Source organism: Idiotropiscis lumnitzeri, unplaced genomic scaffold (genome assembly GCF_059441095.1).
Source record: "Idiotropiscis lumnitzeri isolate Australia: NSW breed Sydney's pygmy pipehorse unplaced genomic scaffold, RoL_Ilum_1.0 HiC_scaffold_97, whole genome shotgun sequence".
Classification (NCBI taxonomy): Eukaryota; Metazoa; Chordata; class Actinopteri; order Syngnathiformes; family Syngnathidae; genus Idiotropiscis; species Idiotropiscis lumnitzeri.
In genome coordinates, this window is record NW_028283635.1 from 363029 (window position 1) to 435117 (window position 72089).

Below are 72089 nucleotides of genomic sequence, written 5' to 3' on the forward strand. Positions count from 1 at the left end.
GCTGTTAATGAAGTTTCGATTTTTTAGTGCTGAAAATTCATTGTCTGCTGGCGCTGTACACCTTTTCTAAGTGTTGCAATATCTCATGAAGGAAATACTGGACAATCAAATTAATGACTTTCCAGGCATCAGGATGCCTTTCTACACTATATAAAGGTGGAAATTTACATTGGAAACGTTTGGTTTAGCTGTTATAAAAGTTTGGGTTTTTAGTGCTGTAAATGCATTTTCAGCTCGCGCTGTACACATTTGCTATGAGAGGCATTATCTCATAAGGGAAATATTGGACAATCAAATTAATGACTGCCCAGGCTTCAGGATGTCTTTTTACACTATATAAAGGTGGAAATTTACATTGGAAACGTTTAGTTTAGCTGTTATAAAAGTTTGTTTTTTTAGTGCTGTAAATGCATTTTCAGCTCGCGCTGTACACATTTGCTATGTGAGGCATTATCTCATAAGGGAAATACTGGACAATCAAATTAATGACTGCCCAGGCTTCAGGATGTCTTTTTACACTATATAAATGTGGAAATTTACATTGGAAACGTTTGGTTTAGCTGTTAATGAAGTTTCGTTTTTTTAGTGCTGAAAATTCATTGTCTGCTGGCGCTGTACACCTTTTCTAAGTGTTGCAATATCTCATGAAGGAAATACTGGACAATCAAATTAATGACTTTCCAGGCTTCAGGATGCCTTTCTACACTATATAAAGGTGGAAATTTACATTGGAAACGTTTGGTTTAGCTGTTATAAAAGTTTGGTTTTTTAGTGCTGAAAATGCATTTTCAGCTCGCACTGTACACATTTGCTATGTGAGGCATTATCTCATAAGGGAAATACTGGACAATCAAATTAATGACTTCCCAGGCTTCAGGATGCCTTTTTACACTCTATAAATGTGGAAATTTACATTGGAAACGTTTGGTTTAGCTGTTAATGAAGTTTCGTTTTTTTAGTGCTGAAAATTCATTGTCTGCTGGCGCTGTACACTTTTTCTAAGTGTTGCAATATCTCATGAAGGAAATACTGGACAATCAAATTAATGACTTTCCAGGCTTCAGGATGCCTTTCTACACTATATAAAGGTGGAAATTTACATTGGAAACGTTTGGTTTAGCTGTTATAAAAGTTTGGTTTTTTAGTGCTGTAAATGCATTTTCAGCTCGCGCTGTACACATTTGCTATGAAAGGCATTATCTCATAAGGGAAATATTGGACAATCAAATTAATGACTGCCCAGGCTTCAGGATGTCTTTTTACACTATATAAAGGTGGAAATTTACATTGGAAACGTTTAGTTTAGCTGTTATAAAAGTTTGTTTTTTTAGTGCTGTAAATGCATTTTCAGCTCGCGCTGTATACATTTGCTATGAGAGGCATTATCTCATAAGGGAAATATTGGACAATCAAATTAATGACTGCCCAGGCTTCAGGATGTCTTTTTACACTATATAAAGGTGGAAATTTACATTGGAAACGTTTAGTTTAGCTGTTATAAAAGTTTGTTTTTTTAGTGCTGAAAATGCATTTTCAGCTCGCACTGTACACATTTGCTATGTGAGGCATTATCTCAGAAGGGAAATACTGGACAATCAAATTAATGACTTCCCAGGCTTCAGGATGCCTTTTTACACTCTATAAATGTGGAAATTTACATTGGAAACGTTTGGTTTAGCTGTTAATGAAGTTTCGTTTTTTTAGTGCTGAAAATTCATTGTCTGCTGGCGCTGTACACTTTTTCTAAGTGTTGCAATATCTCATGAAGGAAATACTGGACAATCAAATTAATGACTTTCCAGGCTTCAGGATGCCTTTCTACACTATATAAAGGTGGAAATTTACATTGGAAACGTTTGGTTTAGCTGTTATAAAAGTTTGGTTTTTTAGTGCTGTAAATGCATTTTCAGCTCGCGCTGTACACATTTGCTATGAGAGGCATTATCTCATAAGGGAAATATTGGACAATCAAATTAATGACTGCCCAGGCTTCAGAATGTCTTTTTACACTATATAAAGGTGGAAATTTACATTGGAAACGTTTAGTTTAGCTGTTAATGAAGTTTCGTTTTTTTAGTGCTGAAAATTCATTGTCTGCTGGCGCTGTACACTTTTTCTAAGTGTTGCAATATCTCATGAAGGAAATACTGGACAATCAAATTAATGACTTTCCAGGCTTCAGGATGCCTTTCTACACTATATAAAGGTGGAAATTTACATTGGAAACGTTTGGTTTAGCTGTTATAAAAGTTTGGTTTTTTAGTGCTGTAAATGCATTTTCAGCTCGCGCTGTACACATTTGCTATGAGAGGCATTATCTCATAAGGGAAATATTGGACAATCAAATTAATGACTGCGCAGGCTTCAGGATGTCTTTTTACACTATATAAAGGTGGAAATTTACATTGGAAACGTTTGGTTTAGCTGTTATAAAAGTTTGTTTTTTTAGTGCTGTAAATGCATTTTCAGCTCGCGCTGTACACATTTGCTATGAGAGGCATTATCTCATAAGGGAAATATTGGACAATCAAATTAATGGCTGCCCGGGCTTCAGGATGTCTTTTTACACTATATAAAGGTGGAAATTTACATTGGAAACGTTTAGTTTAGCTGTTAATGAAGTTTCGTTTTTTTAGTGCTGAAAATTCATTGTCTGCTGGCGCTGTACACTTTTTCTAAATGTTGCAATATCTCATGAAGGAAATACTGGACAATCAAATTAATGACTTTCCAGGCTTCAGGATGCCTTTCTACACTATATAAAGGTGGAAATTTACATTGGAAACGTTTGGTTTAGCTGTTATAAAAGTTTGGTTTTTTTAGTGCTGTAAATGCATTTTCAGCTCGCGCTGTACACATTTGCTATGAGAGGCATTATCTCATAAGGGAAATATTGGACAATCAAATTAATGACTGCCCAGGCTTCAGGATGTCTTTTTACACTATATAAAGGTGGAAATTTACATTGGAAACGTTTGGTTTAGGTGTTATATAAGTTTGGTTTTTTAGTGCTGAAAATGCATTTTCAGCTCGCACTGTACACATTTGCTATGTGAGGCATTATCTCATAAGGGAAATACTGGACAATCAAATTAATGACTTCCCAGGCTTCAGGATGCCTTTTTACACTCTATAAATGTGGAAATTTACATTGGAAACGTTTGGTTTAGCTGTTAATGAAGTTTCGTTTTTTTAGTGCTGAAAATTCATTGTCTGCTGGCGCTGTACACTTTTTCTAAGTGTTGCAATATCTCATGAAGGAAATACTGGACAATCAAATTAATGACTTTCCAGGCTTCAGGATGCCTTTCTACACTATATAAAGGTGGAAATTTACATTGGAAACGTTTGGTTTAGCTGTTATAAAAGTTTGGTTTTTTAGTGCTGTAAATGCATTTTCAGCTCGCGCTGTACACATTTGCTATGAGAGGCATTATCTCATAAGGGAAATATTGGACAATCAAATTAATGACTGCCCAGGCTTCAGGATGTCTTTTTACACTATATAAAGGTGGAAATTTACATTGGAAACGTTTGGTTTAGCTGTTATAAAAGTTTGTTTTTTTAGTGCTTGTAAATGCATTTTCAGCTCGCACTGTACACATTTGCTATGAGAGGCATTATCTCATAAGGGAAATATTGGACAATCAAATTAATGACTGCCCAGGCTTCAGGATGTCTTTTTACACTATATAAAGGTGGAAATTTACATTGGAAACGTTTACTTTAGCTGTTAATGAAGTTTCGTTTATTTAGTGCTGAAAATTCATTGTCTGCTGGCGCTGTACACTTTTTCTAAGTGTTGCAATATCTCATGAAGGAAATACTGGACAATCAAATTAATGACTTTCCAGGCTTCAGGATGCCTTTCTACACTATATAAAGGTGGAAATTTACATTGGAAACGTTTGGTTTAGCTGTTATAAAAGTTTGTTTTTTTAGTGCTGTAAATGCATTTTCAGCTCGCACTGTACACATTTGCTGTGAGGCATTATCTCATAAGGGAAATACTGGACAATCAAATTAATGACTTCCCAGGCTTCAGGATGCCTTTTTACACTCTATAAATGTGGAAATTTACATTGGAAACGTTTGGTTTAGCTGTTAATGAAGTTTCGTTTTTTTAGTGCTGAAAATTCATTGTCTGCTGGCGCTGTACACTTTTTCTAAGTGTTGCAATATCTCATGAAGGAAATACTGGACAATCAAATTAATGACTTTCCAGGCTTCAGGATGCCTTTCTACACTATATAAAGGTGGAAATTTACATTGGAAACGTTTGGTTTAGCTGTTATAAAAGTTTGGTTTTTTAGTGCTGTAAATGCATTTTCAGCTCGCGCTGTACACATTTGCTATGAGAGGCATTATCTCATAAGGGAAATATTGGACAATCAAATTAATGACTGCCCAGGCTTCAGGATGTCTTTTTACACTATATAAAGGTGGAAATTTACATTGGAAACGTTTGGTTTAGCTGTTATAAAAGTTTGTTTTTTTAGTGCTGTAAATGCATTTTCAGCTCGCACTGTACACATTTGCTATGAGAGGCATTATCTCATAAGGGAAATATTGGACAATCAAATTAATGACTGCCCAGGCTTCAGGATGTCTTTTTACACTATATAAAGGTGGAAATTTACATTGGAAACGTTTGGTTTAGCTGTTATAAAAGTTTGTTTTTTTAGTGCTGTAAATGCATTTTCAGCTCGCACTGTACACATTTGCTATGAGAGGCATTATCTCATAAGGGAAATATTGGACAATCAAATTAATGACTGCCCAGGCTTCAGGATGTCTTTTTACACTATATAAAGGTGGAAATTTACATTTGAAACGTTTGGTTTAGCTGTTATAAAAGTTTGGTTTTTTAGTGCTGAAAATGCATTTTCAGCTCGCGCTGTACACATTTGCTATGAGAGGCATTATCTCATAAGGGAAATATTGGACAATCAAATTAATGACTGCCCAGGCTTCAGGATGTCTTTTTACACTATATAAAGGTGGAAATTTACATTGGAAACGTTTGGTTTAGCTGTTATAAAAGTTTGGTTTTTTAGTGCTGTAAATGCATTTTCAGCTCGCGCTGTACACATTTGCTATGAGAGGCATTATCTCATAAGGGAAATATTGGACAATCAAATTAATGACTGCCCAGGTTTCAGGATGTCTTTTTACACTATATAAAGGTGGAAATTTACATTGGAAACGTTTGGTTTAGGTGTTATATAAGTTTGGTTTTTTAGTGCTGAAAATGCATTTTCAGCTCGCACTGTGCACATTTGCTATGTGAGGCATTATCTCATAAGGGAAATACTGGACAATCAAATTAATGACTTCCCAGGCTTCAGGATGCCTTTTTACACTCTATAAATGTGGAAATTTACATTGGAAACGTTTGGTTTAGCTGTTAATGAAGTTTCGTTTTTTTAGTGCTGAAAATTCATTGTCTGCTGGCGCTGTACACTTTTTCTAAGTTTTGCAATATCTCATGTAGGAAATACTGGACAATCAAATTAATGACTTTCCAGGCTTCAGGATGCCTTTCTACACTATATAAAGGTGGAAATTTACATTGGAAACGTTTGGTTTAGCTGTTATAAAAGTTTGTTTTTTTAGTGCTGTAAATGCATTTTCAGCTCGCGCTGTACACATTTGCTATGTGAGGCATTATCTCATAAGGGAAATACTGGACAATCAAATTAATGACTGCCCAGGCTTCAGGATGTCTTTTTACACTATATAAAGGTGGAAATTTACATTGGAAACGTTTGGTTTAGCTGTTATAAAAGTTTGGTTTTTTAGTGCTGAAAATGCATTTTCAGCTCGCACTGTACACATTTGCTATGTGAGGCATTATCTCATAAGGGAAATACTGGACAATCAAATTAATGACTTCCCAGGCTTCAGGATGCCTTTTTACACTCTATAAATGTGGAAATTTACATTGGAAACGTTTGGTTTAGCTGTTAATGAAGTTTCGTTTTTTTAGTGCTGAAAATTCATTGTCTGCTGGCGCTGTACACTTTTTCTAAGTGTTGCAATATCTCATGAAGGAAATACTGGACAATCAAATTAATGACTTTCCAGGCTTCAGGATGCCTTTCTACACTATATAAAGGTGGAAATTTACATTGGAAACGTTTGGTTTAGCTGTTATAAAAGTTTGTTTTTTTAGTGCTGTAAATGCATTTTCAGCTCGCGCTGTACACATTTGCTATGAGAGGCATTATCTCATAAGGGAAATATTGGACAATCAAATTAATGACTGCCCAGGCTTCAGGATGTCTTTTTACACTATATAAAGGTGGAAATTTACATTGGAAACGTTTAGTTTAGCTGTTAATGAAGTTTCGTTTTTTTAGTGCTGGAAATTCATTGTCTGCTGGCGCTGTACACTTTTTCTAAGTGTTGCAATATCTCATGAAGGAAATACTGGACAATCAAATTAAAGACTTTCCAGGCTTCAGGATGCCTTTTTACACTATATAAAGGAGGAAATTTACATTGGAAACGTTTGGTTTAGCTGTTATAAAAGTTTGGTTTTTTTAGTGCTGTAAATGCATTTTCAGCTCGCGCTGTACACATTTGCTATGAGAGGCATTATCTCATAAGGGAAATATTGGACAATCAAATTAATGACTGCCCAGGCTTCAGGATGTCTTTTTACACTATATAAAGGTGGAAATTTACATTGGAAACATTTAGTTTAGCTGTTAATGAAGTTTCGTTTTTTTAGTGCTGAAAATTCATTGTCTGCTGGCGCTGTACACTTTTTCTAAGTGTTGCAATATCTCATGAAGGAAATACTGGACAATCAAATTAATGACTTTCCAGGCTTCAGGATGCCTTTCTACACTATATAAAGGTGGAAATTTACATTGGAAACGTTTGGTTTAGCTGTTATAAAAGTTTGTTTTTTTAGTGCTGTAAATGCATTTTCAGCTCGCGCTGTACACATTTGCTATGAGAGGCATTATCTCATAAGGGAAATATTGGACAATCAAATTAATGACTGCCCAGGCTTCAGGATGTCTTTTTACACTATATAAAGGTGGAAATTTACATTGGAAACGTTTGGTTTAGCTGTTATAAAAGTTTGGTTTTTTAGTGCTGAAAATGCATTTTCAGCTCGCACTGTACACATTTGCTATGTGAGGCATTATCTCATAAGGGAAATACTGGACAATCAAATTAATGACTTCCCAGGCTTCAGGATGCCTTTTTACACTATATAAAGGTGGAAATTTACATTGGAAAGTTTGGTTTAGCTGTTATAAAAGTTTGGTTTTTTAGTGCTGTAAATGCATTTTCAGCTCGCGCTGTATACATTTGCCTATGAGAGGCATTATCTCATAAAGGAAATATTGGACAATCGAATTAATGACTGCCCAGGCTTCAGGATGTCTTTTTACACTATATAAAGGTGGAAATTTACATTGGAAACGTTTGGTTTAGCTGTTATAAAAGTTTGGTTTTTTAGTGCTGAAAATGCATTTTCAGCTCGCACTGTACACATTTGCTATGTGAGGCATTATCTCATAAGGGAAATACTGGACAATCAAATTAATGACTTCCCAGGCTTCAGGATGCCTTTTTACACTCTATAAATGTGGAAATTTACATTGGAAACGTTTGGTTTAGCTGTTAATGAAGTTTCGTTTTTTTAGTGCTGAAAATTCATTGTCTGCTGGCGCTGTACACTTTTTCTAAGTGTTGCAATATCTCATGAAGGAAATACTGGACAATCAAATTAATGACTTTCCAGGCTTCAGGGTGCCTTTCTACACTATATAAAGGTGGAAATTTACATTGGAAACGTTTGGTTTAGCTGTTATAAAAGTTTGGTTTTTTTAGTGCTGTAAATGCATTTTCAGCTCGCGCTGTACACATTTGCTATGAGAGGCATTATCTCATAAGGGAAATATTGGACAATCAAATTAATGACTGCCCAGGCTTCAGGATGTCTTTTTACACTATATAAAGGTGGAAATTTACATTGGAAACGTTTAGTTTAGCTGTTAATGAAGTTTCGTTTTTTTAGTGCTGAAAATTCATTGTCTACTGGCGCTGTACACTTTTTCTAAGTGTTGCAACATCTCATGAAGGAAATACTGGACAATCAAATTAATGACTTTCCAGGCTTCAGGATGCCTTTCTACACTATATAAAGGTGGAAATTTACATTGGAAACGTTTGGTTTAGCTGTTATAAAAGTTTGGTTTTTTAGTGCTGTAAATGCATTTTCAGCTCGCGCTGTACACATTTGCTATGAGAGGCATTATCTCATAAGGGAAATATTGGACAATCAAATTAATGACTGCCCAGGCTTCAGGATGTCTTTTTACACTATATAAAGGTGGAAATTTACATTGGAAACGTTTGGTTTAGCTGTTATAAAAGTTTGGTTTTTTAGTGCTGAAAATGCATTTTCAGCTCGCACTGTACACATTTGCTATGTGAGGCATTATCTCATAAGGGAAATACTGGACAATCAAATTAATGACTTCCCAGGCTTCAGGATGCATTTTTACACTCTATAAATGTGGAAATTTACATTGGAAACGTTTGGTTTAGCTGTTATAAAAGTTTGTTTTTTTAGTGCTGTAAATGCATTTTCAGCTCGCGCTGTACACATTTGCTATGTGAGGCATTATCTCATAAGGGAAATACTGGACAATCAAATTAATGACTGCCCAGGCTTCAGGATGTCTTTTTACACTATATAAAGGTGGAAATTTACATTGGAAACGTTTGGTTTAGCTGTTATAAAAGTTTGGTTTTTTAGTGCTGAAAATGCATTTTCAGCTCGCACTGTACACATTTGCTATGTGAGGCATTATCTCATAAGGGAAATACTGGACAATCAAATTAATGACTTCCCAGGCTTCAGGATGCCTTTTTACACTCTATAAATGTGGAAATTTACATTGGAAACGTTTGGTTTAGCTGTTAATGAAGTTTCGTTTTTTTAGTGCTGAAAATTCATTGTCTGCTGGCGCTGTACACTTTTTCTAAGTGTTGCAATATCTCATGAAGGAAATACTGGACAATCAAATTAATGACTTTCCAGGCTTCAGGATGCCTTTCTACACTATATAAAGGTGGAAATTTACATTGGAAACGTTTGGTTTAGCTGTTATAAAAGTTTGGTTTTTTAGTGCTGTAAATGCATTTTCAGCTCGCGCTGTACACATTTGCTATGAGAGGCATTATCTCATAAGGGAAATATTGGACAATCAAATTAATGACTGCCCAGGCTTCAGGATGTCTTTTTACACTATATAAAGGTGGAAATTTACATTGGAAACGTTTAGTTTAGCTGTTAATGAAGTTTCGTTTTTTTAGTGCTGGAAATTCATTGTCTGCTGGCGCTGTACACTTTTTCTAAGTGTTGCAATATCTCATGAAGGAAATACTGGACAATCAAATTAATGACTTTCCAGGCTTCAGGATGCCTTTCTACACTATATAAAGGTGGAAATTTACATTGGAAACGTTTGGTTTAGCTGTTATAAAAGTTTGGTTTTTTAGTGCTGTAAATGCATTTTCAGCTCGCGCTGTACACATTTGCTATGAGAGGCATTATCTCATAAGGGAAATATTGGACAATCAAATTAATGACTGCCCAGGCTTCAGAATGTCTTTTTACACTATATAAAGGTGGAAATTTACATTGGAAACGTTTAGTTTAGCTGTTAATGAAGTTTCGTTTTTTTAGTGCTGAAAATTCATTGTCTGCTGGCGCTGTACACTTTTTCTAAGTGTTGCAATATCTCATGAAGGAAATACTGGACAATCAAATTAATGACTTTCCAGGCTTCAGGATGCCTTTCTACACTATATAAAGGTGGAAATTTACATTGGAAACGTTTGGTTTAGCTGTTATAAAAGTTTGGTTTTTTAGTGCTGTAAATGCATTTTCAGCTCGCGCTGTACACATTTGCTATGAGAGGCATTATCTCATAAGGGAAATATTGGACAATCAAATTAATGACTGCGCAGGCTTCAGGATGTCTTTTTACACTATATAAAGGTGGAAATTTACATTGGAAACGTTTGGTTTAGCTGTTATAAAAGTTTGTTTTTTTAGTGCTGTAAATGCATTTTCAGCTCGCGCTGTACACATTTGCTATGAGAGGCATTATCTCATAAGGGAAATATTGGACAATCAAATTAATGGCTGCCCGGGCTTCAGGATGTCTTTTTACACTATATAAAGGTGGAAATTTACATTGGAAACGTTTAGTTTAGCTGTTAATGAAGTTTCGTTTTTTTAGTGCTGAAAATTCATTGTCTGCTGGCGCTGTACACTTTTTCTAAATGTTGCAATATCTCATGAAGGAAATACTGGACAATCAAATTAATGACTTTCCAGGCTTCAGGATGCCTTTCTACACTATATAAAGGTGGAAATTTACATTGGAAACGTTTGGTTTAGCTGTTATAAAAGTTTGGTTTTTTTAGTGCTGTAAATGCATTTTCAGCTCGCGCTGTACACATTTGCTATGAGAGGCATTATCTCATAAGGGAAATATTGGACAATCAAATTAATGACTGCCCAGGCTTCAGGATGTCTTTTTACACTATATAAAGGTGGAAATTTACATTGGAAACGTTTGGTTTAGGTGTTATATAAGTTTGGTTTTTTAGTGCTGAAAATGCATTTTCAGCTCGCACTGTACACATTTGCTATGTGAGGCATTATCTCATAAGGGAAATACTGGACAATCAAATTAATGACTTCCCAGGCTTCAGGATGCCTTTTTACACTCTATAAATGTGGAAATTTACATTGGAAACGTTTGGTTTAGCTGTTAATGAAGTTTCGTTTTTTTAGTGCTGAAAATTCATTGTCTGCTGGCGCTGTACACTTTTTCTAAGTGTTGCAATATCTCATGAAGGAAATACTGGACAATCAAATTAATGACTTTCCAGGCTTCAGGATGCCTTTCTACACTATATAAAGGTGGAAATTTACATTGGAAACGTTTGGTTTAGCTGTTATAAAAGTTTGGTTTTTTAGTGCTGTAAATGCATTTTCAGCTCGCGCTGTACACATTTGCTATGAGAGGCATTATCTCATAAGGGAAATATTGGACAATCAAATTAATGACTGCCCAGGCTTCAGGATGTCTTTTTACACTATATAAAGGTGGAAATTTACATTGGAAACGTTTGGTTTAGCTGTTATAAAAGTTTGTTTTTTTAGTGCTTGTAAATGCATTTTCAGCTCGCACTGTACACATTTGCTATGAGAGGCATTATCTCATAAGGGAAATATTGGACAATCAAATTAATGACTGCCCAGGCTTCAGGATGTCTTTTTACACTATATAAAGGTGGAAATTTACATTGGAAACGTTTACTTTAGCTGTTAATGAAGTTTCGTTTATTTAGTGCTGAAAATTCATTGTCTGCTGGCGCTGTACACTTTTTCTAAGTGTTGCAATATCTCATGAAGGAAATACTGGACAATCAAATTAATGACTTTCCAGGCTTCAGGATGCCTTTCTACACTATATAAAGGTGGAAATTTACATTGGAAACGTTTGGTTTAGCTGTTAATGAAGTTTCGTTTTTTTAGTGCTGAAAATTCATTGTCTGCTGGCGCTGTACACTTTTTCTAAGTGTTGCAATATCTCATGAAGGAAATACTGGACAATCAAATTAATGACTTTCCAGGCTTCAGGATGCCTTTCTACACTATATAAAGGTGGAAATTTACATTGGAAACGTTTGGTTTAGCTGTTATAAAAGTTTGGTTTTTTAGTGCTGTAAATGCATTTTCAGCTCGCGCTGTACACATTTGCTATGAGAGGCATTATCTCATAAGGGAAATATTGGACAATCAAATTAATGACTGCCCAGGCTTCAGGATGTCTTTTTACACTATATAAAGGTGGAAATTTACATTGGAAACGTTTGGTTTAGCTGTTATAAAAGTTTGTTTTTTTAGTGCTGTAAATGCATTTTCAGCTCGCACTGTACACATTTGCTATGAGAGGCATTATCTCATAAGGGAAATATTGGACAATCAAATTAATGACTGCCCAGGCTTCAGGATGTCTTTTTACACTATATAAAGGTGGAAATTTACATTGGAAACGTTTGGTTTAGCTGTTATAAAAGTTTGTTTTTTTAGTGCTGTAAATGCATTTTCAGCTCGCACTGTACACATTTGCTATGAGAGGCATTATCTCATAAGGGAAATATTGGACAATCAAATTAATGACTGCCCAGGCTTCAGGATGTCTTTTTACACTATATAAAGGTGGAAATTTACATTTGAAACGTTTGGTTTAGCTGTTATAAAAGTTTGGTTTTTTAGTGCTGAAAATGCATTTTCAGCTCGCGCTGTACACATTTGCTATGAGAGGCATTATCTCATAAGGGAAATATTGGACAATCAAATTAATGACTGCCCAGGCTTCAGGATGTCTTTTTACACTATATAAAGGTGGAAATTTACATTGGAAACGTTTGGTTTAGCTGTTATAAAAGTTTGTTTTTTTAGTGCTGTAAATGCATTTTCAGCTCGCACTGTACACATTTGCTGTGAGGCATTATCTCATAAGGGAAATACTGGACAATCAAATTAATGACTTCCCAGGCTTCAGGATGCCTTTTTACACTCTATAAATGTGGAAATTTACATTGGAAACGTTTGGTTTAGCTGTTAATGAAGTTTCGTTTTTTTAGTGCTGAAAATTCATTGTCTGCTGGCGCTGTACACTTTTTCTAAGTGTTGCAATATCTCATGAAGGAAATACTGGACAATCAAATTAATGACTTTCCAGGCTTCAGGATGCCTTTCTACACTATATAAAGGTGGAAATTTACATTGGAAACGTTTGGTTTAGCTGTTATAAAAGTTTGGTTTTTTAGTGCTGTAAATGCATTTTCAGCTCGCGCTGTACACATTTGCTATGAGAGGCATTATCTCATAAGGGAAATATTGGACAATCAAATTAATGACTGCCCAGGCTTCAGGATGTCTTTTTACACTATATAAAGGTGGAAATTTACATTGGAAACGTTTGGTTTAGCTGTTATAAAAGTTTGTTTTTTTAGTGCTGTAAATGCATTTTCAGCTCGCACTGTACACATTTGCTATGAGAGGCATTATCTCATAAGGGAAATATTGGACAATCAAATTAATGACTGCCCAGGCTTCAGGATGTCTTTTTACACTATATAAAGGTGGAAATTTACATTGGAAACGTTTGGTTTAGCTGTTATAAAAGTTTGTTTTTTTAGTGCTGTAAATGCATTTTCAGCTCGCACTGTACACATTTGCTATGAGAGGCATTATCTCATAAGGGAAATATTGGACAATCAAATTAATGACTGCCCAGGCTTCAGGATGTCTTTTTACACTATATAAAGGTGGAAATTTACATTTGAAACGTTTGGTTTAGCTGTTATAAAAGTTTGGTTTTTTAGTGCTGAAAATGCATTTTCAGCTCGCGCTGTACACATTTGCTATGAGAGGCATTATCTCATAAGGGAAATATTGGACAATCAAATTAATGACTGCCCAGGCTTCAGGATGTCTTTTTACACTATATAAAGGTGGAAATTTACATTGGAAACGTTTGGTTTAGCTGTTATAAAAGTTTGGTTTTTTAGTGCTGTAAATGCATTTTCAGCTCGCGCTGTACACATTTGCTATGAGAGGCATTATCTCATAAGGGAAATATTGGACAATCAAATTAATGACTGCCCAGGTTTCAGGATGTCTTTTTACACTATATAAAGGTGGAAATTTACATTGGAAACGTTTGGTTTAGGTGTTATATAAGTTTGGTTTTTTAGTGCTGAAAATGCATTTTCAGCTCGCACTGTGCACATTTGCTATGTGAGGCATTATCTCATAAGGGAAATACTGGACAATCAAATTAATGACTTCCCAGGCTTCAGGATGCCTTTTTACACTCTATAAATGTGGAAATTTACATTGGAAACGTTTGGTTTAGCTGTTAATGAAGTTTCGTTTTTTTAGTGCTGAAAATTCATTGTCTGCTGGCGCTGTACACTTTTTCTAAGTTTTGCAATATCTCATGTAGGAAATACTGGACAATCAAATTAATGACTTTCCAGGCTTCAGGATGCCTTTCTACACTATATAAAGGTGGAAATTTACATTGGAAACGTTTGGTTTAGCTGTTATAAAAGTTTGTTTTTTTAGTGCTGTAAATGCATTTTCAGCTCGCGCTGTACACATTTGCTATGTGAGGCATTATCTCATAAGGGAAATACTGGACAATCAAATTAATGACTGCCCAGGCTTCAGGATGTCTTTTTACACTATATAAAGGTGGAAATTTACATTGGAAACGTTTGGTTTAGCTGTTATAAAAGTTTGGTTTTTTAGTGCTGAAAATGCATTTTCAGCTCGCACTGTACACATTTGCTATGTGAGGCATTATCTCATAAGGGAAATACTGGACAATCAAATTAATGACTTCCCAGGCTTCAGGATGCCTTTTTACACTCTATAAATGTGGAAATTTACATTGGAAACGTTTGGTTTAGCTGTTAATGAAGTTTCGTTTTTTTAGTGCTGAAAATTCATTGTCTGCTGGCGCTGTACACTTTTTCTAAGTGTTGCAATATCTCATGAAGGAAATACTGGACAATCAAATTAATGACTTTCCAGGCTTCAGGATGCCTTTCTACACTATATAAAGGTGGAAATTTACATTGGAAACGTTTGGTTTAGCTGTTATAAAAGTTTGTTTTTTTAGTGCTGTAAATGCATTTTCAGCTCGCGCTGTACACATTTGCTATGAGAGGCATTATCTCATAAGGGAAATATTGGACAATCAAATTAATGACTGCCCAGGCTTCAGGATGTCTTTTTACACTATATAAAGGTGGAAATTTACATTGGAAACGTTTAGTTTAGCTGTTAATGAAGTTTCGTTTTTTTAGTGCTGGAAATTCATTGTCTGCTGGCGCTGTACACTTTTTCTAAGTGTTGCAATATCTCATGAAGGAAATACTGGACAATCAAATTAAAGACTTTCCAGGCTTCAGGATGCCTTTTTACACTATATAAAGGTGGAAATTTACATTGGAAACGTTTGGTTTAGCTGTTATAAAAGTTTGGTTTTTTTAGTGCTGTAAATGCATTTTCAGCTCGCGCTGTACACATTTGCTATGAGAGGCATTATCTCATAAGGGAAATATTGGACAATCAAATTAATGACTGCCCAGGCTTCAGGATGTCTTTTTACACTATATAAAGGTGGAAATTTACATTGGAAACATTTAGTTTAGCTGTTAATGAAGTTTCGTTTTTTTAGTGCTGAAAATTCATTGTCTGCTGGCGCTGTACACTTTTTCTAAGTGTTGCAATATCTCATGAAGGAAATACTGGACAATCAAATTAATGACTTTCCAGGCTTCAGGATGCCTTTCTACACTATATAAAGGTGGTAATTTACATTGGAAACGTTTGGTTTAGCTGTTATAAAAGTTTGTTTTTTTAGTGCTGTAAATGCATTTTCAGCTCGCGCTGTACACATTTGCTATGAGAGGCATTATCTCATAAGGGAAATATTGGACAATCAAATTAATGACTGCCCAGGCTTCAGGATGTCTTTTTACACTATATAAAGGTGGAAATTTACATTGGAAACGTTTGGTTTAGCTGTTATAAAAGTTTGGTTTTTTAGTGCTGAAAATGCATTTTCAGCTCGCACTGTACACATTTGCTATGTGAGGCATTATCTCATAAGGGAAATACTGGACAATCAAATTAATGACTTCCCAGGCTTCAGGATGCCTTTTTACACTATATAAAGGTGGAAATTTACATTGGAAAGTTTGGTTTAGCTGTTATAAAAGTTTGGTTTTTTTAGTGCTGTAAATGCATTTTCAGCTCGCGCTGTATACATTTGCCTATGAGAGGCATTATCTCATAAAGGAAATATTGGACAATCGAATTAATGACTGCCCAGGCTTCAGGATGTCTTTTTACACTATATAAAGGTGGAAATTTACATTGGAAACGTTTGGTTTAGCTGTTATAAAAGTTTGGTTTTTTAGTGCTGAAAATGCATTTTCAGCTCGCACTGTACACATTTGCTATGTGAGGCATTATCTCATAAGGGAAATACTGGACAATCAAATTAATGACTTCCCAGGCTTCAGGATGCCTTTTTACACTCTATAAATGTGGAAATTTACATTGGAAACGTTTGGTTTAGCTGTTAATGAAGTTTCGTTTTTTTAGTGCTGAAAATTCATTGTCTGCTGGCGCTGTACACTTTTTCTAAGTGTTGCAATATCTCATGAAGGAAATACTGGACAATCAAATTAATGACTTTCCAGGCTTCAGGGTGCCTTTCTACACTATATAAAGGTGGAAATTTACATTGGAAACGTTTGGTTTAGCTGTTATAAAAGTTTGGTTTTTTTAGTGCTGTAAATGCATTTTCAGCTCGCGCTGTACACATTTGCTATGAGAGGCATTATCTCATAAGGGAAATATTGGACAATCAAATTAATGACTGCCCAGGCTTCAGGATGTCTTTTTACACTATATAAAGGTGGAAATTTACATTGGAAACGTTTAGTTTAGCTGTTAATGAAGTTTCGTTTTTTTAGTGCTGAAAATTCATTGTCTACTGGCGCTGTACACTTTTTCTAAGTGTTGCAATATCTCATGAAGGAAATACTGGACAATCAAATTAATGACTTTCCAGGCTTCAGGATGCCTTTCTACACTATATAAAGGTGGAAATTTACATTGGAAACGTTTGGTTTAGCTGTTATAAAAGTTTGGTTTTTTAGTGCTGTAAATGCATTTTCAGCTCGCGCTGTACACATTTGCTATGAGAGGCATTATCTCATAAGGGAAATATTGGACAATCAAATTAATGACTGCCCAGGCTTCAGGATGTCTTTTTACACTATATAAAGGTGGAAATTTACATTGGAAACGTTTGGTTTAGCTGTTATAAAAGTTTGGTTTTTTAGTGCTGAAAATGCATTTTCAGCTCGCACTGTACACATTTGCTATGTGAGGCATTATCTCATAAGGGAAATACTGGACAATCAAATTAATGACTTCCCAGGCTTCAGGATGCATTTTTACACTCTATAAATGTGGAAATTTACATTGGAAACGTTTGGTTTAGCTGTTATAAAAGTTTGTTTTTTTAGTGCTGTAAATGCATTTTCAGCTCGCGCTGTACACATTTGCTATGTGAGGCATTATCTCATAAGGGAAATACTGGACAATCAAATTAATGACTGCCCAGGCTTCAGGATGTCTTTTTACACTATATAAAGGTGGAAATTTACATTGGAAACGTTTGGTTTAGCTGTTATAAAAGTTTGGTTTTTTAGTGCTGAAAATGCATTTTCAGCTCGCACTGTACACATTTGCTATGTGAGGCATTATCTCATAAGGGAAATACTGGACAATCAAATTAATGACTTCCCAGGCTTCAGGATGCCTTTTTACACTCTATAAATGTGGAAATTTACATTGGAAACGTTTGGTTTAGCTGTTAATGAAGTTTCGTTTTTTTAGTGCTGAAAATTCATTGTCTGCTGGCGCTGTACACTTTTTCTAAGTGTTGCAATATCTCATGAAGGAAATACTGGACAATCAAATTAATGACTTTCCAGGCTTCAGGATGCCTTTCTACACTATATAAAGGTGGAAATTTACATTGGAAACGTTTGGTTTAGCTGTTATAAAAGTTTGGTTTTTTAGTGCTGTAAATGCATTTTCAGCTCGCGCTGTACACATTTGCTATGAGAGGCATTATCTCATAAGGGAAATATTGGACAATCAAATTAATGACTGCCCAGGCTTCAGGATGTCTTTTTACACTATATAAAGGTGGAAATTTACATTGGAAACGTTTAGTTTAGCTGTTAATGAAGTTTCGTTTTTTTAGTGCTGGAAATTCATTGTCTGCTGGCGCTGTACACTTTTTCTAAGTGTTGCAATATCTCATGAAGGAAATACTGGACAATCAAATTAAAGACTTTCCAGGCTTCAGGATGCCTTTTTACACTATATAAAGGTGGAAATTTACATTGGAAACGTTTGGTTTAGCTGTTATAAAAGTTTGGTTTTTTTAGTGCTGTAAATGCATTTTCAGCTCGCGCTGTACACATTTGCTATGAGAGGCATTATCTCATAAGGGAAATATTGGACAATCAAATTAATGACTGCCCAGGCTTCAGGATGTCTTTTTACACTATATAAAGGTGGAAATTTACATTGGAAACATTTAGTTTAGCTGTTAATGAAGTTTCGTTTTTTTAGTGCTGAAAATTCATTGTCTGCTGGCGCTGTACACTTTTTCTAAGTGTTGCAATATCTCATGAAGGAAATACTGGACAATCAAATTAATGACTTTCCAGGCTTCAGGATGCCTTTCTACACTATATAAAGGTGGAAATTTACATTGGAAACGTTTGGTTTAGCTGTTATAAAAGTTTGTTTTTTTAGTGCTGTAAATGCATTTTCAGCTCGCGCTGTACACATTTGCTATGAGAGGCATTATCTCATAAGGGAAATATTGGACAATCAAATTAATGACTGCCCAGGCTTCAGGATGTCTTTTTACACTATATAAAGGTGGAAATTTACATTGGAAACGTTTGGTTTAGCTGTTATAAAAGTTTGGTTTTTTAGTGCTGTAAATGCATTTTCAGCTCGCGCTGTACACATTTGCTATGAGAGGCATTATCTCATAAGGGAAATATTGGACAATCAAATTAATGGCTGCCCGGGCTTCAGGATGTCTTTTTACACTATATAAAGGTGGAAATTTACATTGGAAACGTTTAGTTTAGCTGTTAATGAAGTTTCGTTTTTTTAGTGCTGAAAATTCATTGTCTGCTGGCGCTGTACACTTTTTCTAAATGTTGCAATATCTCATGAAGGAAATACTGGACAATCAAATTAATGACTTTCCAGGCTTCAGGATGCCTTTCTACACTATATAAAGGTGGAAATTTACATTGGAAACGTTTGGTTTAGCTTTTATAAAAGTTTGGTTTTTTAGTGCTGTAAATGCATTTTCAGCTCGCGCTGTACACATTTGCTATGAGAGGCATTATCTCATAAGGGAAATATTGGACAATCAAATTAATGACTGCCCAGGCTTCAGGATGTCTTTTTACACTATATAAAGGAGGAAATTTACATTGGAAACGTTTGGTTTAGGTGTTATAAAAGTTTGGTTTTTTAGTGCTGAAAATGCATTTTCAGCTCGCGCTGTACACATTTGCTATGAGAGGCATTATCTCATAAAGGAAATATTGGACAATCGAATTAATGACTGCCCAGGCTTCAGGATGTCTGTTTACACTATATAAAGGTGGAAATTTACATTGGAAACGTTTGGTTTAGCTGTTATAAAAGTTTGGTTTTTTAGTGCTGAAAATGCATTTTCAGCTCGCACTGTACACATTTGCTATGTGAGGCATTATCTCATAAGGGAAATACTGGACAATCAAATTAATGGCTGCCCAGGCTTCAGGATGTCTTTTTACTCTATATAAAGGTGGAAATTTACATTGGAAAGTTTGGTTTAGCTGTTATAAAAGTTTGTTTTTTTAGTGCTGTAAATGCATTTTCAGCTCGCGCTGTATACATTTGCCTATGAGAGGCATTATCTCATAAAGGAAATATTGGACAATCGAATTAATGACTGCCCAGGCTTCAGGATGTCTTTTTACACTATATAAAGGTGGAAATTTACATTGGAAACGTTTGGTTTAGCTGTTATAAAAGTTTGGTTTTTTAGTGCTGTAAATGCATTTTCAGCTCGCGCTGTACACATTTGCTATGAGAGGCATTATCTCATAAGGGAAATATTGGACAATCAAATAAATGGCTGCCCAGGCTTCAGGATGTCTTTTTACTCTATATAAAGGTGGAAATTTACATTGGAAACGTTTAGTTTAGCTGTTAATGAAGTTTCGTTTTTTTAGTGCTGAAAATTCATTGTCTGCTGGCGCTGTACACTTTTTCTAAGTGTTGCAATATCTCATGAAGGAAATACTGGACAATCAAATCAATGACTTTCCAGGCTTCAGGATGCCTTTCTACACTATATAAAGGTGGAAATTTACATTGGAAACGTTTGGTTTAGCTGTTATAAAAGTTTGGTTTTTTAGTGCTGTAAATGCATTTTCAGCTCGAACTGTACACATTTGCTATGTGAGGCATTATCTCATAAGGGAAATACTGGACAATCAAATTAATGACTTCCCAGGCTTCAGGATGCCTTTTTACACTCTATAAATGTGGAAATTTACATTGGAAACGTTTGGTTTAGCTGTTAATGAAGTTTCGTTTTTTTAGTGCTGAAAATTCATTGTCTGCTGGCGCTGTACACCTTTTCTAAGTGTTGCAATATCTCATGAAGGAAATACTGGACAATCAAATTAATGACTTTCCAGGCTTCAGGATGCCTTTCTACACTATATAAAGGTGGAAATTTACATTGGAAACGTTTGGTTTAGCTGTTAATGAAGTTTCGATTTTTTAGTGCTGAAAATTCATTGTCTGCTGGCGCTGTACACCTTTTCTAAGTGTTGCAATATCTCATGAAGGAAATACTGGACAATCAAATTAATGACTTTCCAGGCTTCAGGATGCCTTTCTACACTATATAAAGGTGGAAATTTACATTGGAAACGTTTGGTTTAGCTGTTATAAAAGTTTGGTTTTTTAGTGCTGTAAATGCATTTTCAGCTCGCGCTGTACACATTTGCTATGAGAGGCATTATCTCATAAGGGAAATATTGGACAATCAAATTAATGACTGCCCAGGCTTCAGAATGTCTTTTTACACTATATAAAGGTGGAAATTTACATTGGAAACGTTTAGTTTAGCTGTTAATGAAGTTTCGTTTTTTTAGTGCTGAAAATTCATTGTCTGCTGGCGCTGTACACTTTTTCTAAGTGTTGCAATATCTCATGAAGGAAATACTGGACAATCAAATTAATGACTTTCCAGGCTTCAGGATGCCTTTCTACACTATATAAAGGTGGAAATTTACATTGGAAACGTTTGGTTTAGCTGTTATAAAAGTTTGTTTTTTTAGTGCTGTAAATGCATTTTCAGCTCGCGCTGTACACATTTGCTATGTGAGGCATTATCTCATAAGGGAAATACTGGACAATCAAATTAATGACTGCCCAGGCTTCAGGATGTCTTTTTACACTATATAAAGGTGGAAATTTACATTGGAAACGTTTGGTTTAGCTGTTATAAAAGTTTGGTTTTTTAGTGCTGAAAATGCATTTTCAGCTCGCACTGTACACATTTGCTATGTGAGGCATTATCTCATAAGGGAAATACTGGACAATCAAATTAATGACTTCCCAGGCTTCAGGATGCCTTTTTACACTCTATAAATGTGGAAATTTACATTGGAAACGTTTGGTTTAGCTGTTAATGAAGTTTCGTTTTTTTAGTGCTGAAAATTCATTGTCTGCTGGCGCTGTACACTTTTTCTAAGTGTTGCAATATCTCATGAAGGAAATACTGGACAATCAAATTAATGACTTTCCAGGCTTCATGATGCCTTTCTACACTATATAAAGGTGGAAATTTACATTGGAAACGTTTGGTTTAGCTGTTATAAAAGTTTGGTTTTTTAGTGCTGTAAATGCATTTTCAGCTCGCGCTGTACACATTTGCTATGAGAGGCATTATCTCATAAGGGAAATATTGGACAATCAAATTAATGACTGCCCAGGCTTCAGGATGTCTTTTTACACTATATAAAGGTGGAAATTTACATTGGAAACGTTTAGTTTAGCTGTTATAAAAGTTTGTTTTTTTAGTGCTGTAAATGCATTTTCAGCTCGCGCTGTACACATTTGCTATGTGAGGCATTATCTCATAAGGGAAATACTGGACAATCAAATTAATGACTGCCCAGGCTTCAGGATGTCTTTTTACACTATATAAATGTGGAAATTTACATTGGAAACGTTTGGTTTAGCTGTTAATGAAGTTTCGTTTTTTTAGTGCTGAAAATTCATTGTCTGCTGGCGCTGTACACCTTTTCTAAGTGTTGCAATATCTCATGAAGGAAATACTGGACAATCAAATTAATGACTTTCCAGGCTTCAGGATGCCTTTCTACACTATATAAAGGTGGAAATTTACATTGGAAACGTTTGGTTTAGCTGTTATAAAAGTTTGGGTTTTTAGTGCTGTAAATGCATTTTCAGCTCGCGCTGTACACATTTGCTATGAGAGGCATTATCTCATAAGGGAAATATTGGACAATCAAATTAATGACTGCCCAGGCTTCAGGATGTCTTTTTACACTATATAAAGGTGGAAATTTACATTGGAAACGTTTAGTTTAGCTGTTATAAAAGTTTGGTTTTTTAGTGCTGAAAATGCATTTTCAGCTCGCACTGTACACATTTGCTATGTGAGGCATTATCTCATAAGGGAAATACTGGACAATCAAATTAATGACTTCCCAGGCTTCAGGATGCCTTTTTACACTCTATAAATGTGGAAATTTACATTGGAAACGTTTGGTTTAGCTGTTAATGAAGTTTCGTTTTTTTAGTGCTGAAAATTCATTGTCTGCTGGCGCTGTACACTTTTTCTAAGTGTTGCAATATCTCATGAAGGAAATACTGGACAATCAAATTAATGACTTTCCAGGCTTCAGGATGCCTTTCTACACTATATAAAGGTGGAAATTTACATTGGAAACGTTTAGTTTAGCTGTTATAAAAGTTTGGTTTTTTAGTGCTGTAAATGCATTTTCAGCTCGCGCTGTACACATTTGCTATGAGAGGCATTATCTCATAAGGGAAATATTGGACAATCAAATTAATGACTGCCCAGGCTTCAGGATGTCTTTTTACACTATATAAAGGTGGAAATTTACATTGGAAACGTTTAGTTTAGCTGTTAATGAAGTTTCGTTTTTTTAGTGCTGGAAATTCATTGTCTGCTGGCGCTGTACACTTTTTCTAAGTGTTGCAATATCTCATGAAGGAAATACTGGACAATCAAATAAATGACTTTCCAGGCTTCAGGATGCCTTTCTACACTATATAAAGGTGGAAATTTACATTGGAAACGTTTGGTTTAGCTGTTATAAAAGTTTGGTTTTTTAGTGCTGTAAATGCATTTTCAGCTCGCGCTGTACACATTTGCTATGAGAGGCATTATCTCATAAGGGAAATATTGGACAATCAAATTAATGACTGCCCAGGCTTCAGGATGTCTTTTTACACTATATAAAGGTGGAAATTTACATTGGAAACGTTTAGTTTAGCTGTTAATGAAGTTTCGGTTTTTTAGTGCTGAAAATTCATTGTCTGCTGGCGCTGTACACTTTTTCTAAGTGTTGCAATATCTCATGAAGGAAATACTGGACAATCAAATTAATCACTTTCCAGGCTTCAGGATGCCTTTCTACACTATATAAAGGTGGAAATTTACATTGGAAACGTTTGGTTTAGCTGTTATAAAAGTTTGGTTTTTTAGTGCTGTAAATGCATTTTCAGCTCGCGCTGTACACATTTGCTATGTGAGGCATTATCTCATAAGGGAAATACTGGACAATCAAATTAATGACTTCCCAGGCTTCAGGATGCCTTTTTACACTCTATAAATGTGGAAATTTACATTGGAAACGTTTGGTTTAGCTGTTAATGAAGTTTCGTTTTTTTAGTGCTGAAAATTCATTGTCTGCTGGCGCTGTACACTTTTTCTAAGTTTTGCAATATCTCATGTAGGAAATACTGGACAATCAAATTAATGACTTTCCAGGCTTCAGGATGCCTTTCTACACTATATAAAGGTGGAAATTTACATTGGAAACGTTTGGTTTAGCTGTTATAAAAGTTTGTTTTTTTAGTGCTGTAAATGCATTTTCAGCTCGCGCTGTACACATTTGCTATGTGAGGCATTATCTCATAAGGGAAATACTGGACAATCAAATTAATGACTGCCCAGGCTTCAGGATGTCTTTTTACACTATATAAAGGTGGAAATTTACATTGGAAACGTTTGGTTTAGCTGTTATAAAAGTTTGGTTTTTTTAGTGCTGAAAATTCATTGTCTGCTGGCGCTGTACACTTTTTCTAAGTGTTGCAATATCTCATGAAGGAAATACTGGACAATCAAATTAATGACTTTCCAGGCTCCAGGATGCCTTTCTACACTATATAAAGGTGGAAATTTACATTGGAAACGTTTGGTTTAGCTGTTATAAAAGTTTGGTTTTTTAGTGCTGTAAATGCATTTTCAGCTCGCGCTGTACACATTTGCTATGAGAGGCATTATCTCATAAGGGAAATATTGGACAATCAAATTAATGACTGCCCAGGCTTCAGGATGTCTTTTTACACTATATAAAGGTGGAAATTTACATTGGAAACGTTTAGTTTAGCTGTTAATGAAGTTTCGTTTTTTTAGTGCTGAAAATTCATTGTCTACTGGCGCTGTACACTTTTTCTAAGTGTTGCAATATCTCATGAAGGAAATACTGGACAATCAAATTAATGACTTTCCAGGCTTCAGGATGCCTTTCTACACTATATAAAGGTGGAAATTTACATTGGAAACGTTTGGTTTAGCTGTTATAAAAGTTTGGTTTTTTAGTGCTGTAAATGCATTTTCAGCTCGCGCTGTACACATTTGCTATGAGAGGCATTATCTCATAAGGGAAATATTGGACAATCAAATTAATGACTGCCCAGGCTTCAGGATGCATTTTTACACTCTATAAATGTGGAAATTTACATTGGAAACGTTTGGTTTAGCTGTTAATGAAGTTTCGTTTTTTTAGTGCTGAAAATTCATTGTCTGCTGGCGCTGTACACTTTTTCTAAGTGTTGCAATATCTCATGAAGGAAATACTGGACAATCAAATTAATGACTTTCCAGGCTTCAGGGTGCCTTTCTACACTATATAAAGGTGGAAATTTACATTGGAAACGTTTGGTTTAGCTGTTATAAAAGTTTGGTTTTTTTAGTGCTGTAAATGCATTTTCAGCTCGCGCTGTACACATTTGCTATGAGAGGCATTATCTCATAAGGGAAATATTGGACAATCAAATTAATGACTGCCCAGGCTTCAGGATGTCTTTTTACACTATATAAAGGTGGAAATTTACATTGGAAACGTTTGGTTTAGCTGTTATAAAAGTTTGGTTTTTTAGTGCTGTAAATGCATTTTCAGCTCGCGCTGTACACATTTGCTATGAGAGGCATTATCTCATAAGGGAAATATTGGACAATCAAATAAATGGCTGCCCAGGCTTCAGGATGTCTTTTTACACTATATAAAGGTGGAAATTTACATTGGAAACGTTTGGTTTAGCTGTTATAAAAGTTTGGTTTTTTAGTGCTGAAAATGCATTTTCAGCTTGCACTGTACACATTTGCTATGTGAGGCATTATCTCATAAGGGAAATACTGGACAATCAAATTAATGACTTCCCAGGCTTCAGGATGCATTTTTACACTCTATAAATGTGGAAATTTACATTGGAAACGTTTGGTTTAGCTGTTAATGAAGTTTCGTTTTTTTAGTGCTGAAAATTCATTGTCTGCTGGCGCTGTACACCTTTTCTAAGTGTTGCAATATCTCATGAAGGAAATACTGGACAATCAAATTAATGACTTTCCAGGCTTCAGGATGCCTTTCTACACTATATAAAGGTGGAAATTTACATTGGAAACGTTTGGTTTAGCTGTTATAAAAGTTTGGGTTTTTAGTGCTGTAAATGCATTTTCAGCTCGCGCTGTACACATTTGCTATGAGAGGCATTATCTCATAAGGGAAATATTGGACAATCAAATTAATGACTGCCCAGGCTTCAGGATGTCTTTTTACACTATATAAAGGTGGAAATTTACATTGGAAACGTTTAGTTTAGCTGTTATAAAAGTTTGTTTTTTTAGTGCTGTAAATGCATTTTCAGCTCGCGCTGTACACATTTGCTATGTGAGGCATTATCTCATAAGGGAAATACTGGACAATCAAATTAATGACTGCCCAGGCTTCAGGATGTCTTTTTACACTCTATAAAGGTGGAAATTTACATTGGAAACGTTTGGTTTAGCTGTTATAAAAGTTTGGTTTTTTAGTGCTGAAAATGCATTTTCAGCTCGCACTGTACACATTTGCTATGTGAGGCATTATCTCATAAGGGAAATACTGGACAATCAAATTAATGACTTCCCAGGCTTCAGGATGCCTTTTTACACTCTATAAATGTGGAAATTTACATTGGAAACGTTTGGTTTAGCTGTTAATGAAGTTTCGTTTTTTTAGTGCTGAAAATTCATTGTCTGCTGGCGCTGTACACTTTTTCTAAGTGTTGCAATATCTCATGAAGGAAATACTGGACAATCAAATTAATGACTTTCCAGGCTTCAGGATGCCTTTCTACACTATATAAAGGTGGAAATTTACATTGGAAACGTTTGGTTTAGCTGTTATAAAAGTTTGGTTTTTTAGTGCTGTAAATGCATTTTCAGCTCGCGCTGTACACATTTGCTATGAGAGGCATTATCTCATAAGGGAAATATTGGACAATCAAATTAATGACTGCCCAGGCTTCAGGATGTCTTTTTACACTATATAAAGGTGGAAATTTACATTGGAAACGTTTAGTTTAGCTGTTATAAAAGTTTGTTTTTTTAGTGCTGTAAATGCATTTTCAGCTCGCGCTGTACACATTTGCTATGAGAGGCATTATCTCATAAGGGAAATATTGGACAATCAAATTAATGACTGCCCAGGCTTCAGGATGTCTTTTTACACTATATAAAGGTGGAAATTTACATTGGAAACGTTTAGTTTAGCTGTTATAAAAGTTTGTTTTTTTAGTGCTGAAAATGCATTTTCAGCTCGCACTGTACACATTTGCTATGTGAGGCATTATCTCAGAAGGGAAATACTGGACAATCAAATTAATGACTTCCCAGGCTTCAGGATGCCTTTTTACACTCTATAAATGTGGAAATTTACATTGGAAACGTTTGGTTTAGCTGTTAATGAAGTTTCGTTTTTTTAGTGCTGAAAATTCATTGTCTGCTGGCGCTGTACACTTTTTCTAAGTGTTGCAATATCTCATGAAGGAAATACTGGACAATCAAATTAATGACTTTCCAGGCTTCAGGATGCCTTTCTACGCTATATAAAGGTGGAAATTTACATTGGAAACGTTTGGTTTAGCTGTTATAAAAGTTTGGTTTTTTAGTGCTGTAAATGCATTTTCAGCTCGCGCTGTACACATTTGCTATGAGAGGCATTATCTCATAAGGGAAATATTGGACAATCAAATTAATGACTGCCCAGGCTTCAGGATGTCTTTTTACACTATATAAAGGTGGAAATTTACATTGGAAACGTTTGGTTTAGCTGTTATAAAAGTTTGTTTTTTTAGTGCTGTAAATGCATTTTCAGCTCGCACTGTACACATTTGCTATGAGAGGCATTATCTCATAAGGGAAATATTGGACAATCAAATTAATGACTGCCCAGGCTTCAGGATGTCTTTTTACACTATATAAAGGTGGAAATTTACATTGGAAACGTTTGGTTTAGCTGTTATAAAAGTTTGTTTTTTTAGTGCTGTAAATGCATTTTCAGCTCGCACTGTACACATTTGCTATGAGAGGCATTATCTCATAAGGGAAATATTGGACAATCAAATTAATGACTGCCCAGGCTTCAGGATGTCTTTTTACACTATATAAAGGTGGAAATTTACATTTGAAACGTTTGGTTTAGCTGTGATAAAAGTTTGGTTTTTTAGTGCTGAAAATGCATTTTCAGCTCGCGCTGTACACATTTGCTATGAGAGGCATTATCTCATAAGGGAAATATTGGACAATCAAATTAATGACTGCCCAGGCTTCAGGATGTCTTTTTACACTATATAAAGGTGGAAATTTACATTGGAAACGTTTGGTTTAGCTGTTATAAAAGTTTGGTTTTTTAGTGCTGTAAATGCATTTTCAGCTCGCGCTGTACACATTTGCTATGAGAGGCATTATCTCATAAGGGAAATATTGGACAATCAAATTAATGACTGCCCAGGTTTCAGGATGTCTTTTTACACTATATAAAGGTGGAAATTTACATTGGAAACGTTTGGTTTAGGTGTTATATAAGTTTGGTTTTTTAGTGCTGAAAATGCATTTTCAGCTCGCACTGTACACATTTGCTATGTGAGGCATTATCTCATAAGGGAAATACTGGACAATCAAATTAATGACTTCCCAGGCTTCAGGATGCCTTTTTACACTCTATAAATGTGGAAATTTACATTGGAAACGTTTAGTTTAGCTGTTAATGAAGTTTCGTTTTTTTAGTGCTGAAAATTCATTGTCTGCTGGCGCTGTACACTTTTTCTAAGTTTTGCAATATCTCATGTAGGAAATACTGGACAATCAAATTAATGACTTTCCAGGCTTCAGGATGCCTTTCTACACTATATAAAGGTGGAAATTTACATTGGAAACGTTTGGTTTAGCTGTTATAAAAGTTTGGTTTTTTAGTGCTGTAAATGCATTTTCAGCTCGCGCTGTACACATTTGCTATGTGAGGCATTATCTCATAAGGGAAATACTGGACAATCAAATTAATGACTGCCCAGGCTTCAGGATGTCTTTTTACACTATATAAAGGTGGAAATTTACATTGGAAACGTTTAGTTTAGCTGTTAATGAAGTTTCGTTTTTTTAGTGCTGAAAATTCATTGTCTACTGGCGCTGTACACTTTTTCTAAGTGTTGCAATATCTCATGAAGGAAATACTGGACAATCAAATTAATGACTTTCCAGGCTTCAGGATGCCTTTCTACACTATATAAAGGTGGAAATTTACATTGGAAACGTTTGGTTTAGCTGTTATAGAAGTTTGGTTTTTTAGTGCTGTAAATGCATTTTCAGCTCGCGCTGTACACATTTGCTATGAGAGGCATTATCTCATAAGGGAAATATTGGACAATCAAATTAATGACTGCCCAGGCTTCAGGATGTCTTTTTACACTATATAAAGGTGGAAATTTACATTGGAAACGTTTGGTTTAGCTGTTATAAAAGTTTGGTTTTTTAGTGCTGAAAATGCATTTTCAGCTCGCACTGTACACATTTGCTATGTGAGGCATTATCTCATAAGGGAAATACTGGACAATCAAATTAATGACTTCCCAGGCTTCAGGATGCATTTTTACACTCTATAAATGTGGAAATTTACATTGGAAACGTTTGGTTTAGCTGTTATAAAAGTTTGGTTTTTTAGTGCTGAAAATGCATTTTCAGCTCGCACTGTACACATTTGCTATGTGAGGCATTATCTCATAAGGGAAATACTGGACAATCAAATTAATGACTTCCCAGGCTTGAGGATGCCTTTTTACACTCTATAAATGTGGAAATTTACATTGGAAACGTTTGGTTTAGCTGTTAATGAAGTTTCGTTTTTTTAGTGCTGAAAATTCATTGTCTGCTGGCGCTGTACACTTTTTCTAAGTGTTGCAATATCTCATGAAGGAAATACTGGACAATCAAATTAATGACTTCCCAGGCTTCAGGATGCCTTTTTACACTCTATAAATGTGGAAATTTACATTGGAAACGTTTGGTTTAGCTGTTAATGAAGTTTCGTTTTTTTAGTGCTGAAAATTCATTGTCTGCTGGCGCTGTACACTTTTTCTAAGTTTTGCAATATCTCATGTAGGAAATACTGGACAATCAAATTAATGACTTTCCAGGCTTCAGGATGCCTTTCTACACTATATAAAGGTGGAAATTTACATTGGAAACGTTTGGTTTAGCTGTTATAAAAGTTTGGTTTTTTAGTGCTGTAAATGCATTTTCAGCTCGCGCTGTACACATTTGCTATGTGAGGCATTATCTCATAAGGGAAATACTGGACAATCAAATTAATGACTGCCCAGGCTTCAGGATGTCTTTTTACACTATATAAAGGTGGAAATTTACATTGGAAACGTTTGGTTTAGCTGTTATAAAAGTTTGGTTTTTTTAGTGCTGAAAATTCATTGTCTGCTGGCGCTGTACACTTTTTCTAAGTGTTGCAATATCTCATGAAGGAAATACTGGACAATCAAATTAATGACTTTCCAGGCTCCAGGATGCCTTTCTACACTATATAAAGGTGGAAATTTACATTGGAAACGTTTGGTTTAGCTGTTATAAAAGTTTGGTTTTTTAGTGCTGTAAATGCATTTTCAGCTCGCGCTGTACACATTTGCTATGAGAGGCATTATCTCATAAGGGAAATATTGGACAATCAAATTAATGACTGCCCAGGCTTCAGGATGTCTTTTTACACTATATAAAGGTGGAAATTTACATTGGAAACGTTTAGTTTAGCTGTTAATGAAGTTTCGTTTTTTTAGTGCTGAAAATTCATTGTCTACTGGCGCTGTACACTTTTTCTAAGTGTTGCAATATCTCATGAAGGAAATACTGGACAATCAAATTAATGACTTTCCAGGCTTCAGGATGCCTTTCTACACTATATAAAGGTGGAAATTTACATTGGAAACGTTTGGTTTAGCTGTTATAAAAGTTTGGTTTTTTAGTGCTGTAAATGCATTTTCAGCTCGCGCTGTACACATTTGCTATGAGAGGCATTATCTCATAAGGGAAATATTGGACAATCAAATTAATGACTGCCCAGGCTTCAGGATGTCTTTTTACACTATATAAAGGTGGAAATTTACATTGGAAACGTTTGGTTTAGCTGTTATAAAAGTTTGGTTTTTTAGTGCTGAAAATGCATTTTCAGCTCGCACTGTACACATTTGCTATGTGAGGCATTATCTCATAAGGGAAATACTGGACAATCAAATTAATGACTTCCCAGGCTTCAGGATGCATTTTTACACTCTATAAATGTGGAAATTTACATTGGAAACGTTTGGTTTAGCTGTTATAAAAGTTTGTTTTTTTAGTGCTGTAAATGCATTTTCAGCTCGCGCTGTACACATTTGCTATGTGAGGCATTATCTCATAAGGGAAATACTGGACAATCAAATTAATGACTGCCCAGGCTTCAGGATGTCTTTTTACACTATATAAAGGTGGAAATTTACATTGGAAACGTTTGGTTTAGCTGTTATAAAAGTTTGGTTTTTTAGTGCTGAAAATGCATTTTCAGCTCGCACTGTACACATTTGCTATGTGAGGCATTATCTCATAAGGGAAATACTGGACAATCAAATTAATGACTGCCCAGGCTTCAGGATGTCTTTTTACACTATATAAAGGTGGAAATTTACATTGGAAACGTTTAGTTTAGCTGTTAATGAAGTTTCGTTTTTTTAGTGCTGGAAATTCATTGTCTGCTGGCGCTGTACACTTTTTCTAAGTGTTGCAATATCTCATGAAGGAAATACTGGACAATCAAATTAAAGACTTTCCAGGCTTCAGGATGCCTTTTTACACTATATAAAGGTGGAAATTTACATTGGAAACGTTTGGTTTAGCTGTTATAAAAGTTTGGTTTTTTAGTGCTGTAAATGCATTTTCAGCTCGCGCTGTACACATTTGCTATGAGAGGCATTATCTCATAAGGGAAATATTGGACAATCAAATTAATGACTGCCCAGGCTTCAGGATGTCTTTTTACACTATATAAAGGTGGAAATTTACATTGGAAACATTTAGTTTAGCTGTTAATGAAGTTTCGTTTTTTTAGTGCTGAAAATTCATTGTCTGCTGGCGCTGTACACTTTTTCTAAGTGTTGCAATATCTCATGAAGGAAATACTGGACAATCAAATTAATGACTTTCCAGGCTTCAGGATGCCTTTCTACACTATATAAAGGTGGAAATTTACATTGGAAACGTTTGGTTTAGCTGTTATAAAAGTTTGTTTTTTTAGTGCTGTAAATGCATTTTCAGCTCGCGCTGTACACATTTGCTATGAGAGGCATTATCTCATAAGGGAAATATTGGACAATCAAATTAATGACTGCCCAGGCTTCAGGATGTCTTTTTACACTATATAAAGGTGGAAATTTACATTGGAAACGTTTGGTTTAGCTGTTATAAAAGTTTGGTTTTTTAGTGCTGTAAATGCATTTTCAGCTCGCGCTGTACACATTTGCTATGAGAGGCATTATCTCATAAGGGAAATATTGGACCATCAAATTAATGACTGCCCAGGCTTCAGGATGTCTTTTTACACTATATAAAGGTGGAAATTTACATTGGAAACGTTTGGTTTAGCTGTTATAAAAGTTTGGTTTTTTAGTGCTGAAAATGCATTTTCAGCTCGCACTGTACACATTTGCTATGTGAGGCATTATCTCATAAGGGAAATACTGGACAATCAAATTAATGACTTCCCAGGCTTCAGGATGCATTTTTACACTCTATAAATGTGGAAATTTACATTGGAAACGTTTGGTTTAGCTGTTATAAAAGTTTGTTTTTTTAGTGCTGTAAATGCATTTTCAGCTCGCGCTGTACACATTTGCTATGTGAGGCATTATCTCATAAGGGAAATACTGGACAATCAAATTAATGACTGCCCAGGCTTCAGGATGTCTTTTTACACTATATAAAGGTGGAAATTTACATTGGAAACGTTTGGTTTAGCTGTTATAAAAGTTTGGTTTTTTAGTGCTGAAAATGCATTTTCAGCTCGCACTGTACACATTTGCTATGTGAGGCATTATCTCATAAGGGAAATACTGGACAATCAAATTAATGACTTCCCAGGCTTCAGGATGCCTTTTTACACTCTATAAATGTGGAAATTTACATTGGAAACGTTTGGTTTAGCTGTTAATGAAGTTTCGTTTTTTTAGTGCTGAAAATTCATTGTCTGCTGGCGCTGTACACTTTTTTTAAGTGTTGCAATATCTCATGAAGGAAATACTGGACAATCAAATTAATGACTTTCCAGGCTTCAGGATGCCTTTCTACACTATAAAAAGGTGGAAATTTACATTGGAAACGTTTGGTTTAGCTGTTATAAAAGTTTGGTTTTCTAGTGCTGTAAATGCATTTTCAGCTCGCGCTGTACACATTTGCTATGAGAGGCATTATCTCATAAGGGAAATATTGGACAATCAAATTAATGACTGCCCAGGCTTCAGGATGTCTTTTTACACTATATAAAGGTGGAAATTTACATTGGAAACGTTTAGTTTAGCTGTTAATGAAGTTTCGTTTTTTTAGTGCTGGAAATTCATTGTCTGCTGGCGCTGTACACTTTTTCTAAGTGTTGCAATATCTCATGAAGGAAATACTGGACAATCAAATTAAAGACTTTCCAGGCTTCAGGATGCCTTTTTACACTATATAAAGGTGGAAATTTACATTGGAAACGTTTGGTTTAGCTGTTATAAAAGTTTGGTTTTTTAGTGCTGTAAATGCATTTTCAGCTCGCGCTGTACACATTTGCTATGAGAGGCATTATCTCATAAGGGAAATACTGGACAATCAAATTAATGACTTCCCAGGCTTCAGGATGCCTTTTTACACTCTATAAATGTGGAAATTTACATTGGAAACGTTTGGTTTAGCTGTTAATGAAGTTTCGTTTTTTTAGTGCTGAAAATTCATTGTCTGCTGGCGCTGTACACTTTTTCTAAGTGTTGCAATATCTCATGAAGGAAATACTGGACAATCAAATTAATGACTTTCCAGGCTTCAGGATGCCTTTCTACACTATATAAAGGTGGAAATTTACATTGGAAACGTTTGGTTTAGCTGTTATAAAAGTTTGGTTTTTTAGTGCTGTAAATGCATTTTCAGCTCGCGCTGTACACATTTGCTATGAGAGGCATTATCTCATAAGGGAAATATTGGACAATCAAATTAATGACTGCCCAGGCTTCAGGATGTCTTTTTACACTATATAAAGGTGGAAATTTACATTGGAAACGTTTAGTTTAGCTGTTAATGAAGTTTCGTTTTTTTAGTGCTGGAAATTCATTGTCTGCTGGCGCTGTACACTTTTTCTAAGTGTTGCAATATCTCATGAAGGAAATACTGGACAATCAAATTAAAGACTTTCCAGGCTTCAGGATGCCTTTTTACACTATATAAAGGTGGAAATTTACATTGGAAACGTTTGGTTTAGCTGTTATAAAAGTTTGGTTTTTTAGTGCTGTAAATGCATTTTCAGCTCGCGCTGTACACATTTGCTATGAGAGGCATTATCTCATAAGGGAAATATTGGACAATCAAATTAATGACTGCCCAGGCTTCAGGATGTCTTTTTACACTATATAAAGGTGGAAATTTACATTGGAAACATTTAGTTTAGCTGTTAATGAAGTTTCGTTTTTTTAGTGCTGAAAATTCATTGTCTGCTGGCGCTGTACACTTTTTCTAAGTGTTGCAATATCTCATGAAGGAAATACTGGACAATCAAATTAATGACTTTCCAGGCTTCAGGATGCCTTTCTACACTATATAAAGGTGGAAATTTACATTGGAAACGTTTGGTTTAGCTGTTATAAAAGTTTGTTTTTTTAGTGCTGTAAATGCATTTTCAGCTCGCGCTGTACACATTTGCTATGAGAGGCATTATCTCATAAGGGAAATATTGGACAATCAAATTAATGACTGCCCAGGCTTCAGGATGTCTTTTTACACTATATAAAGGTGGAAATTTACATTGGAAACGTTTGGTTTAGCTGTTATAAAAGTTTGGTTTTTTAGTGCTGTAAATGCATTTTCAGCTCGCGCTGTACACATTTGCTATGAGAGGCATTATCTCATAAGGGAAATATTGGACAATCAAATTAATGGCTGCCCGGGCTTCAGGATGTCTTTTTACACTATATAAAGGTGGAAATTTACATTGGAAACGTTTAGTTTAGCTGTTAATGAAGTTTCGTTTTTTTAGTGCTGAAAATTCATTGTCTGCTGGCGCTGTACACTTTTTCTAAATGTTGCAATATCTCATGAAGGAAATACTGGACAATCAAATTAATGACTTTCCAGGCTTCAGGATGCCTTTCTACACTATATAAAGGTGGAAATTTACATTGGAAACGTTTGGTTTAGCTTTTATAAAAGTTTGGTTTTTTAGTGCTGTAAATGCATTTTCAGCTCGCGCTGTACACATTTGCTATGAGAGGCATTATCTCATAAGGGAAATATTGGGCAATCAAATTAATGACTGCCCAGGCTTCAGGATGTCTTTTTACACTATATAAAGGAGGAAATTTACATTGGAAACGTTTGGTTTAGGTGTTATAAAAGTTTGGTTTTTTAGTGCTGAAAATGCATTTTCAGCTCGCGCTGTACACATTTGCAATGAGAGGCATTATCTCATAAGGGAAATACTGGACAATCAAATTAATGACTTCCCAGGCTTCAGGATGCCTTTTTACACTCTATAAATGTGGAAATTTACATTGGAAACGTTTGGTTTAGCTGTTAATGAAGTTTCGTTTTTTTTAGTGCTGAAAATTCATTGTCTGCTGGCGCTGTACACTTTTTCTAAGTGTTGCAATATCTCATGAAGGAAATACTGGACAATCAAATTAATGACTTTCCAGGCTTCAGGATGCCTTTCTACACTATATAAAGGTGGAAATTTACATTGGAAACGTTTGGTTTAGCTGTTATAAAAGTTTGGTTTTTTAGTGCTGTAAATGCATTTTCAGCTCGCGCTGTACACATTTGCTATGAGAGGCATTATCTCATAAGGGAAATATTGGACAATCAAATTAATGACTGCCCAGGCTTCAGGATGTCTTTTTACACTATATAAAGGTGGAAATTTACATTGGAAACGTTTGGTTTAGCTGTTATAAAAGTTTGTTTTTTTAGTGCTGTAAATGCATTTTCAGCTCGCACTGTACACATTTGCTATGAGAGGCATTATCTCATAAGGGAAATATTGGACAATCAAATTAATGACTGCCCAGGCTTCAGGATGTCTTTTTACACTCTATAAATGTGGAAATTTACATTGGAAACGTTTGGTTTAGCTGTTAATGAAGTTTCGTTTTTTTTAGTGCTGAAAATTCATTGTCTGCTGGCGCTGTACACTTTTTCTAAGTGTTGCAATATCTCATGAAGGAAATACTGGACAATCAAATTAATGACTTTCCAGGCTTCAGGATGCCTTTCTACACTATATAAAGGTGGAAATTTACATTGGAAACGTTTGGTTTAGCTGTTATAAAAGTTTGTTTTTTTAGTGCTGTAAATGCATTTTCAGCTCGCGCTGTACACATTTGCTATGAGAGGCATTATCTCATAAGGGAAATATTGGACAATCAAATTAATGACTGCCCAGGCTTCAGGATGTCTTTTTACACTATATAAAGGTGGAAATTTACATTGGAAACGTTTACTTTAGCTGTTAATGAAGTTTCGTTTATTTAGTGCTGAAAATTCATTGTCTGCTGGCGCTGTACACTTTTTCTAAGTGTTGCAATATCTCATGAAGGAAATACTGGACAATCAAATTAATGACTTTCCAGGCTTCAGGATGCCTTTCTACACTATATAAAGTTGGAAATTTACATTGGAAACGTTTGGTTTAGCTGTTAATGAAGTTTCGTTTTTTTTAGTGCTGAAAATTCATTGTCTGCTGGCGCTGTACACTTTTTCTAAGTGTTGCAATATCTCATGAAGGAAATACTGGACAATCAAATTAATGACTTTCCAGGCTTCAGGATGCCTTTCTACACTATATAAAGGTGGAAATTTACATTGGAAACGTTTGGTTTAGCTGTTATAAAAGTTTGTTTTTTTAGTGCTGTAAATGCATTTTCAGCTCGCGCTGTACACATTTGCTATGAGAGGCATTATCTCATAAGGGAAATATTGGACAATCAAATTAATGACTGCCCAGGCTTCAGGATGTCTTTTTACACTATATAAAGGTGGAAATTTACATTGGAAACGTTTGGTTTAGCTGTTATAAAAGTTTGTTTTTTTAGTGCTGTAAATGCATTTTCAGCTCGCACTGTACACATTTGCTATGAGAGGCATTATCTCATAAGGGAAATATTGGACAATCAAATTAATGACTGCCCAGGCTTCAGGATGTCTTTTTACACTATATAAAGGTGGAAATTTACATTGGAAACGTTTACTTTAGCTGTTAATGAAGTTTCGTTTATTTAGTGCTGAAAATTCATTGTCTGCTGGCGCTGTACACTTTTTCTAAGTGTTGCAATATCTCATGAAGGAAATACTGGACAATCAAATTAATGACTTTCCAGGCTTCAGGATGCCTTTCTACACTATATAAAGGTGGAAATTTACATTGGAAACGTTTGGTTTAGCTGTTATAAAAGTTTGTTTTTTTAGTGCTGTAAATGCATTTTCAGCTCGCACTGTACACATTTGCTATGTGAGGCATTATCTCATAAGGGAAATACTGGACAATCAAATTAATGACTTCCCAGGCTTCAGGATGCCTTTTTACACTCTATAAATGTGGAAATTTACATTGGAAACGTTTGGTTTAGCTGTTAATGAAGTTTCGTTTTTTTTAGTGCTGAAAATTCATTGTCTGCTGGCGCTGTACACTTTTTCTAAGTGTTGCAATATCTCATGAAGGAAATACTGGACAATCAAATTAATGACTTTCCAGGCTTCAGGATGCCTTTCTACACTATATAAAGGTGGAAATTTACATTGGAAACGTTTGGTTTAGCTGTTATAAAAGTTTGGTTTTTTAGTGCTGTAAATGCATTTTCAGCTCGCACTGTACACATTTGCTATGAGAGGCATTATCTCATAAGGGAAATATTGGACAATCAAATTAATGACTGCCCAGGCTTCAGGATGTCTTTTTACACTATATAAAGGTGGAAATTTACATTGGAAACGTTTGGTTTAGCTGTTATAAAAGTTTGTTTTTTTAGTGCTGTAAATGCATTTTCAGCTCGCACTGTACACATTTGCTATGAGAGGCATTATCTCATAAGGGAAATATTGGACAATCAAATTAATGACTGCCCAGGCTTCAGGATGTCTTTTTACACTATATAAAGGTGGAAATTTACATTGGAAACGTTTACTTTAGCTGTTAATGAAGTTTCGTTTATTTAGTGCTTGAAAATTCATTGTCTGCTGGCGCTGTACACTTTTTCTAAGTGTTGCAATATCTCATGAAGGAAATACTGGACAATCAAATTAATGACTTTCCAGGCTTCAGGATGCCTTTCTACACTATATAAAGGTGGAAATTTACATTGGAAACGTTTCGTTTAGCTGTTATAAAAGTTTGTTTTTTTAGTGCTGTAAATGCATTTTCAGCTCGCACTGTACACATTTGCTATGTGAGGCATTATCTCATAAGGGAAATACTGGACAATCAAATTAATGACTTCCCAGGCTTCAGGATGCCTTTTTACACTCTATAAATGTGGAAATTTACATTGGAAACGTTTGGTTTAGCTGTTAATGAAGTTTCGTTTTTTTAGTGCTGAAAATTCATTGTCTGCTGGCGCTGTACACTTTTTCTAAGTGTTGCAATATCTCATGAAGGAAATACTGGACAATCAAATTAATGACTTTCCAGGCTTCAGGATGCCTTTCTACACTATATAAAGGTGGAAATTTATATTGGAAACGTTTGGTTTAGCTGTTATAAAAGTTTGGTTTTTTAGTGCTGAAAATGCATTTTCAGCTCGCACTGTACACATTTGCTATGTGAGGCATTATCTCATAAGGGAAATACTGGACAATCAAATTAATGACTTCCCAGGCTTCAGGATGCCTTTTTACACTCTATAAATGTGGAAATTTACATTGGAAACGTTTGGTTTAGCTGTTAATGAAGTTTCGTTTTTTTAGTGCTGAAAATTCATTGTCTGCTGGCGCTGTACACTTTTTCTAAGTGTTGCAATATCTCATGAAGGAAATACTTGACAATCAAATTAATGACTTTCCAGGCTTCAGGATGCCTTTCTACACTATATAAAGGTGGAAATTTACATTGGAAACGTTTGGTTTAGCTGTTATAAAAGTTTGTTTTTTTTAGTGCTGAAAATGCATTTTCAGCTCGCACTGTACACATTTGCTATGTGAGGCATTATCTCATAAGGGAAATACTGGATAATCAAATTAATGACTTTCCAGGCTTCAGGATGCCTTTCTACACTATATAAAGGTGGAAATTTACATTTGAAACGTTTGGTTTAGCTGTTATAAAAGTTTGGTTTTTTAGTGCTGTTAAATGCATTTTCAGCTCGCGCTGTACACATTTGCTATGAGAGGCATTATCTCATAAGGGAAATATTGGACAATCAAATTAATGACTGCCCAGGCTTCAGGATGTCTTTTTACACTATATAAAGGTGGAAATTTACATTGGAAACGTTTGGTTTAGCTGTTATAAAAGTTTGGTTTTTTAGTGCTGAAAATGCATTTTCAGCTCGCACTGTACACATTTGCTATGTGAGGCATTATCTCATAAGGGAAATACTGGACAATCAAATTAATGACTTCCCAGGCTTCAGGATGCCTTTTTACACTCTATAAATGTGGAAATTTACATTGGAAACGTTTGGTTTAGCTGTTAATGAAGTTTCGTTTTTTTAGTGCTGAAAATTCATTGTCTGCTGGCGCTGTACACTTTTTCTAAGTGTTGCAATATCTCATGAAGGAAATACTGGACAATCAAATTAATGACTTTCCAGGCTTCAGGATGCCTTTCTACACTATATAAAGGTGGAAATTTACATTGGAAACGTTTGGTTTAGCTGTTATAAAAGTTTGGTTTTTTAGTGCTGTAAATGCATTTTCAGCTCGCGCTGTACACATTTGCTATGAGAGGCATTATCTCATAAGGGAAATATTGGACAATCAAATTAATGACTGCCCAGGCTTCAGGATGTCTTTTTACACTATATAAGGGTGGAAATTTACATTGGAAACGTTTAGTTTAGCTGTTAATGAAGTTTCGTTTTTTTAGTGCTGAAAATTCATTGTCTGCTGGCGCTGTACACTTTTTCTAAGTGTTGCAATATCTCATGAAGGAAATACTGGACAATCAAATTAATGACTCTCCAGGCTTCAGGATGCCTTTCTACACTATATAAAGGTGGAAATTTACATTGGAAACGTTTGGTTTAGCTGTTAATGAAGTTTCGTTTTTTTTAGTGCTGAAAATTCATTGTCTGCTGGCGCTGTACACTTTTTCTAAGTGTTGCAATATCTCATGAAGGAAATACTGGACAATCAAATTAATGACTTTCCAGGCTTCAGGATGCCTTTCTACACTATATAAAGGTGGAAATTTACATTGGAAACGTTTGGTTTAGCTGTTATAAAAGTTTGGTTTTTTAGTGCTGTAAATGCATTTTCAGCTCGCGCTGTACACATTTGCTATGAGAGGCATTATCTCATAAGGGAAATATTGGACAATCAAATTAATGACTGCCCAGGCTTCAGGATGTCTTTTTACACTATATAAAGGTGGAAATTTACATTGGAAACGTTTGGTTTAGCTGTTATAAAAGTTTGTTTTTTTAGTGCTGTAAATGCATTTTCAGCTCGCGCTGTACACATTTGCTATGAGAGGCATTATCTCATAAGGGAAACATTGGACAATCAAATTAATGGCTGCCCAGGCTTCAGGATGTCTTTTTACACTATATAAAGGTGGAAATTTACATTGGAAACGTTTAGTTTAGCTGTTAATGAAGTTTCGTTTTTTTAGTGCTGAAAATTCATTGTCTGCTGGCGCTGTACACTTTTTCTAAGTGTTGCAATATCTCATGAAGGAAATACTGGACAATCAAATTAATGACTTTCCAGGCTTCAGATGCCTTTCTACACTATATAAAGGTGGAAATTTACATTGGAAACGTTTGGTTTAGCTGTTATAAATAGTTTGTTTTTTTAGTGCTGTAAATGCATTTTCAGCTCGCACTGTACACATTTGCTATGTGAGGCATTATCTCATAAGGGAAATACTGGACAATCAAATTAATGACTTCCCAGGCTTCAGGATGCCTTTTTACACTCTATAAATGTGGAAATTTACATTGGAAACGTTTGGTTTAGCTGTTAATGAAGTTTCGTTTTTTTAGTGCTGAAAATTCATTGTCTGCTGGCGCTGTACACTTTTTCTAAGTGTTGCAATATCTCATGAAGGAAATACTGGACAATCAAATTAATGACTTTCCAGGCTTCAGGATGCCTTTCTACACTATATAAAGGTGGAAATTTACATTGGAAACGTTTGGTTTAGCTGTTATAAAAGTTTGGTTTTTTAGTGCTGTAAATGCATTTTCAGCTCGCGCTGTACACATTTGCTATGAGAGGCATTATCTCATAAGGGAAATATTGGACAATCAAATTAATGACTGCCCAGGCTTCGGGATGTCTTTTTACACTATATAAGGGTGGAAATTTACATTGGAAACGTTTAGTTTAGCTGTTAATGAAGTTTCGTTTTTTTAGTGCTGAAAATTCATTGTCTGCTGGCGCTGTACACTTTTTCTAAGTGTTGCAATATCTCATGAAGGAAATACTGGACAATCAAATTAATGACTTTCCAGGCTTCAGGATGCCTTTCTACACTATATAAAGGTGGAAATGTACATTGGAAACGTTTGGTTTAGCTGTTATAAAAGTTTGGTTTTTTAGTGCTGTAAATGCATTTTCAGCTCGCGCTGTACACATTTGCTATGAGAGGCATTATCTCATAAGGGAAATATTGGACAATCAAATTAATGACTGCCCAGGCTTCAGGATGTCTTTTTACACTATATAAAGGTGGAAATTTACATTGGAAACGTTTGGTTTAGCTGTTATAAAAGTTTGGTTTTTTTAGTGCTGAAAATGCATTTTCAGCTCGCACTGTCCACATTTGCTATGTGAGGCATTATCTCATAAGGGAAATACTGGACAATCAAATTAATGACTGCCCAGGCTTCAGGATGTCTTTTTACACTATATAAAGGTGGAAATTTACATTGGAAACGTTTGGTTTAGCTGTTAAAAAAGTTTGTTTTTTTAGTGCTGAAAATGCATTTTCAGCTCGCACTGTACACATTTGCTATGTGAGGCATTATCTCATAAGGGAAATACTGGACAATCAAATTAATGACTTCCCAGGCTTCAGGATGCCTTTTTACACTCTACAAATGTGGAAATTTACATTGGAAACGTTTGGTTTAGCTGTTAATGAAGTTTCGTTTTTTTAGTGCTGAAAATTCATTGTCTGCTGGCGCTGTACACTTTTTCTAAGTGTTGCAATATCTCATGAAGGAAATACTGGACAATCAAATTAATGACTTTCCAGGCTTCAGGATGCCTTTCTACACTATATACAGGTGGAAATTTACATTTGAAACGTTTGGTTTAGCTGTTATAAAAGTTTGGTTTTTTAGTGTTGTAAATGCATTTTCAGCTCGCGCTGTACACATTTGCTATGAGAGGCATTATCTCATAAGGGAAATATTGGACAATCAAATTAATGACTGCCCAGGCTTCAGGATGTCTTTTTACACTATATAAAGGTGGAAATATACATTGGAAACGTTTAGTTTAGCTGTTAATGAAGTTTCGTTTTTTTAGTGCTGAAAATTCATTGTCTGCTGGCGCTGTACACTTTTTCTAAGTGTTGCAATATCTCATGAAGGAAATACTGGACAATCAAATTAATGACTTTCCAGGCTTCAGGATGCCTTTCTACACTATATAAAGGTGGAAATTTACATTTGAAACGTTTGGTTTAGCTGTTATAAAAGTTTGTTTTTTTAGTGCTGTAAATGCATTTTCAGCTCGCGCTGTACACATTTGCTATGAGAGGCATTATCTCATAAGGGAAATATTGGACAATCAAATTAATGACTGCCCAGGCTTCAGGATGTCTTTTTACACTATATAAAGGTGGAAATTTACATTGGAAACGTTTGGTTTAGCTGTTATAAAAGTTTGGTTTTTTAGTGCTGTAAATGCATTTTCAGCTCGCGCTGTACACATTTGCTATGTGAGGCATTATCTCATAAGGGAAATACTGGACAATCAAATTAATGACTGCCCAGGCTTCAGGATGTCTTTTTACACTATATAAAGGTGGAAATTTACATTGGAAACGTTTGGTTTAGCTGTTATAAAAGTTTGGTTTTTTAGTGCTGAAAATGCATTTTCAGCTCGCACTGTACACATTTGCTATGTGAGGCATTATCTCATAAGGGAAATACTGGACAATCAAATTAATGACTTCCCAGGCTTCAGGATGCCTTTTTACACTCTATAAATGTGGAAATTTACATTGGAAACGTTTGGTTTAGCTGTTAATGAAGTTTCGTTTTTTTAGTGCTGAAAATTCATTGTCTGCTGGCGCTGTACACTTTTTCTAAGTGTTGCAATATCTCATGAAGGAAATACTGGACAATCAAATTAATGACTTTCCTGGCTTCAGAGGATGCCTTTCTACACTATATAAAGGTGGAAATTTACATTGGAAACGTTTGGTTTAGCTGTTATAAAAGTTTGGTTTTTTAGTGCTGTAAATGCATTTTCAGCTCGCGCTGTACACATTTGCTATGAGAGGCATTATCTCATAAGGGAAATATTGGACAATCAAATTAATGACTGCCCAGGCTTCAGGATGTCTTTTTACACTATATAAAGGTGGAAATTTACATTGGAAACGTTTGGTTTAGCTGTTATAAAAGTTTGGTTTTTTAGTGCTGTAAATGCATTTTCAGCTCGCGCTGTACACATTTGCTATGAGAGGCATTATCTCATAAGGGAAATATTGGACAATCAAATTAATGGCTGCCCAGGCTTCATTTTTACACTATATAAAGGTGGAAATTTACATTGGAAACGTTTAGTTTAGCTGTTAATGAAGTTTCGTTTTTTTAGTGCTGAAAATTCATTGTCTGCTGGCGCTGTACACTTTTTCTAAGTGTTGCAATATCTCATGAAGGAAATACTGGACAATCAAATTAATGACTTTCCAGGCTTCAGGATGCCTTTCTACACTATATAAAGGTGGAAATTTACATTGGAAACGTTTAGTTTAGCTGTTATAAAAGTTTGTTTTTTTAGTGCTGTAAATGCATTTTCAGCTCGCGCTGTACACATTTGCTATGAGAGGCATTATCTCATAAGGGAAATATTGGACAATCAAATTAATGACTGCCCAGGCTTAAGGATGTCTTTTTACACTATATAAGGGTGGAAATTTACATTGGAAACGTTTAGTTTAGCTGTTAATGAAGTTTCGTTTTTTTAGTGCTGAAAATTCATTGTCTGCTGGCGCTGTACACTTTTTCTAAGTGTTGCAATATCTCATGAAGGAAATACTGGACAATCAAATTAATGACTTTCCAGGCTTCAGGATGCCTTTCTACACTATATAAATGTGGAAATGTACATTGGAAACGTTTGGTTTAGCTGTTATAAAAGTTTGGTTTTTTAGTGCTGTAAATGCATTTTCAGCTCGCGCTGTACACATTTGCTATGAGAGGCATTATCTCAGAAGGGAAATATTGGACAATCAAATTAATGACTGCCCAGGCTTCAGGATGTCTTTTTACACTATATAAAGGTGGAAATTTACATTGGAAACGTTTGGTTTAGCTGTTATAAAAGTTTGGTTTTTTTAGTGCTGAAAATGCATTTTCAGCTCGCACTGTACACATTTGCTGTGTGAGGCATTATCTCATAAGGGAAATACTGGACAATCAAATTAATGACTGCCCAGGCTTCAGGATGTCTTTTTACACTATATAAAGGTGGAAATTTACATTGGAAACGTTTGGTTTAGCTGTTATAAAAGTTTGGTTTTTTAGTGCTGAAAATGCATTTTCAGCTCGCACTGTACACATTTGCTATGTGAGGCATTATCTCATAAGGGAAATACTGGACAATCAAATTAATGACTTCCCAGGCTTCAGGATGCCTTTTTACACTCTATAAATGTGGAAATTTACATTGGAAACGTTTGGTTTAGCTGTTAATGAAGTTTCGTTTTTTTAGTGCTGAAAATTCATTGTCTGCTGGCGCTGTACACTTTTTCTAAGTGTTGCAATATCTCATGAAGGAAATACTGGACAATCAAATTAATGACTTTCCAGGCTTCAGGATGCCTTTCTACACTATATAAAGGTGGAAATTTACATTGGAAACGTTTGGTTTAGCTGTTATAAAAGTTTGGTTTTTTAGTGCTGTAAATGCATTTTCAGCTCGCGCTGTACACATTTGCTATGAGAAGCATTATCTCATAAGGGAAATATTGGACAATCAAATTAATGACTGCCCAGGCTTCAGGATGTCTTTTTACACTATATAAGGGTGGAAATTTACATTGGAAACGTTTAGTTTAGCTGTTAATGAAGTTTCGTTTTTTTAGTGCTGAAAATTCATTGTCTGCTGGCGCTGTACACTTTTTCTAAGTGTTGCAATATCTCATGAAGGAAATACTGGACAATCAAATTAATGACTTTCCAGGCTTCAGGATGCCTTTCTACACTATATAAAGGTGGAAATGTACATTGGAAACGTTTGGTTTAGCTGTTATAAAAGTTTGGTTTTTTAGTGCTGTAAATGCATTTTCAGCTCGCGCTGTACACATTTGCTATGAGAGGCATTATCTCAGAAGGGAAATATTGGACAATCAAATTAATGACTGCCCAGGCTTCAGGATGTCTTTTTACACTATATAAAGGTGGAAATTTACATTGGAAACGTTTGGTTTAGCTGTTATAAAAGTTTGGTTTTTTTAGTGCTGAAAATGCATTTTCAGCTCGCACTGTACACATTTGCTATGTGAGGCATTATCTCATAAGGGAAATACTGGACAATCAAATTAATGACTGCCCAGGCTTCAGGATGTCTTTTTACACTATATAAAGGTGGAAATTTACATTGGAAACGTTTGGTTTAGCTGTTAATGAAGTTTCGTTTTTTTAGTGCTGAAAATTCATTGTCTGCTGGCGCTGTACACTTTTTCTAAGTGTTGCAATATCTCATGAAGGAAATACTGGACAATCAAATTAATGACTTTCCAGGCTTCAGGATGCCTTTCTACACTATATAAAGGTGGAAATGTACATTGGAAACGTTTGGTTTAGCTGTTATAAAAGTTTGGTTTTTTAGTGCTGTAAATGCATTTTCAGCTCGCGCTGTACACATTTGCTATGAGAGGCATTATCTCAGAAGGGAAATATTGGACAATCAAATTAATGACTGCCCAGGCTTCAGGATGTCTTTTTACACTATATAAAGGTGGAAATTTACATTGGAAACGTTTGGTTTAGCTGTTATAAAAGTTTGGTTTTTTTAGTGCTGAAAATGCATTTTCAGCTCGCACTGTACACATTTGCTATGTGAGGCATTATCTCATAAGGGAAATACTGGACAATCAAATTAATGACTGCCCAGGCTTCAGGATGTCTTTTTACACTATATAAAGGTGGAAATTTACATTGGAAACGTTTGGTTTAGCTGTTATAAAAGTTTGGTTTTTTAGTGCTGAAAATGCATTTTCAGCTCGCACTGTACACATTTGCTATGTGAGGCATTATCTCATAAGGGAAATACTGGACAATCAAATTAATGACTTCCCAGGCTTCAGGATGCCTTTTTACACTCTATAAATGTGGAAATTTACATTGGAAACGTTTGGTTTAGCTGTTAATGAAGTTTCGTTTTTTTAGTGCTGAAAATTCATTGTCTGCTGGCGCTGTACACTTTTTCTAAGTGTTGCAATATCTCATGAAGGAAATACTGGACAATCAAATTAATGACTTTCCAGGATTCAAGATGCCTTTCTACACTATATAAAGGTGGAAATTTACATTGGAAACGTTTGGTTTAGCTGTTATAAAAGTTTGGTTTTTTAGTGCTGAAAATGCATTTTCAGCTCGCGCTGTACACATTTGCTATGAGAGGCATTATCTCATAAGGGAAATATTGGACAATCAAATTAATGACTGCCCAGGCTTCAGGATGTCTTTTTACACTATATAAGGGTGGAAATTTACATTGGAAACGTTTAGTTTAGCTGTTAATTAAGTTTCGTTTTTTTAGTGCTGAAAATTCATTGTCTGCTGGCGCTGTACACTTTTTCTAAGTGTTGCAATATCTCATGAAGGAAATACTGGACAATCAAATTAATGACTTTCCAGGCTTCAGGATGCCTTCTACACTATATAAAGGTGGAAATGTACATTGGAAACGTTTGGTTTAGCTGTTATAAAAGTTTGGTTTTTTAGTGCTGTAAATGCATTTTCAGCTCGCGCTGTACACATTTGCTATGAGAGGCATTATCTCAGAAGGGAAATATTGGACAATCAAATTAATGACTGCCCAGGCTTCAGGATGTCTTTTTACACTATATAAAGGTGGAAATTTACATTGGAAACGTTTGGTTTAGCTGTTATAAAAGTTTGGTTTTTTTAGTGCTGAAAATGCATTTTCAGCTCGCACTGTACACATTTGCTGTGTGAGGCATTATCTCATAAGGGAAATACTGGACAATCAAATTAATGACTGCCCAGGTTTCAGGATGTCTTTTTACACTATATAAAGGTGGAAATTTACATTGGAAACGTTTGGTTTAGCTGTTATAAAAGTTTGGTTTTTTAGTGCTGAAAATGCATTTTCAGCTCGCACTGTACACATTTGCTATGTGAGGCATTATCTCATAAGGGAAATACTGGACAATCAAATTAATGACTTCCCAGGCTTCAGGATGCCTTTTTACACTCTATAAATGTGGAAATTTACATTGGAAACGTTTGGTTTAGCTGTTAATGAAGTTTCGTTTTTTTAGTGCTGAAAATTCATTGTCTGCTGGCGCTGTACACTTTTTCTAAGTGTTGCAATATCTCATGAAGGAAATACTGGACAATCAAATTAATGACTTTCCAGGCTTCAGGATGCCTTTCTACACTATATAAAGGTGGAAATTTACATTGGAAACGTTTGGTTTAGCTGTTATAAAAGTTTGGTTTTTTAGTGCTGTAAATGCATTTTCAGCTCGCGCTGTACACATTTGCTATGAGAGGCATTATCTCATAAGGGAAATATTGGACAATCAAATTAATGACTGCCCAGGCTTCAGGATGTCTTTTTACACTATATAAGGGTGGAAATTTACATTGGAAACGTTTAGTTTAGCTGTTAATGAAGTTTCGTTTTTTTAGTGCTGAAAATTCATTGTCTGCTGGCGCTGTACACTTTTTCTAAGTGTTGCAATATCTCATGAAGGAAATACTGGACAATCAAATTAATGACTTTCCAGGCTTCAGGATGCCTTTCTACACTATATAAAGGTGGAAATGTACATTGGAAACGTTTGGTTTAGCTGTTATAAAAGTTTGGTTTTTTAGTGCTGTAAATGCATTTTCAGCTCGCGCTGTACACATTTGCTATGAGAGGCATTATCTCAGAAGGGAAATATTGGACAATCAAATTAATGACTGCCCAGGCTTCAGGATGTCTTTTTACACTATATAAAGGTGGAAATTTACATTGGAAACGTTTGGTTTAGCTGTTATAAAAGTTTGTTTTTTTTAGTGCTGAAAATGCATTTTCAGCTCGCACTGTACACATTTGCTGTGTGAGGCATTATCTCATAAGGGAAATACTGGACAATCAAATTAATGACTGCCCAGGCTTCAGGATGTCTTTTTACACTATATAAAGGTGGAAATTTACATTGGAAACGTTTGGTTTAGCTGTTATAAAAGTTTGTTTTTTTAGTGCTGAAAATGCATTTTCAGCTCGCACTGTACACATTTGCTATGTGAGGCATTATCTCATAAGGGAAATACTGGACAATCAAATTAATGACTTCCCAGGCTTCAGGATGCCTTTTTACACTCTATAAATGTGGAAATTTACATTGGAAACGTTTGGTTTAGCTGTTAATGAAGTTTCGTTTTTTTAGTGCTGAAAATTCATTGTCTGCTGGCGCTGTACACTTTTTCTAAGTGTTGCAATATCTCATGAAGGAAATACTGGACAATCAAATTAATGACTTTCCAGGCTTCATGATGCCTTTCTACACTATATAAAGGTGGAAATTTACATTGGAAACGTTTGGTTTAGCTGTTATAAAAGTTTGGTTTTTTAGTGCTGTAAATGCATTTTCAGCTCGCGCTGTACACATTTGCTATGAGAGGCATTATCTCATAAGGGAAATATTGGACAATAAAATTAATGACTGCCCAGGCTTCAGGATGTCTTTTTACACTATATAAGGGTGGAAATTTACATTGGAAACGTTTAGTTTAGCTGTTAATGAAGTTTCGTTTTTTTAGTGCTGAAAATTCATTGTCTGCTGGCGCTGTACACTTTTTCTAAGTGTTGCAATATCTCATGAAGGAAATACTGGACAATCAAATTAATGACTTTCCAGGCTTCAGGATGCCTTTCTACACTCTATAAAGGTGGAAATGTACATTGGAAACATTTGGTTTAGCTGTTATAAAAGTTTGGTTTTTTAGTGCTGTAAATGCATTTTCAGCTCGCGCTGTACACATTTGCTATGAGAGGCATTATCTCAGAAGGGAAATATTGGACAATCAAATTAATGACTGCCCAGGCTTCAGGATGTCTTTTTACACTATATAAAGGTGGAAATTTACATTGGAAACGTTTGGTTTAGCTGTTATAAAAGTTTGGTTTTTTTAGTGCTGAAAATGCATTTTCAGCTCGCACTGTACACATTTGCTGTGTGAGGCATTATCTCATAAGGGAAATACTGGACAATCAAATTAATGACTGCCCAGGCTTCAGGATGTCTTTTTACACTATATAAAGGTGGAAATTTACATTGGAAACGTTTGGTTTAGCTGTTATAAAAGTTTGGTTTTTTAGTGCTGAAAATGCATTTTCAGCTCGCACTGTACACATTTGCTATGTGAGGCATTATCTCATAAGGGAAATACTGGACAATCAAATTAATGACTTCCCAGGCTTCAGGATGCCTTTTTACACTCTATAAATGTGGAAATTTACATTGGAAACGTTTGGTTTAGCTGTTAATGAAGTTTCGTTTTTTTAGTGCTGAAAATTCATTGTCTGCTGGCGCTGTACACTTTTTCTAAGTGTTGCAATATCTCATGAAGGAAATACTGGACAATCAAATTAATGACTTTCCAGGCTTCAGGATGCCTTTCTACACTATATAAAGGTGGAAATTTACATTGGAAACGTTTGGTTTAGCTGTTATAAAAGTTTGGTTTTTTAGTGCTGTAAATGCATTTTCAGCTCGCGCTGTACACATTTGCTATGAGAAGCATTATCTCATAAGGGAAATATTGGACAATCAAATTAATGACTGCCCAGGCTTCAGGATGTCTTTTTACACTATATAAGGGTGGAAATTTACATTGGAAACGTTTAGTTTAGCTGTTAATGAAGTTTCGTTTTTTTAGTGCTGAAAATTCATTGTCTGCTGGCGCTGTACACTTTTTCTAAGTGTTGCAATATCTCATGAAGGAAATACTGGACAATCAAATTAATGACTTTCCAGGCTTCAGGATGCCTTTCTACACTATATAAAGGTGGAAATGTACATTGGAAACGTTTGGTTTAGCTGTTATAAAAGTTTGTTTTTTTAGTGCTGTAAATGCATTTTCAGCTCGCGCTGTACACATTTGCTATGAGAGGCATTATCTCAGAAGGGAAATATTGGACAATCAAATTAATGACTGCCCAGGCTTCAGGATGTCTTTTTACACTATATAAAGGTGGAAATTTACATTGGAAACGTTTGGTTTAGCTGTTATAAAAGTTTGGTTTTTTTAGTGCTGAAAATGCATTTTCAGCTCGCACTGTACACATTTGCTGTGTGAGGCATTATCTCATAAGGGAAATACTGGACAATCAAATTAATGACTGCCCAGGCTTCAGGATGTCTTTTTACACTATATAAAGGTGTAAATTTACATTGGAAACGTTTGGTTTTAGCTGTTATAAAAGTTTGGTTTTTTAGTGCTGAAAATGCATTTTCAGCTCGCACTGTACACATTTGCTATGTGAGGCATTATCTCATAAGGGAAATACTGGACAATCAAATTAATGACTTCCCAGGCTTCAGGATGCCTTTTTACACTCTATAAATGTGGAAATTTACATTGGAAACGTTTGGTTTAGCTGTTAATGAAGTTTCGTTTTTTTAGTGCTGAAAATTCATTGTCTGCTGGCGCTGTACACTTTTTCTAAGTGTTGCAATATCTCATGAAGGAAATACTGGACAATCAAATTAATGACTTTCCAGGCTTCAGGATGCCTTTCTACACTATATAAAGGTGGAAATTTACATTGGAAACGTTTGGTTTAGCTGTTATAAAAGTTTGGTTTTTTAGTGCTGAAAATGCATTTTCAGCTCGCGCTGTACACATTTGCTATGAGAGGCATTATCTCATAAGGGAAATATTGGACAATCAAATTAATGACTGCCCAGGCTTCAGGATGTCTTTTTACACTATATAAGGGTGGAAATTTACATTGGAAACGTTTAGTTTAGCTGTTAATTAAGTTTCGTTTTTTTAGTGCTGAAAATTCATTGTCTGCTGGCGCTGTACACTTTTTCTAAGTGTTGCAATATCTCATGAAGGAAATACTGGACAATCAAATTAATGACTTTCCAGGCTTCAGGATGCCTTCTACACTATATAAAGGTGGAAATGTACATTGGAAACGTTTGGTTTAGCTGTTATAAAAGTTTGGTTTTTTAGTGCTGTAAATGCATTTTCAGCTCGCGCTGTACACATTTGCTATGAGAGGCATTATCTCAGAAGGGAAATATTGGACAATCAAATTAATGACTGCCCAGGCTTCAGGATGTCTTTTTACACTATATAAAGGTGGAAATTTACATTGGAAACGTTTGGTTTAGCTGTTATAAAAGTTTGGTTTTTTTAGTGCTGAAAATGCATTTTCAGCTCGCACTGTACACATTTGCTGTGTGAGGCATTATCTCATAAGGGAAATACTGGACAATCAAATTAATGACTGCCCAGGTTTCAGGATGTCTTTTTACACTATATAAAGGTGGAAATTTACATTGGAAACGTTTGGTTTAGCTGTTATAAAAGTTTGGTTTTTTAGTGCTGAAAATGCATTTTCAGCTCGCACTGTACACATTTGCTATGTGAGGCATTATCTCATAAGGGAAATACTGGACAATCAAATTAATGACTTCCCAGGCTTCAGGATGCCTTTTTACACTCTATAAATGTGGAAATTTACATTGGAAACGTTTGGTTTAGCTGTTAATGAAGTTTCGTTTTTTTAGTGCTGAAAATTCATTGTCTGCTGGCGCTGTACACTTTTTCTAAGTGTTGCAATATCTCATGAAGGAAATACTGGACAATCAAATTAATGACTTTCCAGGCTTCAGGATGCCTTTCTACACTATATAAAGGTGGAAATTTACATTGGAAACGTTTGGTTTAGCTGTTATAAAAGTTTGGTTTTTTAGTGCTGTAAATGCATTTTCAGCTCGCGCTGTACACATTTGCTATGAGAGGCATTATCTCATAAGGGAAATATTGGACAATCAAATTAATGACTGCCCAGGCTTCAGGATGTCTTTTTACACTATATAAGGGTGGAAATTTACATTGGAAACGTTTAGTTTAGCTGTTAATGAAGTTTCGTTTTTTTAGTGCTGAAAATTCATTGTCTGCTGGCGCTGTACACTTTTTCTAAGTGTTGCAATATCTCATGAAGGAAATACTGGACAATCAAATTAATGACTTTCCAGGCTTCAGGATGCCTTTCTACACTATATAAAGGTGGAAATGTACATTGGAAACGTTTGGTTTAGCTGTTATAAAAGTTTGGTTTTTTAGTGCTGTAAATGCATTTTCAGCTCGCGCTGTACACATTTGCTATGAGAGGCATTATCTCAGAAGGGAAATATTGGACAATCAAATTAATGACTGCCCAGGCTTCAGGATGTCTTTTTACACTATATAAAGGTGGAAATTTACATTGGAAACGTTTGGTTTAGCTGTTATAAAAGTTTGTTTTTTTTAGTGCTGAAAATGCATTTTCAGCTCGCACTGTACACATTTGCTGTGTGAGGCATTATCTCATAAGGGAAATACTGGACAATCAAATTAATGACTGCCCAGGCTTCAGGATGTCTTTTTACACTATATAAAGGTGGAAATTTACATTGGAAACGTTTGGTTTAGCTGTTATAAAAGTTTGTTTTTTTAGTGCTGAAAATGCATTTTCAGCTCGCACTGTACACATTTGCTATGTGAGGCATTATCTCATAAGGGAAATACTGGACAATCAAATTAATGACTTCCCAGGCTTCAGGATGCCTTTTTACACTCTATAAATGTGGAAATTTACATTGGAAACGTTTGGTTTAGCTGTTAATGAAGTTTCGTTTTTTTAGTGCTGAAAATTCATTGTCTGCTGGCGCTGTACACTTTTTCTAAGTGTTGCAATATCTCATGAAGGAAATACTGGACAATCAAATTAATGACTTTCCAGGCTTCATGATGCCTTTCTACACTATATAAAGGTGGAAATTTACATTGGAAACGTTTGGTTTAGCTGTTATAAAAGTTTGGTTTTTTAGTGCTGTAAATGCATTTTCAGCTCGCGCTGTACACATTTGCTATGAGAGGCATTATCTCATAAGGGAAATATTGGACAATAAAATTAATGACTGCCCAGGCTTCAGGATGTCTTTTTACACTATATAAGGGTGGAAATTTACATTGGAAACGTTTAGTTTAGCTGTTAATGAAGTTTCGTTTTTTTAGTGCTGAAAATTCATTGTCTGCTGGCGCTGTACACTTTTTCTAAGTGTTGCAATATCTCATGAAGGAAATACTGGACAATCAAATTAATGACTTTCCAGGCTTCAGGATGCCTTTCTACACTCTATAAAGGTGGAAATGTACATTGGAAACATTTGGTTTAGCTGTTATAAAAGTTTGGTTTTTTAGTGCTGTAAATGCATTTTCAGCTCGCGCTGTACACATTTGCTATGAGAGGCATTATCTCAGAAGGGAAATATTGGACAATCAAATTAATGACTGCCCAGGCTTCAGGATGTCTTTTTACACTATATAAAGGTGGAAATTTACATTGGAAACGTTTGGTTTAGCTGTTATAAAAGTTTGGTTTTTTTAGTGCTGAAAATGCATTTTCAGCTCGCACTGTACACATTTGCTGTGTGAGGCATTATCTCATAAGGGAAATACTGGACAATCAAATTAATGACTGCCCAGGCTTCAGGATGTCTTTTTACACTATATAAAGGTGGAAATTTACATTGGAAACGTTTGGTTTAGCTGTTATAAAAGTTTGGTTTTTTAGTGCTGAAAATGCATTTTCAGCTCGCACTGTACACATTTGCTATGTGAGGCATTATCTCATAAGGGAAATACTGGACAATCAAATTAATGACTTCCCAGGCTTCAGGATGCCTTTTTACACTCTATAAATGTGGAAATTTACATTGGAAACGTTTGGTTTAGCTGTTAATGAAGTTTCGTTTTTTTAGTGCTGAAAATTCATTGTCTGCTGGCGCTGTACACTTTTTCTAAGTGTTGCAATATCTCATGAAGGAAATACTGGACAATCAAATTAATGACTTTCCAGGCTTCAGGATGCCTTTCTACACTATATAAAGGTGGAAATTTACATTGGAAACGTTTGGTTTAGCTGTTATAAAAGTTTGGTTTTTTAGTGCTGTAAATGCATTTTCAGCTCGCGCTGTACACATTTGCTATGAGAAGCATTATCTCATAAGGGAAATATTGGACAATCAAATTAATGACTGCCCAGGCTTCAGGATGTCTTTTTACACTATATAAGGGTGGAAATTTACATTGGAAACGTTTAGTTTAGCTGTTAATGAAGTTTCGTTTTTTTAGTGCTGAAAATTCATTGTCTGCTGGCGCTGTACACTTTTTCTAAGTGTTGCAATATCTCATGAAGGAAATACTGGACAATCAAATTAATGACTTTCCAGGCTTCAGGATGCCTTTCTACACTATATAAAGGTGGAAATGTACATTGGAAACGTTTGGTTTAGCTGTTATAAAAGTTTGTTTTTTTAGTGCTGTAAATGCATTTTCAGCTCGCGCTGTACACATTTGCTATGAGAGGCATTATCTCAGAAGGGAAATATTGGACAATCAAATTAATGACTGCCCAGGCTTCAGGATGTCTTTTTACACTATATAAAGGTGGAAATTTACATTGGAAACGTTTGGTTTAGCTGTTATAAAAGTTTGGTTTTTTTAGTGCTGAAAATGCATTTTCAGCTCGCACTGTACACATTTGCTGTGTGAGGCATTATCTCATAAGGGAAATACTGGACAATCAAATTAATGACTGCCCAGGCTTCAGGATGTCTTTTTACACTATATAAAGGTGTAAATTTACATTGGAAACGTTTGGTTTTAGCTGTTATAAAAGTTTGGTTTTTTAGTGCTGAAAATGCATTTTCAGCTCGCACTGTACACATTTGCTATGTGAGGCATTATCTCATAAGGGAAATACTGGACAATCAAATTAATGACTTCCCAGGCTTCAGGATGCCTTTTTACACTCTATAAATGTGGAAATTTACATTGGAAACGTTTGGTTTAGCTGTTAATGAAGTTTCGTTTTTTTAGTGCTGAAAATTCATTGTCTGCTGGCGCTGTACACTTTTTCTAAGTGTTGCAATATCTCATGAAGGAAATACTGGACAATCAAATTAATGACTTTCCAGGCTTCAGGATGCCTTTCTACACTATATAAAGGTGGAAATTTACATTGGAAACGTTTGGTTTAGCTGTTATAAAAGTTTGGTTTTTTAGTGCTGAAAATGCATTTTCAGCTCGCGCTGTACACATTTGCTATGAGAGGCATTATCTCATAAGGGAAATATTGGACAATCAAATTAATGACTGCCCAGGCTTCAGGATGTCTTTTTACACTATATAAGGGTGGAAATTTACATTGGAAACGTTTAGTTTAGCTGTTAATGAAGTTTCGTTTTTTTAGTGCTGAAAATTCATTGTCTGCTGGCGCTGTACACTTTTTCTAAGTGTTGCAATATCTCATGAAGGAAATACTGGACAATCAAATTAATGACTTTCCAGGCTTCAGGATGCCTTCTACACTATATAAAGGTGGAAATGTACATTGGAAACGTTTGGTTTAGCTGTTATAAAAGTTTGGTTTTTTAGTGCTGTAAATGCATTTTCAGCTCGCGCTGTACACATTTGCTATGAGAGGCATTATCTCAGAAGGGAAATATTGGACAATCAAATTAATGACTGCCCAGGCTTCAGGATGTCTTTTTACACTATATAAAGGTGGAAATTTACATTGGAAACGTTTGGTTTAGCTGTTATAAAAGTTTGGTTTTTTTAGTGCTGAAAATGCATTTTCAGCTCGCACTGTACACATTTGCTGTGTGAGAAATTATCTCATAAGGGAAATACTGGACAATCAAATTAATGACTGCCCAGGCTTCAGGATGTCTTTTTACACTATATAAAGGTGGAAATTTACATTGGAAACGTTTGGTTTAGCTGTTATAAAAGTTTGTTTTTTTAGTGCTGAAAATGCATTTTCAGCTCGCACTGTACACATTTGCTATGTGAGGCATTATCTCATAAGGGAAATACTGGACAATCAAATTAATGACTTCCCAGGCTTCAGGATGCCTTTTTACACTCTATAAATGTGGAAATTTACATTGGAAACGTTTGGTTTAGCTGTTAATGAAGTTTCGTTTTTTTAGTGCTGAAAATTCATTGTCTGCTGGCGCTGTACACTTTTTCTAAGTGTTGCAATATCTCATGAAGGAAATACTGGACAATCAAATTAATGACTTTCCAGGCTTCAGGATGCCTTTCTACACTATATAAAGGTGGAAATTTACATTGGAAACGTTTGGTTTAGCTGTTATAAAAGTTTGGTTTTTTAGTGCTGTAAATGCATTTTCAGCTCGCGCTGTACACATTTGCTATGAGAGGCATTATCTCATAAGGGAAATATTGGACAATCAAATTAATGACTGCCCAGGCTTCAGGATGTCTTTTTACACTATATAAGGGTGGAAATTTACATTGGAAACGTTTAGTTTAGCTGTTAATGAAGTTTCGTTTTTTTAGTGCTGAAAATTCATTGTCTGCTGGCGCTGTACACTTTTTCTAAGTGTTGCAATATCTCATGAAGGAAATACTGGACAATCAAATTAATGACTTTCCAGGCTTCAGGATGCCTTTCTACACTATATAAAGGTGGAAATGTACATTGGAAACGTTTGGTTTAGCTGTTATAAAAGTTTGGTTTTTTAGTGCTGTAAATGCATTTTCAGCTCGCGCTGTACACATTTGCTATGAGAGGCATTATCTCAGAAGGGAAATATTGGACAATCAAATTAATGACTGCCCAGGCTTCAGGATGTCTTTTTACACTATATAAAGGTGGAAATTTACATTGGAAACGTTTGGTTTAGCTGTTATAAAAGTTTGTTTTTTTAGTGCTGAAAATGCATTTTCAGCTCGCACTGTACACATTTGCTATGTGAGGCATTATCTCATAAGGGAAATACTGGACAATCAAATTAATGACTTCCCAGGCTTCAGGATGCCTTTTTACACTCTATAAATGTGGAAATTTACATTGGAAACGTTTGGTTTAGCTGTTAATGAAGTTTCGTTTTTTTAGTGCTGAAAATTCATTGTCTGCTGGCGCTGTACACTTTTTCTAAGTGTTGCAATATCTCATGAAGGAAATACTGGACAATCAAATTAATGACTTTCCAGGCTTCATGATGCCTTTCTACACTATATAAAGGTGGAAATTTACATTGGAAACGTTTGGTTTAGCTGTTATAAAAGTTTGGTTTTTTAGTGCTGTAAATGCATTTTCAGCTCGCGCTGTACACATTTGCTATGAGAGGCATTATCTCATAAGGGAAATATTGGACAATAAAATTAATGACTGCCCAGGCTTCAGGATGTCTTTTTACACTATATAAGGGTGGAAATTTACATTGGAAACGTTTAGTTTAGCTGTTAATGAAGTTTCGTTTTTTTAGTGCTGAAAATTCATTGTCTGCTGGCGCTGTACACTTTTTCTAAGTGTTGCAATATCTCATGAAGGAAATACTGGACAATCAAATTAATGACTTTCCAGGCTTCAGGATGCCTTTCTACACTCTATAAAGGTGGAAATGTACATTGGAAACGTTTGGTTTAGCTGTTATAAAAGTTTGGTTTTTTAGTGCTGTAAATGCATTTTCAGCTCGCGCTGTACACATTTGCTATGAGAGGCATTATCTCAGAAGGGAAATATTGGACAATCAAATTAATGACTGCCCAGGCTTCAGGATGTCTTTTTACACTATATAAAGGTGGAAATTTACATTGGAAACGTTTGGTTTAGCTGTTATAAAAGTTTGGTTTTTTTAGTGCTGAAAATGCATTTTCAGCTCGCACTGTACACATTTGCTGTGTGAGGCATTATCTCATAAGGGAAATACTGGACAATCAAATTAATGACTGCCCAGGCTTCAGGATGTCTTTTTACACTATATAAAGGTGGAAATTTACATTGGAAACGTTTGGTTTAGCTGTTATAAAAGTTTGGTTTTTTAGTGCTGAAAATGCATTTTCAGCTCGCACTGTACACATTTGCTATGTGAGGCATTATCTCATAAGGGAAATACTGGACAATCAAATTAATGACTTCCCAGGCTTCAGGATGCCTTTTTACACTCTATAAATGTGGAAATTTACATTGGAAACGTTTGGTTTAGCTGTTAATGAAGTTTCGTTTTTTTAGTGCTGAAAATTCATTGTCTGCTGGCGCTGTACACTTTTTCTAAGTGTTGCAATATCTCATGAAGGAAATACTGGACAATCAAATTAATGACTTTCCAGGCTTCAGGATGCCTTTCTACACTATATAAAGGTGGAAATTTACATTGGAAACGTTTGGTTTAGCTGTTATAAAAGTTTGGTTTTTTAGTGCTGTAAATGCATTTTCAGCTCGCGCTGTACACATTTGCTATGAGAAGCATTATCTCATAAGGGAAATATTGGACAATCAAATTAATGACTGCCCAGGCTTCAGGATGTCTTTTTACACTATATAAGGGTGGAAATTTACATTGGAAACGTTTAGTTTAGCTGTTAATGAAGTTTCGTTTTTTTAGTGCTGAAAATTCATTGTCTGCTGGCGCTGTACACTTTTTCTAAGTGTTGCAATATCTCATGAAGGAAATACTGGACAATCAAATTAATGACTTTCCAGGCTTCAGGATGCCTTTCTACACTATATAAAGGTGGAAATGTACATTGGAAACGTTTGGTTTAGCTGTTATAAAAGTTTGTTTTTTTAGTGCTGTAAATGCATTTTCAGCTCGCGCTGTACACATTTGCTATGAGAGGCATTATCTCAGAAGGGAAATATTGGACAATCAAATTAATGACTGCCCAGGCTTCAGGATGTCTTTTTACACTATATAAAGGTGGAAATTTACATTGGAAACGTTTGGTTTAGCTGTTATAAAAGTTTGGTTTTTTTAGTGCTGAAAATGCATTTTCAGCTCGCACTGTACACATTTGCTGTGTGAGGCATTATCTCATAAGGGAAATACTGGACAATCAAATTAATGACTGCCCAGGCTTCAGGATGTCTTTTTACACTATATAAAGGTGTAAATTTACATTGGAAACGTTTGGTTTAGCTGTTATAAAAGTTTGGTTTTTTAGTGCTGAAAATGCATTTTCAGCTCGCACTGTACACATTTGCTATGTGAGGCATTATCTCATAAGGGAAATACTGGACAATCAAATTAATGACTTCCCAGGCTTCAGGATGCCTTTTTACACTCTATAAATGTGGAAATTTACATTGGAAACGTTTGGTTTAGCTGTTAATGAAGTTTCGTTTTTTTAGTGCTGAAAATTCATTGTCTGCTGGCGCTGTACACTTTTTCTAAGTGTTGCAATATCTCATGAAGGAAATACTGGACAATCAAATTAATGACTTTCCAGGCTTCAGGATGCCTTTCTACACTATATAAAGGTGGAAATTTACATTGGAAACGTTTGGTTTAGCTGTTATAAAAGTTTGGTTTTTTAGTGCTGAAAATGCATTTTCAGCTCGCGCTGTACACATTTGCTATGAGAGGCATTATCTCATAAGGGAAATATTGGACAATCAAATTAATGACTGCCCAGGCTTCAGGATGTCTTTTTACACTATATAAGGGTGGAAATTTACATTGGAAACGTTTAGTTTAGCTGTTAATGAAGTTTCGTTTTTTTAGTGCTGAAAATTCATTGTCTGCTGGCGCTGTACACTTTTTCTAAGTGTTGCAATATCTCATGAAGGAAATACTGGACAATCAAATTAATGACTTTCCAGGCTTCAGGATGCCTTCTACACTATATAAAGGTGGAAATGTACATTGGAAACGTTTGGTTTAGCTGTTATAAAAGTTTGGTTTTTTAGTGCTGTAAATGCATTTTCAGCTCGCGCTGTACACATTTGCTATGAGAGGCATTATCTCAGAAGGGAAATATTGGACAATCAAATTAATGACTGCCCAGGCTTCAGGATGTCTTTTTACACTATATAAAGGTGGAAATTTACATTGGAAACGTTTGGTTTAGCTGTTATAAAAGTTTGGTTTTTTTAGTGCTGAAAATGCATTTTCAGCTCGCACTGTACACATTTGCTGTGTGAGAAATTATCTCATAAGGGAAATACTGGACAATCAAATTAATGACTGCCCAGGCTTCAGGATGTCTTTTTACACTATATAAAGGTGGAAATTTACATTGGAAACGTTTGGTTTAGCTGTTATAAAAGTTTGTTTTTTTAGTGCTGAAAATGCATTTTCAGCTCGCACTGTACACATTTGCTATGTGAGGCATTATCTCATAAGGGAAATACTGGACAATCAAATTAATGACTTCCCAGGCTTCAGGATGCCTTTTTACACTCTATAAATGTGGAAATTTACATTGGAAACGTTTGGTTTAGCTGTTAATGAAGTTTCGTTTTTTTAGTGCTGAAAATTCATTGTCTGCTGGCGCTGTACACTTTTTCTAAGTGTTGCAATATCTCATGAAGGAAATACTGGACAATCAAATTAATGACTTTCCAGGCTTCAGGATGCCTTTCTACACTATATAAAGGTGGAAATTTACATTGGAAACGTTTGGTTTAGCTGTTATAAAAGTTTGGTTTTTTAGTGCTGTAAATGCATTTTCAGCTCGCGCTGTACACATTTGCTATGTGAGGCATTATCTCATAAGGGAAATATTGGACAATCAAATTAATGACTGCCCAGGCTTCAGGATGTCTTTTTACACTATATAAGGGTGGAAATTTACATTGGAAACGTTTAGTTTAGCTGTTAATGAAGTTTCGTTTTTTTAGTGCTGAAAATTCATTGTCTGCTGGCGCTGTACACTTTTTCTAAGTGTTGCAATATCTCATGAAGGAAATACTGGACAATCAAATTAATGACTTTCCAGGCTTCAGGATGCCTTTCTACACTATATAAAGGTGGAAATGTACATTGGAAACGTTTGGTTTAGCTGTTATAAAAGTTTGGTTTTTTAGTGCTGTAAATGCATTTTCAGCTCGCGCTGTACACATTTGCTATGAGAGGCATTATCTCAGAAGGGAAATATTGGACAATCAAATTAATGACTGCCCAGGCTTCAGGATGTCTTTTTACACTATATAAAGGTGGAAATTTACATTGGAAACGTTTGGTTTAGCTGTTATAAAAGTTTGGTTTTTTTAGTGCTGAAAATGCATTTTCAGCTCGCACTGTACACATTTGCTGTGTGAGGCATTATCTCATAAGGGAAATACTGGACAATCAAATTAATGACTGCCCAGGCTTCAGGATGTCTTTTTACACTATATAAAGGTGGAAATTTACATTGGAAACGTTTGGTTTAGCTGTTATAAAAGTTTGGTTTTTTAGTGCTGAAAATGCATTTTCAGCTCGCACTGTACACATTTGCTATGTGAGGCATTATCTCATAAGGGAAATACTGGACAATCAAATTAATGACTTCCCAGGCTTCAGGATGCCTTTTTACACTATAAATGTGGAAATTTACATTGGAAACGTTTGGTTTAGCTGTTAATGAAGTTTCGTTTTTTTAGTGCTGAAAATTCATTGTCTGCTGGCGCTGTACACTTTTTCTAAGTGTTGCAATATCTCATGAAGGAAATACTGGACAATCAAATTAATGACTTTCCAGGCTTCAGGATGCCTTTCTACACTATATAAAGGTGGAAATTTACATTGGAAACGTTTGGTTTAGCTGTTATAAAAGTTTGTTTTTTTAGTGCTGTAAATGCATTTTCAGCTCGCGCTGTACACATTTGCTATGAGAGGCATTATCTCATAAGGGAAATATTGGACAATCAAATTAATGACTGCCCAGGCTTCAGGATGTCTTTTTACACTATATAAGGGTGGAAATTTACATTGGAAACGTTTGGTTTAGCTGTTAATGAAGTTTCGTTTTTTTAGTGCTGAAAATTCATTGTCTGCTGGCGCTGTACACTTTTTCTAAGTGTTGCAATATCTCATGAAGGAAATACTGGACAATCAAATTAATGACTTTCCAGGCTTCAGGATGCCTTTCTACACTATATAAAGGTGGAAATTTACATTGGAAACGTTTGGTTTAGCTGTTATAAAAGTTTGGTTTTTTAGTGCTGTAAATGCATTTTCAGCTCGCGCTGTACACATTTGCTATGAGAGGCATTATCTCATAAGGGAAATATTGGACAATCAAATTAATGACTGCCCAGGCTTCAGGATGTCTTTTTACACTATATAAGGGTGGAAATTTACATTGGAAACGTTTAGTTTAGCTGTTAATGAAGTTTCGTTTTTTTAGTGCTGAAAATTCATTGTCTGCTGGCGCTGTACACTTTTTCTAAGTGTTGCAATATCTCATGAAGGAAATACTGGACAATCAAATTAATGACTTTCCAGGCTTCAGGATGCCTTTCTACACTATATAAAGGTGGAAATGTACATTATCTCAGAAGGGAAATATTGGACAATCAAATTAATGACTGCCCAGGCTTCAGGATGTCTTTTTACACTATATAAAGGTGGAAATTTACATTGGAAACGTTTGGTTTAGCTGTTATAAAAGTTTGGTTTTTTTAGTGCTGAAAATGCATTTTCAGCTCGCACTGTACACATTTGCTGTGTGAGGCATTATCTCATAAGGGAAATACTGGACAATCAAATTAATGACTGCCCAGGCTTCAGGATGTCTTTTTACACTATATAAAGGTGGAAATTTACATTGGAAACGTTTGGTTTAGCTGTTATAAAAGTTTGGTTTTTTAGTGCTGAAAATGCATTTTCAGCTCGCACTGTACACATTTGCTATGTGAGGCATTATCTCATAAGGGAAATACTGGACAATCAAATTAATGACTTCCCAGGCTTCAGGATGCCTTTTTACACTATAAATGTGGAAATTTACATTGGAAACGTTTGGTTTAGCTGTTAATGAAGTTTCGTTTTTTTAGTGCTGAAAATTCATTGTCTGCTGGCGCTGTACACTTTTTCTAAGTGTTGCAATATCTCATGAAGGAAATACTGGACAATCAAATTAATGACTTTCCAGGCTTCAGGATGCCTTTCTACACTATATAAAGGTGGAAATTTACATTGGAAACGTTTGGTTTAGCTGTTATAAAAGTTTGTTTTTTTAGTGCTGTAAATGCATTTTCAGCTCGCGCTGTACACATTTGCTATGAGAGGCATTATCTCATAAGGGAAATATTGGACAATCAAATTAATGACTGCCCAGGCTTCAGGATGTCTTTTTACACTATATAAGGGTGGAAATTTACATTGGAAACGTTTGGTTTAGCTGTTAATGAAGTTTCGTTTTTTTAGTGCTGAAAATTCATTGTCTGCTGGCGCTGTACACTTTTTCTAAGTGTTGCAATATCTCATGAAGGAAATACTGGACAATCAAATTAATGACTTTCCAGGCTTCAGGATGCCTTTCTACACTATATAAAGGTGGAAATTTACATTGGAAACGTTTGGTTTAGCTGTTATAAAAGTTTGGTTTTTTAGTGCTGTAAATGCATTTTCAGCTCGCGCTGTACACATTTGCTATGAGAGGCATTATCTCATAAGGGAAATATTGGACAATCAAATTAATGACTGCCCAGGCTTCAGGATGTCTTTTTACACTATATAAGGGTGGAAATTTACATTGGAAACGTTTAGTTTAGCTGTTAATGAAGTTTCGTTTTTTTAGTGCTGAAAATTCATTGTCTGCTGGCGCTGTACACTTTTTCTAAGTGTTGCAATATCTCATGAAGGAAATACTGGACAATCAAATTAATGACTTTCCAGGCTTCAGGATGCCTTTCTACACTATATAAAGGTGGAAATGTACATTGGAAACGTTTGGTTTAGCTGTTATAAAAGTTTGGTTTTTTAGTGCTGTAAATGCATTTTCAGCTCGCGCTGTACACATTTGCTATGAGAGGCATTATCTCAGAAGGGAAATATTGGACAATCAAATTAATGACTGCCCAGGCTTCAGGATGTCTTTTTACACTATATAAAGGTGGAAATTTACATTGGAAACGTTTGGTTTAGCTGTTATAAAAGTTTGGTTTTTTTAGTGCTGAAAATGCATTTTCAGCTCGCACTGTACACATTTGCTGTGTGAGGCATTATCTCATAAGGGAAATACTGGACAATCAAATTAATGACTGCCCAGGCTTCAGGATGTCTTTTTACACTATATAAAGGTGGAAATTTACATTGGAAACGTTTGGTTTAGCTGTTATAAAAGTTTGGTTTTTTAGTGCTGAAAATGCATTTTCAGCTCGCACTGTACACATTTGCTATGTGAGGCATTATCTCATAAGGGAAATACTGGACAATCAAATTAATGACTTCCCAGGCTTCAGGATGCCTTTTTACACTCTATAAATGTGGAAATTTACATTGGAAACGTTTGGTTTAGCTGTTAATGAAGTTTCGTTTTTTTAGTGCTGAAAATTCATTGTCTGCTGGCGCTGTACACTTTTTCTAAGTGTTGCAATATCTCATGAAGGAAATACTGGATAATCAAATTAATGACTTTCCAGGCTTCAGGATGCCTTTCTACACTATATAAAGGTGGAAATGTACATTGGAAACGTTTGGTTTAGCTGTTATAAAAGTTTGGTTTGTTAGTGCTGTAAATGCATTTTCAGCTCGCGCTGTACACATTTGCTATGAGAGGCATTATCTCATAAGGGAAATATTAGACAATCAAATTAATGACTGCCCAGGCTTCAGGATGTCTTTTTACACTATATAAGGGTGGAAATTTACATCGGAAACGTTTAGTTTAGCTGTTAATGAAGTTTCGTTTTTTTAGTGCTGAAAATTCATTGTCTGCTGGCGCTGTACACTTTTTCTAAGTGTTGCAATATCTCATGAAGGAAATACTGGACAATCAAATTAATGACTTTCCAGGCTTCAGGATGCCTTTCTACACTATATAAAGGTGGAAATTTACATTGGAAACGTTTGGTTTAGCTGTTATAAAAGTTTGGTTTTTTAGTGCTGTAAATGCATTTTCAGCTCGCGCTGTACACATTTGCTATGAGAGGCATTATCTCATAAAGGAAATATTGGACAATCAAATTAATGACTGCCCAGGCTTCAGGATGTCTTTTTACACTATATAAAGGTGGAAATTTACATTGGAAACGTTTAGTTTAGCTGTTAATGAAGTTTCGTTTTTTTTAGTGCTGAAAATGCATTGTCTGCTGGCGCTGTACACTTTTTCTAAGTGTTGCAATATCTCATGAAGGAAATACTGGACAATCAAATTAATGACTTTCCAGGCTTCAGGATGCCTTTCTACACTATATAAAGGTGGAAATTTACATTGGAAACGTTTGGTTTAGCTGTTATAAAAGTTTGGTTTTTTAGTGCTGTAAATGCATTTTCAGCTCGCGCTGTACACATTTGCTATGAGAGGCATTATCTCATAAGGGAAATATTGGACAATCAAATTAATGACTGCCCAGGCTTCAGGATGTCTTTTTACACTATATAAAGGTGGAAATTTACATTGGAAACGTTTGGTTTAGCTGTTATAAAAGTTTGGTTTTTTAGTGCTGTAAATGCATTTTCAGCTCGCGCTGTACACATTTGCTATGAGAGGCATTATCTCATAAGGGAAATATTGGACAATCAAATTAATGGCTGCCCAGGCTTCAGGATGTCTTTTTACTCTATATAAAGTTGGAAATTTACATTGGAAACGTTTAGTTTAGCTGTTAATGAAGTTTCGTTTTTTTAGTGCTGAAAATTCATTGTCTGCTGGCGCTGTACACTTTTTCTAAGTGTTGCAATATCTCATGAAGGAAATACTGGACAATCAAATCAATGACTTTCCAGGCTTCAGGATGCCTTTCTACACTATATAAAGGTGGAAATGTACATTGGAAACGTTTGGTTTAGCTGTTATAAAAGTTTGGTTTTTTTAGTGCTGAAAATGCATTTTCAGCTCGCACTGTACACATTTGCTATGTGAGGCATTATCTCATAAGGGAAATACTGGACAATCAAATTAATGACTGCCCAGGCTTCAGGATGTCTTTTTACACTATATAAAGGTGGAAATTTACATTGGAAACGTTTGGTTTAGCTGTTATAAAAGTTTGTTTTTTTAGTGCTGAAAATGCATTTTCAGCTCGCACTGTACACATTTGCTATGTGAGGCATTATCTCATAAGGGAAATACTGGACAATCAAATTAATGACTTTTTTTACACTCTATAAATGTGGAAATTTACATTGGAAACGTTTGGTTTAGCTGTTAATGAAGTTTCGTTTTTTTAGTGCTGAAAATTCATTGTCTGCTGGCGCTGTACACTTTTTCTAAGTGTTGCAATATCTCATGAAGGAAATACTGGACAATCAAATTAATGACTTTCCAGGCTTCAGGATGCCTTTCTACACTATATAAAGGTGGAAATTTACATTGGAAACGTTTGGTTTAGCTGTTATAAAAGTTTGGTTTTTTAGTGCTGTAAATGCATTTTCAGCTCGCGCTGTACACATTTGCTATGAGAGGCATTATCTCATAAGGGAAATATTGGACAATCAAATTAATGACTGCCCAGGCTTCAGGATGTATTTTTACACTATATAAGGGTGGAAATTTACATTGGAAACGTTTAGTTTAGCTGTTAATGAAGTTTCGTTTTTTTAGTGCTGAAAATTCATTGTCTGCTGGCGCTGTACACTTTTTCTAAGTGTTGCAATATCTCATGAAGGAAATACTGGACAATCAAATTAATGACTTTCCAGGCTTCAGGATGCCTTTCTACACTATATAAAGGTGGAAATGTACATTGGAAACGTTTGGTTTAGCTGTTATAAAAGTTTCGTTTTTTAGTGCTGTAAATGCATTTTCAGCTCGCGCTGTACACATTTGCTATGAGAGGCATTATCTCAGAAGGGAAATATTGGACAATCAAATTAATGACTGCCCAGGCTTCAGGATGTCTTTTTACACTATATAAAGGTGGAAATTTACATTGGAAACGTTTGGTTTAGCTGTTATAAAAGTTTGGTTTTTTTAGTGCTGAAAATGCATTTTCAGCTCGCACTGTACACTTTTGCTATGTGAGGCATTATCTCATAAGGGAAATACTGGACAATCAAATTAATGACTGCCCAGGCTTCAGGATGTCTTTTTACACTATATAAAGGTGGAAATTTACATTGGAAACGTTTGGTTTAGCTGTTATAAAAGTTTGGTTTTTTAGTGCTGTAAATGCATTTTCAGCTCGCGCTGTACACATTTGCTATGAGAGGCATTATCTCATAAGGGAAATATTGGACAATCAAATTAATGACTGCCCAGGCTTCAGGATGTATTTTTACACTATATAAGGGTGGAAATTTACATTGGAAACGTTTAGTTTAGCTGTTAATGAAGTTTCGTTTTTTTAGTGCTGAAAATTCATTGTCTGCTGGCGCTGTACACTTTTTCTAAGTGTTGCAATATCTCATGAAGGAAATACTGGACAATCAAATTAATGACTTTCCAGGCTTCAGGATGCCTTTCTACACTATATAAAGGTGGAAATGTACATTGGAAACGTTTGGTTTAGCTGTTATAAAAGTTTGGTTTTTTAGTGCTGTAAATGCATTTTCAGCTCGCGCTGTACACATTTGCTATGAGAGGCATTATCTCATAAGGGAAATACTGGACAATCAAATTAATGACTTCCCAGGCTTCAGGATGCCTTTTTACACTCTATAAATGTGGAAATTTACATTGGAAACGTTTGGTTTAGCTGTTAATGAAGTTTCGTTTTTTTAGTGCTGAAAATTCATTGTCTGCTGGCGCTGTACACTTTTTCTAAGTGTTGCAATATCTCATGAAGGAAATACTGGACAATCAAATTAATGACTTTCCAGGCTTCAGGATGCCTTTCTACACTATATAAAGGTGGAAATGTACATTGGAAACGTTTGGTTTAGCTGTTATAAAAGTTTGGTTTTTTAGTGCTGTAAATGCATTTTCAGCTCGCGCTGTACACATTTGCTATGAGAGGCATTATCTCATAAGGGAAATATTAGACAATCAAATTAATGACTGCCCAGGCTTCAGGATGTCTTTTTACACTATATAAGGGTGGAAATTTACATCGGAAACGTTTAGTTTAGCTGTTAATGAAGTTTCGTTTTTTTAGTGCTGAAAATTCATTGTCTGCTGGCGCTGTACACTTTTTCTAAGTGTTGCAATATCTCATGAAGGAAATACTGGACAATCAAATTAATGACTTTCCAGGCTTCAGGATGCCTTTCTACACTATATAAAGGTGGAAATGTACATTGGAAACGTTTGGTTTAGCTGTTATAAAAGTTTGGTTTTTTAGTGCTGTAAATGCATTTTCAGCTCGCGCTGTACACATTTGCTATGAGAGGCATTATCTCAAAAGGGAAATATTGGACAATCAAATTAATGACTGCCCAGGCTTCAGGATGTCTTTTTACACTATAAAAAGGTGGAAATTTACATTGGAAACGTTTGGTTTAGCTGTTATAAAAGTTTGGTTTTTTAGTGCTGAAAATGCATTTTCAGCTCGCACTGTACACATTTGCTATGTGAGGCATTATCTCATAAGGGAAATACTGGACAATCAAATTAATGACTTCCCAGGCTTCAGGATGCCTTTTTACACTCTATAAATGTGGAAATTTACATTAGAAACGTTTGGTTTAGCTGTTAATGAAGTTTCGTTTTTTTAGTGCTGAAAATTCATTGTCTGCTGGCGCTGTACACTTTTTCTAAGTGTTGCAATATCTCATGAAGGAAATACTGGACAATCAAATTAATGACTTTCCAGGCTTCAGGATGCCTTTCTACACTAAAGGTGGAAATTTACATTGGAAACGTTTGGTTTAGCTGTTATAAAAGTTTGGTTTTTTAGTGCTGTAAATGCATTTTCAGCTCGCGCTGTACACATTTGCTATGAGAGGCATTATCTCATAAGGGAAATATTGGACAATCAAATTAATGACTGCCCAGGCTTCAGGATGTCTTTTTACACTATATAAAGGTGGAAATTTACATTGGAAACGTTTAGTTTAGCTGTTAATGAAGTTTCGTTTTTTTTAGTGCTGAAAATTCATTGTCTGCTGGCGCTGTACACTTTTTCTAAGTGTTGCAATATCTCATGAAGGAAATACTGGACAATCAAATTAATGACTTTCCAGGCTTCAGGATGCCTTTCTACACTATATAAAGGTGGAAATTTACATTGGAAACGTTTGGTTTAGCTGTTATAAAAGTTTGGTTTTTTAGTGCTGTAAATGCATTTTCAGCTCGCGCTGTACACATTTGCTATGAGAGGCATTATCTCATAAGGGAAATATTGGACAATCAAATTAATGACTGCCCAGGCTTCAGGATGTCTTTTTACACTATATAAAGGTGGAAATTTACATTGGAAACGTTTGGTTTAGCTGTTATAAAAGTTTGTTTTTTTAGTGCTGTAAATGCATTTTCAGCTCGCGCTGTACACATTTGCTACGAGAGGCATTATCTCATAAGGGAAATATTGGACAATCAAATTAATGGCTGCCCAGGCTTCAGGATGTCTTTTTACTCTATATAAAGTTGGAAATTTACATTGGAAACGTTTAGTTTAGCTGTTAATGAAGTTTCGTTTTTTTAGTGCTGAAAATTCATTGTCTGCTGGCGCTGTACACTTTTTCTAAGTGTTGCAATATCTCATGAAGGAAATACTGGACAATCAAATCAATGACTTTCCAGGCTTCAGGATGCCTTTCTACACTATATAAAGGTGGAAATGTACATTGGAAACGTTTGGTTTAGCTGTTATAAAAGTTTGTTTTTTTAGTGCTGAAAATGCATTTTCAGCTCGCGCTGTACACATTTGCTATGAGAGGCATTGTCTCATAAGGGAAATATTGGACAATCAAATTAATGACTGCCTAGGCTTCAGGATGTCTTTTTACACTATATAAAGGTGGAAATTTACATTGGAAACGTTTGGTTTAGCTGTTATAAAAGTTTGGTTTTTTTAGTGCTGAAAATGCATTTTCAGCTCGCACTGTACACATTTGCTATGTGAGGCATTATCTCATAAGGGAAATACTGGACAATCAAATTAATGACTGCCCAGGCTTCAGGATGTCTTTTTACACTATATAAAGGTGGAAATTTACATTGGAAACGTTTGGTTTAGCTGTTATAAAAGTTTGTTTTTTTAGTGCTGAAAATGCATTTTCAGCTCGCACTGTACACATTTGCTATGTGAGGCATTATCTCATAAGGGAAATACTGGACAATCAAATTAATGACTTCCCAGGCTTCAGGATGCCTTTTTACACTCTATAAATGTGGAAATTTACATTGGAAACGTTTGGTTTAGCTGTTAATGAAGTTTCGTTTTTTTAGTGCTGAAAATTCATTGTCTGCTGGCGCTGTACACTTTTTCTAAGTGTTGCAATATCTCATGAAGGAAATACTGGACAATCAAATTAATGACTTTCCAGGCTTCAGGATGCCTTTCTACACTATATAAAGGTGGAAATTTACATTGGAAACGTTTGGTTTAGCTGTTATAAAAGTTTGGTTTTTTAGTGCTGTAAATGCATTTTCAGCTCGCGCTGTACACATTTGCTATGAGAGGCATTATCTCATAAGGGAAATATTGGCCAATCAAATTAATGACTGCCCAGGCTTCAGGATGTATTTTTACACTATATAAGGGTGGAAATTTACATTGGAAACGTTTAGTTTAGCTGTTAATGAAGTTTCGTTTTTTTAGTGCTGAAAATTCATTGTCTGCTGGCGCTGTACACTTTTTCTAAGTGTTGCAATATCTCATGAAGGAAATACTGGACAATCAAATTAATGACTTTCCAGGCTTCAGGATGCCTTTCTACACTATATAAAGGTGGAAATGTACATTGGAAACGTTTGGTTTAGCTGTTATAAAAGTTTGGTTTTTTAGTGCTGTAAATGCATTTTCATCTCGCGCTGTACACATTTGCTATGAGAGGCATTATCTCAGAAGGGAAATATTGGACAATCAAATTAATGACTGCCCAGGCTTCAGGATGTCTTTTTACACTATATAAAGGTGGAAATTTACATTGGAAACGTTTGGTTTAGCTGTTATAAAAGTTTGGTTTTTTTAGTGCTGAAAATGCATTTTCAGCTCGCACTGTACACATTTGCTGTGTGAGGCATTATCTCATAAGGGAAATACTGGACAATCAAATTAATGACTGCCCAGGCTTCAGGATGTCTTTTTACACTATATAAAGGTGGAAATTTACATTGGAAACGTTTGGTTTAGCTGTTATAAAAGTTTGGTTTTTTAGTGCTGAAAATGCATTTTCAGCTCGCACTGTACACATTTGCTATGTGAGGCATTATCTCATAAGGGAAATACTGGACAATCAAATTAATGACTTCCCAGGCTTCAGGATGCCTTTTTACACTCTATAAATGTGGAAATTTACATTGGAAACGTTTGGTTTAGCTGTTAATGAAGTTTCGTTTTTTTTAGTGCTGAAAATTCATTGTCTGCTGGCGCTGTACA